At 42.4% G+C, this 71610-nt stretch overlaps 2 protein-coding genes across 3 annotated transcripts; both read left to right on the top strand.

Moving 5' to 3' along the window:
- Nucleotides 1-28466: 28466 nt before the first annotated feature.
- Nucleotides 28467-42697, top strand: TOP3B (DNA topoisomerase III beta; the record flags this gene model as incomplete). Its single annotated transcript, XM_082007532.1, has 17 exons — nt 28467-28536; nt 29293-29424; nt 30442-30548; nt 31909-31983; nt 32919-33115; nt 33571-33727; nt 34789-34902; nt 35820-35910; nt 36234-36388; nt 36627-36732; nt 37999-38145; nt 38858-39031; nt 39834-39962; nt 40221-40370; nt 40812-40912; nt 41153-41354; nt 42216-42697. 17 exons carry the CDS (start codon nt 28467-28469, stop codon nt 42695-42697), a joined length of 2589 nt encoding a protein of 862 aa, XP_081863658.1.
- A 4801-nt stretch (nt 42698-47498) lies between these two features.
- PPM1F (protein phosphatase, Mg2+/Mn2+ dependent 1F) lies at nt 47499-66962 on the top strand (the record flags this gene model as incomplete). 2 transcript variants are annotated; one of them, XM_082007869.1, is made up of 7 exons in its annotated part: nt 47499-47674; nt 58243-58373; nt 61999-62198; nt 62866-63054; nt 64210-64353; nt 65354-65447; nt 66589-66962. In XM_082007869.1, 7 exons carry the CDS (start codon nt 47499-47501, stop codon nt 66960-66962), a joined length of 1308 nt encoding a protein of 435 aa, XP_081863995.1. The 2 variants fall into 2 exon arrangements, with proteins under 2 accessions (XP_081863995.1, XP_081863994.1); XM_082007868.1 differs by having other exon boundaries at nt 58240-58373.
- Nucleotides 66963-71610: the final 4648 nt, after the last annotated feature.

Genomic DNA, 71610 nt, shown 5'->3' with positions numbered 1-71610 from the left:
TCTGGTTGTGGGCTTTTCTGAAGCAGTGCCCTAGGAGGCCTCTGCAGAGGGATCTGGACAGGCTGGATCGATGGGCCGAGGCCAGCTGTATGAGGTTTAATAAGGCCAAGTGCCGGGTCCTGCACTTTGGCCACAACAACCCCACGCAACGCTACAGGCTTGGGGAGGAGTGGCTGGAGAGCTGCCCGACAGAAAGGGACCTGGGGGTGCTGGTTGACAGCCGGCTGAACATGAGCCGGCAGTGTGCCCAGGTGGCCAAGAAGCCCACAGCGTCCTGGCCTGTATCAGGAATAGTGTGGCCAGCAGGAGTAGGGAAGTGATCGTGCCCCTGTACTCGGCACTGGTGAGGCCGCACCTCGAATCCTGTGTTCAGTTTTGGGCCCCTCACTATAAGAAGGACGTTGAGGTGCTGGAGTGTGTCCAGAGAAGGGCAACGAAGCTGGTGAGGGATCTGGAGCACAAGTCTTATGAGGAGTGACTGAGGGAACTGGGATTGTTCAGTCTGGAGAAGAGGAGGCTGAGGGGAGACCTTATCGCTCTCTACAACTACCTGAAAGGGGGTTGTGGCAACGAGGGTGTTGGACTCTTCTCCCAAGTAACTAGTGATAGGGTGAGAGGAAGTGGCCTCAAGTTGCACCAGGGAAGGTTTAGACTGGATATTAGGAAAAAATTCTTTACTGAGAGAGTGATCAAGCGTTGGAACAGGCTGCCCAGGGAGGTGGTAGAGTCACCATCTCTGGAAGTGTTCAAAAAACGGGTAGATGTGGCACTTAAGGATATGGCTTAGTGGGCTTGGTGTTGGGTTGATGATTGGACTTGATGATCGGACTTGATGATCTTAAAGGTCTTTTCCAACCTTAATGATTCTGTGATTCTGTAACTAGTTTCCACTATATTGCAGACTTACCTAAGGACTGAGTAGACCCTTTGGCTCTGCTATCAATTTATGTGTTTGGAGGTACATCACGTCATCTGGGTTCTCTGTCCCAGAGATGGTACAAGGGTGTACCAGCTAAGGTGTGATACTGTGACTCTTTATCACAGTGCTTTTATTTGTTTATTTTAATGTGGAGAAAAAGCCTCTCGCATGATTTTGAGTATCCACACTAACTAATGCAATTGTGAACAAGTCCCAGAAACGTGTCAGCAATGCATGTGTTTGTCTCCAGCCTCTGATTGTACACCTTTTGCTACACACACACACTAATGCACGCCTGTAAATTTGTCCTCGCATGACTCAGCCCACACCAGTCAATAAAAGATAGTCCATAAATGTGTTGGATGGGAGTAACAGTAATAGAGAAAGGGAGAAGAGGTGAACCAAGACTCATTCCAGGATTATTTTTTTTTGTTACCCTTTTTCATGAGTGGGTGAGCATCAGAGGGAAAGAGGGATAGTCTTTGGGATGTGGTGATGGAAGTATTCTCCCATTGACTGGCTTGACTCAGCAAACAAAATCTTTCCCCACATGGAACCACAGAAAGCAGAGGGCACAGAGGAAGAGAAGTGATAGTAAAGCTGCACTCAGCTCTCTAGCAGCAGCGAAAGCCAGATATGGAAATTGTTCCCTGAGCAGACAGGACCCAGAGTTGTTTCTTTAGCTTTCCTTTGGCGCGTCTAAGTTTTTCTTGCTGTCGGGAAGAGCTAGGTGAAAAGGGCGGCGGGGGAGATTTGTGCAATTCTTCCACTTGAGTGTAGAGAACAGAGAGCAGAAGGTGCGGTCAGAAACCTTTTAAAGTGGTGGTAGATGTGTGAGGTCTGATTCTGTTTTCAAAAACCTATCTGTTAGATGTAAGTGCATGGGAGGTCATTAGAGCTCTGCTGCCTTTCGGGGGGTGAGGCAGGAGGGAGCTAGGCTGTGGAGCGGGCAGGCAGCAGCATCGTGCTGCCGGGAGCGAGAGCCACCGTGCGATCAGCAGGCTCTGGCAACAGGGACAAGAGGGGGAAGAGGCTGGGTTTTTGCTCTCCTCAGCTAATGTCATTGCTAGCCACGGCCGGCCACTTATGTTTAAAATCACACCAGTTGTTTGTGATTATGCTAAGGGTTACTCTGGAGATGAGCACGGCTAGCTGGCAGCGTTTTAAACACAGCAATGCCTGTCTTCCGTGATCACCTAGCATCCTGTTATTTACTGGATCTAAAAATAAGGTGTGTTTTCCCAGATCAGAGAACCTAGCTTGTACAAAAAGGCAGGTATTTTTAAATTGCTTTCCTGGTGTTAGGTATCCCTGGTTCATCCAGCGACCTTCGCTTCTTTCTTAACCCTCGTCACATCACTACTTACCTTGGACAGATTGGGGCTGGGGGCTTGTCATGTAGTTTTTTGTTCAACGGGGAAAAAAAAGAAAAAAGTAGCGGTGTGTAGATTTATTTCCAAGGGAGAGTCAGATGTAACAGTCTGTGTGGTAATTTTCTGAGATTATAGGAATAGATTTCCTCCTGGACAAAAAGAAATGGTCTGATATTCACCCTGCACAGACACTATGTCTTGTCAATAATCATACTACTCATTAATATTAAGATTCTTGTTGCATCTGAACTAATCCATGATACGTCTGCGATGGGCCACAAGTGAAGACAAAAAGGGACAGATACGAAAGGAGAGATGTGATAGGGTCTCAATTTAAGGCTGGCCATGGACTGTATATGACATTCTTGTAAGTAAACTGACAGTGTCCAGGTTTATAATAGCTAAACTCCTCAGTTTCCTTTACATAAACATTTCACTCTAATGGAACATTATACCCAGGACTGTGCTTCAGCAGACATGCATGTATATGAATTGCATAAAGATAGACCAATAGATAAATAGATATCTGGATTTAATAAACACTCACATTCTAACACTAATAGGCTAGTGAAGTCTTACAGAGAGGGGGAGAGAGAGACTGAAGGAAAATACAAAATACTGTCAAGAGTTTACAGACTGGCACAACTGGAAGCACTCAGCATCAAAAGGATGAGGAGAGGGAAAGGCCGAGGTGGAACAGGCAAATTCTACATTGATAATGTTCTCCCATCTTGTGGTGAGGGATAGTGAATGAGCCGGTGAGGTGGGTGCCTGCTATTTCTTCAAAGGTGGAATCATCATCATCATCCAAATCAAAGAATTTCACTTATGAATTATGGAAGTAGAAGGATTCAGATATGTTTTTCCAAAGTCAGAGGATCTCTAGGAGTTTTTTTCCTTGACGGTCAGGTAGGTGCTTTTGAAAATTTTATCTTTGACTTCTTGTGGAGGCAAGAATGCTTTTCCAGTACGGAGAGATTTTCTTCTGGATGATCATTTTCCTGTATACACTTCTTGACATTTTCCCCACTATCATTCACAAAAAAAGGGAGGGGGGAGAAAAAAAAAGGGCAAGCCAAAAAAAATCCTCCATTCCCTATCCCCTCCCAAACAAATATCTCTTCTAATTCTTGCTCTGGGAACCAAAATCCTATAACAATGGCAGCTCTCTACTGAACTTGTTGAAGTTGTACCACTTGACAGAATACGGTCCTGACGGCCAGCACAGAAGGTAGGAGGAGAGCCTATGTGGGAGGGCTCAAATAATTCCCGTTGGTTATTTCCTATGACTTCAGCATTCAAGGTAACTAGGTGAGAAGAAGGAAGAGCTTCCTGACAGTAAATGACCAACGAATCAAACAAACAAACAAAAGACTTAAGCTGGGAAAATTAATTTATAAGTTCCAGTTTGTCCACTCTGGTCTGTCTTTTAAACTAGTGTTGTCCATTACCCAAGTAAGGTCAACACAGCTATTACGGCCGCCCAGACACCCTTTTTCACTCTGTTTTTACAGCGCCTGCGTTTATTTTTCTTCCCTTGCTTTGGCTCTGTGCCATTTCGTTGGCTAACAGTTACCTTGGCTGGACGTACCGAGGAAGGGATGTTCCTTGCCCCATCTGTGTGCCCAGCGAAGCCCACTCTTGCCAAATGGCTCCTGCCATTGATTCCGTCCGCCACCGCATCGACCCACTCTGTTTTGGGGAGCCAATGACTCCAGAAGCAAGCCCCTTTTTTAGCTGTCTTTAGTTGCTGTTCTGAGCTAGAAAGATTGCCCTTCTTCGCAAAGGAAAAGCAATAAAATAAAGGGGGCTGCCCAGTGCAAAGCAGCCAGGAGAGGAGCAGCAGTGGAGCCCCGCCACGCGCGCGGGCACCGCGTACTCTTCCATCAGGGATCTGGCAATCTTGCATGCATGAATTGCCTTGCAACGGCCACTCGGCTGTCATTCTGTCAGCCCCATTTACAAATCGCATCACAGGTTTAATTTTGAAATCTCTCCCCCGCCTTATTTTTGCTGAACTGGATTTACAATGAAAGTATTTGAAAAGGAATAATTATCTATATGAGCAACAGCAACACAATGCCTGCAGCATGGGGGTGGGGCATCAGAAGAACTGAGCCTTAAGTCTGAAATCTGCTTTTAGGCATATCTATACATTTCCAAATAGCTAGATATTTGTAAATACCTATAAAATATCTGATGGATGGGTATATGACATGATTTAAATTGTGTGTGTATATGTCAGACATGTGAAGGCTGGTTTCAGCTTTTTTCTTGTGCTAAATGCCACATTTTAAAATAAGTGTCCAACCGTACGACTCTGTGCACTTTATATCTGAAGTGATATTCACCAAGAAATTGCTTACCAAAACCTTAGAAGTGCTTTCCAGAGCATTCCAGCCCAATTTTTATTTTAAAAAGGGCGACCAGCTCCCTCTGAAAGTGCAGGAGAGCCTGTTTCATGCAGTAGTGGACATGAAGCTGAAGCTTTTTCTATAGTCTCTGGCCATTTCTCTCAGTGAATTGAATCCAGTCAAAGGTCAAACTGGCCAGAGGCACTTTTATTGTCATGGTAACCATGACTTAATCAAACAATCCTGAGATTCCAGGTTTGTGGGAACAGGCAAAGATCTGAAGAGACTGGAATTAATCAATCAAAGGGGGCAGGGAAGAAAATCCTAAGATATATGACTTATCCTTCCAAATCTATTACTCTGTCCTTAAACACACAAGAATTATGCCTTGGACAAAGCCTCTTTTCAGACCAAATACCTCTGATTTTTGTTTTCTTGTCCTTTGCATCAAATTTCCTAGCATACCTCTGTCCTACAGCAATCAAACCTCAGCCCAGATTTAACCAACATGAGAGAAAGAGAGGAAACAACAGTTTAGGAAAGATGAAGATTATTTTGTAAAAAACTACTTAAAGGGAAAAGAAAAAAAAAAAAGAGGAAAAGGAAAACCAAGGAAAAACGCAGTCAACCGCCTTTGATTTGAAAACCTGTTTAAGCTTGTTAGTAGTGATCTAGTGCAGATCTACAGGCAGTGAACGCATTTTTAAGGTTGCTGTGCTTTCTGACCAACTGCTGCATCTTCTTGGGATCCCAAGGCTACGGGGCTTGCTCGTGTCTCAGGCACGGGAGTCATTCAGCAGTGCTGAGTTCATGCAGCCTCTGCTCTTTTCTGAGAGCCCAGCTGCTTAAAGACCGTTTTGAGGCATCTGGTGAGCACTGGGGGTTGGTTAACCTGGAATTCAGCTGGGGCTAAGGCTGCTCTTTTATAAGGATATTTTGTGCATCTTTGTTTTTATTTCAGAAGCAATTTGCATTTGTCTTACCTCCTGTATTTTGCTCGTGAGTCTAATGGCTGTGTTTCTTGGTTGGAGGAAGGGTAGACCTGTAGGCTCTGCTTGACAACCACCATGCTTATGGGGGGAATGTCTTGTGGTTTTGGGGGACCTGACTGCAAGCTATGTCCATGTGCCATTACCCGCCCCCCCCATAATTCTTGTTTTGACTTCTAACAAAATTAACCCCTTGCTTTGGCTTTTTCTGCCCAGAGGAGTGATAAATAGTAGAATCATGGGGGTATGACAGGAGTAGGAGGGCTTTGCTAAAGTGTTGGCGGCAGTAGGTTTGACTTGTTATATCTGGTTAAGTGGAGGTATCACATGTTGTTTTCTAATTTTAGAGAAGAATTAGCTAGAAACTTGAAACATATTTGCTCTTAGGGGCTCTGCTGCCCTGCTCTCAATCGCAAGGCAGGCTGAGGCAGCCGCCTGTTGTCCAGTAACTGCTCTGTCCTAGGGAGATTGCTGCTGAAATTATGCTATAGTCATGTTATATAAGGAATGCAGGTAATTACTTGCAAACCCCAAACCTAGATATTTTAATGGCAATCGAGCATGAAAAGAACTGATTGCTTCTTGTTCTTAATGTAGCGATATCCTTACAACAAAATATATCCTTTCAATATTATTGTGAGTGATCTCAGCAAACAGACTCTAATGGGTGCATTGTCCCAGAAAACAAGCTCCTTCCTCACTGCCAAATGAGCGGGGGGGGTCACCTGCAGAGATAGTTGCTGGTAGTTAAAATATGCAGAAAAAAATTGTATAATAGACCACAGCAGACGGACAGAACTCCATGGAGAGCCAGGATACTGGCAGGACAGAAGAGAAATTACTGAAGCCTGAGTATCAGACAGGGAAAGGGGAAATTAGGAGTTGAGGAGGTCTGGAAAGAAGGAACCTATGTCCAAGGAGGATGTGATCATCCAGTGTAAGAAGAGAAAGGTCCTCTTTTGGTTTGGCTGTAAGGAGAGTACTTGTGGAAAGGAGACATTTGAAGCCACGTGGGAGGAATGGAAAAGGGACTCAACATGGAAGAATAGCAAAGTATAGAAAACAACAGGAAGGAGGAGGCAGAAGGCTGATATGTCAAGAGAGCCTTTTCCAATATTGGTACGTACAGGAGCAAACAGAGGAAGTAGAAAATAACAGTGGAGATGAAACGAGAGAAAAGGACAGGGACATCAAAAATGGGAATTAGGGGATTGGATGAGAAATTACATGAGCAGAGAGAAAGCGACACTCCTGACATGGGTGTAAGGCTTACTTAATGGCAGAACAAGAAAGTTTAAGAGGAAGAAAGGCTGTACAAAGCCTGCTTTGAGGATGAACAGGGGCTGTAGTTGGAGATATTGGTATCAACAAAACTGAGGAGACTTTTGATGTTTTCTGATAGGCTTTTCTTCATTTCTTGTCCAGTGTCTCAAATAGTATTTAAAGACTGGGGCAAAGAGCAGCACTGACAGAGATGAATTGCTGCCTCCTGCAGAAGTGCTGACCACCCTTCCCATCAAAACTACTAGGAGCAGCAGGCCCTCAGCACTACCGTGAAAGAAGCCTTAAATCCTCTTTGCTCCTAATCTGTTGTTCTTCTCAGGACAAGACTGAGGAAATTGGTGAGATGAGGGACCATGGGCAGGTTATATGCAGAGCTAGCACTGCACATGACCTATGCTGAAATGAAATGCAAGTCTGGGAGGTAAAAGCCCCTGTAAAACTCCTTCCCCTTTGCAAAAACACGCTCCAAGTTAGCTTTAACACTTAAGTACCATGGTTCCTGAATGCTACCTTTAAAGGTTAAAGCATTTAAACTATAGGAACAGCCAGGGGCAAAAAGAGGCCCATTTCAATTTGATATGTTGAGGTCCTGCAGAAAGCCAGACTGGGGGGTCTCTGAGCTCTTTGTGCTTTCCTTCCCTCCTGAACCTGAGATGGCTCTGAGGCCCAGGCTGGGCTGTGTTTCAGTATCCTCCTTTCTTTCTCTCCCTATGTTGTAGTAAATTAGCCATTTCCAAAGGGCTCAAGCAGGGCAGGGAAATTCTCCATCCCTGGCTTGCATGCTGCACAGGGCTGCTTTGTAGGAAGGAACTGAAAGTAGATCAGGGAAGACTTTGGTGTGTGAAGAGCAGAGCTGCATTTCTGCCAGGGGTTCAAAGCTTTGTGGAGATAACCAACATCCTTCTGCCGTGGTGAGCCCTGCCAGAGGACAGTGGGGACTGTCGTCTCAGGGGATGCTCATCTGCCTTTCATGGCAGATCGCAGGACACCTGCCTTCCCTGGAGGGATCAGGATCTGTCCCAGCATACTGTGGTGGACAGCAGTTTTTTCCCATTTCCCAACCTTTACCTTGTCTCTGTTCTTTGAGGCAGGCACAGGCCTGGCTCCTACTGTGTTACACAGCACCTAGCAGAGTCAGCCCCGCGCCCGGGCAGCCTGTTAGGTGTTACTGCAATACAAACAGCAGGACTGTCCTGGTGTACAACGAATGTTTAGCTTGCAGAGATATGAGAACACCCTGCAGACTGTACCGCACGCTGTAATCGGAAGAGGAGTACTCAGTTTACTCGAGCCTAAGCCTTTCTGCAAGCTGCTGCCTTTTACTGTATTATCTGGTACGATAGCAATGATATTAATAGCAGGAACCTTCCTTGCAAAGAACCAATTGCAGCTATAGCGCAGCTCCCCTTGCGCTCCTTGCCTGCACTGCTATCTCTCTGCACAAGGAAACTCTTCCAGGTTTACCCCAGTGGTTACAATTAATGGAGATCTCCATCCATTTATCCCGCATCAGCATAAACAGTCCTGTCCGTAGGTGGTGGCTGCTGTCAGCTCCCACCCTTTAAAATGATGCCGGGACTTCCTTGTACTCAGAGAGAGATGTGAGCGAAGGTCTCCAATGCTTTCTAGGTAAGAGCAAGGCTGAAGGTGACTACTGGGGAACAGAAGTGTAAAATCTTCTTTCTGGGAGCCCGGCCACAGAGAGGTCCTCTACCATTGTGTTCCTTTCTTTCAAAGAGATCTCTTTAAAAACCTTTACAAATATATGGAGGCATTTGCAGGTGATCATTTAAGGGATGAAGAAAGCCCAACTACTTGATAAAGTTCTTTTACCTTTGGTAAAAGAATGTTGATACTGAAAAGCTGCCATGTGCTCTTACAGGGTTGTCCTTACAAAGAGATGTCTTAGAATAGCTGCTTTTCAGGAACAAAGAATAGCTGTGTCTGACCAGGAAAGCTTTCTGAGGGTCTCTTCCAAAGCTTGCTTTTTTTCACAGGAGCAGATAAAGCTCTGAGAGCCACTTCTCTGCTACCATGATAAACCTCACTCCTACTGTTATAGCTGTGCACAGTTCCATGAGCTTTAGTCCTTTTTCAGTCCTTTATAGGATAGGTGAATATCTCTGCTCGTGAGAAGTCTGAATAATGCTGACTATTGAGTGCTTAATAACATACTTTTTGGAAAAAATTTTTGTTGGGGAAATGTTACCTGCACCAAGCAAAGTCTGTGAACTGTGTGTATACCTTAAGAAACTTATTGTCAAAGTACTTGGGGGAGTCCACTCAGAGTCCTACCAGATGAGTTTCACCATATTCTCTATCTGATATTCAGTATCTCCTTTCTGCCCTCTGTGCAGCCTGGGACTGTGGCTTTGCCAGGGAACTCTGAATGCCACAAGTTTCTGCTTCCACGTTACTAAGCTCCAATGTGACATTTCTCAATAGCGTCACTTGGAAGAAGATTATACTGAGATATAAATCAGATGAAGACTGACAAAGAAATTAGCATAAAATAGCTCTAAATCATCACAAATTCTGATATATAGCATTGAACTATCTCTCCAAATAGATCCTACAAAAGTCTATAATAGACTTTTTGTCATATGTATTAAGTCATGGAAGCAACATATGAAGATGATTGGAAAACTTTGGCATGGAGGCATTTTTTCCCAAATGACAGATGTGCAGAATCTTTTGTTATGAATCTTGAACTCCCTGAAGAAGGACTAAGTGAATACATCCAAGATGTCTTGCTAGCTGATGTAAGGAGAAAGCTCTAAAAGTTAGTTCCAAAATTTTTTTATGTGAAGGTTGGGGTGGAAAGCACCTGATTCAGTTCAATCAAAGGAAAATGTCTGAATAGAAATAAATTCCTCAAAAAAAAAAAAAGTAACATGCATTAAAATTTTTTTAGTGAATAAAACTAATTCCACCTAACTGCATTTTTTTTACACACCTCCCCCCCCCCAAGCTCATCAAAAGAGATTTATACTGCTAAACGAAGCCTGGAGTCTTATTCTGACCTCATCTTACAACAGCATGTGAATATGAAGTTCAGTAGAAGTTGATGAATTTACACCCCTTAGTGTCCACTTGCAGAGTATGCAAGTATTGAATCAGAGCCCCAGCAATGTGAGACATGCAGGCAGGAAGCTGCAACAAGCTGCTTTTGAGGAAATCACACTTTTCAGATAAATATCAGTCAGCTGCAAACATTTTTCTCTCCAGGATATGTGTGCTCTTCCAATGTTTAGAATAAAAATGTGGTGCTAGGAATTGGGAATATAGTTTTCACATATTTGATTACTTCAGCATTAAAGCAGCATGATAATATTAGTGGTAGCCTTTAACATGAACTTTGTTCTGTAACTTCCAGGCTTCAAAAACTAATGAGGAGTAAAACAGGGGGAAAAAAAGTCTTCCGACAAGCTGGTCTTCAGCACCTTTTTAATGGATAACAGATTTGCCGTCATCACATATGACTGGGAATATGTTATGACAAGACACACAGGCTAATATAACGCATTGTCTACAAAACGCTGGTAACAGGTATATATTAGCGAATTTCTCTTAACCTTGATAGAGGATGAATCGGTTCCAGTAACAGAAGCTTTTGAACAGTTTTCTCTGAAGAACCTAAACCCAAAGTCTCCCAGTGCTGGTACCGCATGTAATCAAACAGCAGCAGATACTTTGTTATAGAAGTTGCAAAATGGTTTCTTTGATTCTGTGAAATTTGGAAAGCAAAACGCGAAGAGAATTTCTAACTTTTAGCACTTAAGAACAAGTTTTCAGGAAAGCACAGCACCTGGCAGGCAGTAAGAAATGTCAGGTTTTCACTGTGCTGAGTCCTGTTGCTAGAGGTACAGTGAGTTTGATGCACCCTGAGTCTGGCTCATTTTCATTTCCAATATTCAGACATGAATCCTGGATGGGTTTTTCCCAAATCTTTCAGTTGTCTGACTGCTGGATGCTTGCTGCTTTCACAGCTTTGGCTAGCAGGGCGTGCTTCAGAGAGTAGAAAAGCATCAGATGTTCCTTCCCTTACAGGGAAAGCAGCGTGATGAAAGAGATGTAAACCCAAAACTTAAAACCAAGTGCCTTGTGTCATTAAAAGACTAGTACATGCAAAACATTTTTTAATTAAAAAAAAAAAAGATTTGATCAACAGAGCAGTATTAGCTCATGAACGCATGCTTCCCTGCAGCAGGCACAAGTGTTTCTCTAACCAGCTACTGTCAAGACTCCATCTTCTGCTCTGTTTCTTCCCTAGCTGTTAATGGCAGATCTAGAAATACATCTCACTTCCTTGTCCTGGTTTTGCCTTTTCAGTCAAGAAAGTATAGCGCACACTTAAAACATTTTTAAAAGTGCTCTTCAAACTTCTCCAGGTGGGTCGATGGGTGGTTGAAACTGGAATGACCCAGAAGCACTGAGTCATCTGATGACTTTTTTTCCCCCTCTCCACTTCTACGAGCAATGATTTGTTTTCCTCCTTCCTCTTGATTAGCTCTATAATACGCTCAGATTGTAAAGTGAACTCAATTTTGTGTCTCATATTATCTGTAGTGTCTTATTAGCCTTGGTACCATTATAACCCCTCTCTGAATCATCATTTGTATATGGATGTTTGACATATCAGCTGATTGTCCCTTTTTTCTCTTTCCTTTCTCATCTCTTCTGAAAAGCAATGAGGCTATTTCTGTTGATACTCAAATATCGCAATTTCTCCCACTATCACTAATAGCATAATGGCACTATGAAGAACCTTCCTGCAGTGCATTTTTCTGTGACATAATGCAAAAAAAGTTGCAGCTCAACGAAAATATCATTAAAAGTTACCCTCTTAAAATTCATCCAAATAAGAATGAGCAAGAAGTTTTGACCAAACAAATGTTGTTTTTCAGGGACTAAGTATTGAATGAAACATGCCCAGGACAGTTTCAGTCAGGGCAGATTTGACATGGAAGAAGGTACCATAGTGTTTCTATGCATATGACCACAAAACAGGTTCTAGTGCACAGAAAATAGGTGTCTACGTGCCACTGCAGGCCACTGCGTCACAAAACTAGTCCTGTTTTCACCATTCTCATAGTGTGGCGAGAATAATGTCCCTAGGGCTTATAAATATTTCTCCAGATATATGCTAAAAGGGGATTTAGTGTCTCCTGCTTCTATATATTGGACAGTCAAAGTAATGTTAAGCTCCCTCGGGCTTTCTCTGCTCTGTGTGATGTAACATGAGATTCTTGCATGCATATAGCTTTATTTTTGTTTTCTTGACACCCATAGTCACAACCTGGTTTTTTTTTTCTTCTTCTGGAGACCTTTGCACAGGGAGCTGCCACTTTTAAAAAATAAAATTATTAGAAACGTTGTTTCTTTTCTTTTTTTTAATGCAGGATAACAAATCCCGACAGGTTTTTAGTACTTGGTGTCGCACAGGAACTAGCACCGTTTTGCAAACATCCTCAGATTTTCAAGAACTTTTTCCACCAAACATGACCTGCATTTTTCTCATATTTTCCTTTGCTCAGTTTCCCTGTTGTCTCATTCCATGTGGTCTCACTTAAGTCTTGCTTTAACTACGATAACTTTAACCTGTTTTAACTACCATAACTTCCTTGCTTTCCTATTCATTTTATCTTCACAGCCACATCTATTTTTCCTATTTAAAGCCAGGCAAAAATTTCTTAGTGCTACAGTGCTGACGTAGTGGTTCACAGAAAGCCAGAAAGCGCTTCTCAAGAAGCATGGCTTATACGTACAGGTGAAGGTGCACGCACGCACAGCATGGACTTTGCTGGATTGGGGCTTTTCCTTGATGCAGTTTTGCAATGTGAGCAATTATTTTGCTGCAGCAACGGGATGCCGAGCTGTCAGGCTTTCCTCATTCTGTGGTCTCCTGAAAAGGCATATGACTGGGAACCGTCTTAGAAAACTACAGTTCTTTGCTCCAGGAGACTAGGAAACATTGTGTTCAATTGGTAATTGGTACCCTTGATGGATTTTAGTTTTGCAGCATATTGTTCTCTCTCTTCTTTTTTTTTTTTTTCTTTTTTTTCCCAAGCGAGCAGTAGTGCTTGGTGAGGTCAGCCTGCCTGGGCGTCCCGCTGAAAGGCCTGATGCTGCCGCAGATCTGCTGCAAAGGCGCTTCGGCCCTCGTCTAGGCTCTGCCCAGAGCGGCTTGGGGCGGCAACGGGCAGAAAAAATGACTGCCCAGCACCTGCCAGGCTTCATTTTGTTCTCTGTACGTCCTGGAGAAAGGAAAAGCACTGATGAACAGGGCAGTGAGAGGTGGCAGCAAGCTCACCTCCCTTCGCGCGGGTGTGAGGCAGGTGGTGGGCTCGAGCCCGTGCTTTTCCAAAGCATCCGCTGGCAAGTAGCTCCTTGGGGAGATCCCTCTTCTTACTTGGTTAATTAAGCATTAACATGTCAGTGTTACCTTGCACAGATAGGTCAGGACTTGCACAGAAATTAGAAGGCTCCCTTTCCATCACTTGCTTTATTTTAGCTTTTGGAATGGGTGAGGATTTGTTTTCCTCTCGTGAGCAGTCACGCTGCTATGATGCAGAAGCTGAAGGGCCCAATTACCCACCCCGTGCTGTTGTTTGTGAAGCAATTAGAACTGACAGAGTGTGATTAAACCCAAGAAGTTATCACTTTTTTCTTGAGGCAGGAGGGGTGACTGTTTACAGATGAATACGCACCAAATCTACAATGGGAATGATTTCCTCACCCGCTATGAAATCTCCTCTACTTCATTACTGGCTGAATGTATATAGCGGTATAGTTTTTTTCGCATGAATTAACACTTGTAGCTAATAGCAGTAAACTCACAAATGGACTATTACTTTTTATAGCCTTTTAGCAGAGTCAGCCTAATGGAGCAAAACTCTTAACAAATTAAGATACATTTGACAAGGCTTCAAGCAGGAATCATAACCCAGGAGTCACCGCTCGGGACGCAAATGCAAAGCTATATGACTAGCCTGTATCTCAGCTGGTGTGCGGTGGCAAGTGCTAAACCACACACAAAAAAAGAAGAGTTAAGGCAATAGCTGTTCTTGGTGAGATTTTCAGAGCAAGGAACTGACTTCTTTTAATGTTTGTGAAGAGCCTGTCGTATCTGTAGTGCTATAATACTACTATAAAATACTAACAACAATAGTCATAGTAAAAATAAGTCATGTTTGTCTACTTATGGCACTGTATATATTTTAGACGTTGTATGATCACCAGGCTACAGGAACATCTGATCTTCTGGGGAGACTGTCTCTGAGCCACGGACAGAATATATTTGGCAGTGCAGCTGCAGGGCTTGTGGTGTTGGTTGCCTGAGCGTGAAACAAACTGGAGAAAGAATGGTTTTAAGAGCTGTCAAATATGTTCAAAACAAGATGCCTTTTCTAGCAGACACCCTGCTATAGCCTAACAGGGTGTGGGATTTCTGGGGAAAGTATGTAGCTTCAGCTCTCTTTGTGTTGTTTTTTTGTGTGTGTGTGTCTGTTTTTGTTTTGTTTTGTTTTATTTTTAAGTAAGTGAAGAAGTGGAGGTGGCTGGGCAGAGGCTGCGTTTGCAGAGTGGCTGATGTGCACTGGCTGCTCTGGTGCGGGGGAGTTAACACAGAGTAGCTGCCCACCTCGGAGCTTTCTGCCTCTCCTAGTCTGTAGCTTTTAACCCTGTCATTCTGCTTTTTGTTAGGGCTTTCATAGAGTATCTACTCTCTCTTGCCTCATCAAACCCCATCTCAAAGACAATCTTTCAGTCAACTTTAGCCCTTCCCTTGTTTCGGAGCTGGCTGACAGGGCGCTTGCATCTGACATTCATTCATTTTCTGCCTCACCTTTCCACAACTCGACACTGCATTTGATAAGACAGAGATGTGACATGTGTCTTGAAGCCCCAGAATAAGCTGTACCTTACCAGGGGCCTTTTCTCTAGTCCATTCTTATTATTGGAGCTTGTTGACTATATGCAGCATCAACATCATGCACCTGTGTATCCTCCTATCGAGGAGTTCAGTCTATGCCACTTGCTCCTCAATTTCCACACTAATTAGTAACTCAAAGCCCAAAAGTAGAGACATTCAGGTTGGTTTTACTCCTCTTTCTCTATCTTGAACCTTCGCTCCCCGCTCGGCTTGCTAAAACTTTATTCAATGTAATGTGAAGGCTTGTTCTCCTCCTAATACTTTGTGATATTCTGTTAAGAACATCCAGTGTTAGAGTTCCAGCATAATTATATTTCCCCATAGGTGTAAAATGTGTCTGCATCAATAGTTTATTAAAAGAGTGTAATAAAAATTATGACCCCACAATTCTGCTATTAATATAACAATTCAGAGCCAAGAAAACTCCCTGATCCTTTTTACTCATCTGCTGTAACATGGTACAAGAGCAGAACACCTTAAACCAGTTTAATCCCATCTTTTCACTCACTAGCAATATACATTGGCCCAAGAGAGTAACATGAATTGAAAGTTTAATTTATTAATATGCAATAGTGATAATGTCAAAAGAACAATATATAAAACCCACACAGAACAGGATTACCCAGTGCAGAGGAGAAAGCCTAGAGCTAATATTTAATATAGCAAAACATAGCCAAAAATAACTTTTCATCCAAAGAGCAAAAGAGGGAGAACTCTGCAGGAGCTGGAGCAGAGGAGCTGTGGAAGCAGCTTCTGCCTTCAAGTGCACAGTTGGTCCCAACCAGCCATCCTCTGGCTGAGCCCCCTCTCTGCTGGGACACACAGAGATCGTGGCGCTTTCTGTGGGTGCCAGCTGTCGGGGCAGTGACTGAAGTCCCCAGTTATCGCTTTGTCTACCTTAAAATCTCTCACTGCTCCAATTTAACAGTGCACACAAGAATCAGAGCAGCAGACGCAAGTGGCACACATGGAGAGCAAGCCACATCCAGTGCACAGCAAACTGCAGCAAACGGAGAGCCTCGCAGCTCAGAGCATTTCAGTAAGTGAAGCATGAAACCAACTGTTCACTTTAGCTAAATTGTTCACTTAAGCTTGGATGATTAAACTTTCACCAGCAGCCAAAGCATCCTGCAGCCGTAGCAGGGTATGGACATATTAACGTTTCACTAGCTTTGCCATAAAAGAGCAATTTGCCCTATAGTCTTAAACCAGTAACACTCACGTGAGTGGAAAATGTTTCAGCCTCCAAGGGACTGGCACATTTCAAACACTTTCTAGAGTTTGCTAAGTTGGGAGAGGGATGAGATGGGGGTAGATGCCAGCCAGGACCTGGCTGCCCTGCAGGTTTCCTGCTCTGCCATGCATTTCTTGAGGGATGGGATGAGGTCCAAGCTGACCATCTAGCCTGCCTGCTGCTCGACACTGGCACATCCCTGTACGCACACACCAAAGACACTGCAACAGCAAATAAGTAGGTGGTCAAAATATGGGACCTACTTGTCTGTGTTGATTGAAGAGTCTGAGTCTGGCAGCCAGGGCTCTCTTAGCTGCTGTGTCTGTAGATTCATTCCCCCTCCGATGTCTTCCAGCCTTCTCCAGCTCTGATCTGCTTGCTGTCCTTCCCTTTGCTGGAGTTGATTGCCCCCTTCATGCCATAGTCTGAATTAGAAGAGCCAGGTCAGCTCGGCAAAGCTCTGCTGCTTTAAACTAACTCATCTCCTCTTGAATGCCACACAAGATGCTCAGCTCTCAAATAGCAATGATCTCTAAAAGGCAGGAGGAGGCTGTGGAGATGAGAAATGAGGGCAAACCAGGAGAGCTACCTCCCAGCTGAAAGACCAGCAGCTGGAAGAGGATCTATGCCCACAGCCTGGCTCTGCTGCGTGTTGTCAGTCAGAGTCCACAAGCACAAGGGGAGAAGAAAAGCAGCTGGGATTGCCCTTCCAGCCCCTTCCTCCCTGAGAGGGGTAGATAGAAGAGGGTGACTATAGCAGCAGTTCTCGTACAAGTTAGCAATCATCTCTACAACTTTCCTTTCTGGCATTTCTCAAGTGCCAGAGCCTGAGAGGGTTAACGTAGGTCACAGCTGGCCTGTGCTGGGGTTTCACGTCATGCTGCCTGCTCTTATACATGGAGCTTCCATGATTTATTTGATACTTCTTTCAAAAGCTTTCTTCTAGCCAGTTGGCTAAATTGATGTTATTTGTTGTCATCCAGAATGGGTGAGTAACTGCAGGCTGGGCCCCCGGCTGAGCGGGGGAGGCAGGTTTTCCTCCCTCTGCAAGGAGAGAGGGGTCAGGAAGAGCCATGTCTCAGCCTGGCCACTGCGGCCTCTCAAGGCCAAGCTACTCTCCTGCTTCCCTCCTGGGGCTGCCATTGCTCTGCGATTTCCTGTATTGCGGTAATGTTTTTGAGCGGGTTTTTTTGATACTTACTAAATATCGGTGATTATATTTTACTCTACTCAAAGCTTCGTGTGGTGCGTGCCAGGGTTTTGTTAGCAATAGCCTCTGCATCGGGCTGCCACTTACCCAAGGGAAAATTGGGTCTGCAAAGAGTAGGTTGGCCCAGGGCTTTGCATCTAGGGTGTGGGGCAAGTCCCAGTGCGGCTGTGGGCCAGCACCGGACCAAGTCACCTTCAAAGGGCAGCTGGGAATGTTGTGTTCATGGTAATACAGTTCACAGTGGGAATGAGGGGCCAGGCAGCAGAGATATGCCCAATCTCAGAACTGTATGGAGTGAAAGTCAACAGGTCCCTTGGGCTCCGAGCCCAGGGCACTGCTAGGTGACATGACATCCCCTTCCATGGCCTTGGACACTGGGTGAAGCCGTTTCTGGACTGCGGATAGAGTTGTTGCACCTGCTCCGTGACCTCGCTGACCAGGAGAACATGAGGCTGGAGGCAGATAAGTGGATCTCATTGGTAAAGTGAGTTTTACGTCAGTGGCTCCCCAACTGGCTTCTGCCCTGCCATTAGGGTAAAAAGAAAAAAAAACTTTCAAAAATTCTGGTTTGCACAGTTTCTGTGGTTTTAAATATCTCATTATATTACATCAGTCAGATGTGGGGATAGGATAGATGGGGTGAAAAAGAAAAGTGCAAGACAGAAAATAAAAAGTGCCACCCTGTTCAGTACAAACAATTCTGCTCTGGGCTGAAGAGGGCAGAAGGAGAGAATGATGGACAAGTGCTCAATCAGCAGCTGAAGGCAAACCTGAAAAAGACCTGAGAGAAAATAGGAGGGAGTGATTTTGTAGTAAAGGAAAAAAATTAAGATCTGACCTAGATACAGAGATCACTCCCGTCCTGCCTCCATTTGCTAGGTCAGGAAAGGTAATGAGGAGAGCAAGACGTCCCAAGGATTGCTATGAAATTCCTCCTGGGTTTTGAGCCCACATAAGGAAGCTCAGCAGGAAACACAAGGTAGTTGTGCCGTACTGCATGCGAGCTGGCGTCTGCCTGGGTGCTGGTGAGGTCGAGTGCAGGGGAAATAAGCCTGTTCACTGTGTGTCCCCATTCCTCAACTCCTCACAACATCAGGTAAAAGCCAAGAGGTGGAGGACGGTGTGTGTGCAGCAATGGGTGAGCATTATGTTAGCCTGCAAGTGAGATGCTTTTACTCAATGCTCAGCTTTGCAGCAGCAGCTCAGCTCCCACCATGTGCAGAATCTGACCTCCTCAGTTCTTTTTATATGCTTTTCCCCTACCCTGTGAAGGGTCGGGCTCTTGCCATTGTCCATCTTGAAATAAGGATGTGTAGCTCAGCTGAACAATGTAATCTAATGACAATCTGCCAGTAGGTGAATGGTTTAAATATATCAAGAGATACCATGAGAAACAGCAGAAGAATAGAACTAGGAGTTATAAAATGAGGCTGACAAAGGAAGAGTCACCTGAAAAGTCTCCTGGGAGGTCTGCTATGCTAAGGCACGGCCTCCTGGGGTAAATGTGAGCCTTACTATGAAACCATTCATAAATTATGTGAATTGTTTGCTTTTAAAAGCCTTGTAGCAGAGACAGCCGTCCATATCAAGTCACCTGTTAACTCTTGATATTTCCAGCCTCTTCTCTTTGCCTGTTGCCAGTACCCTGATTACAAGGCTTTCTTACACTGATGAGTTATCCAGTCTTATCTGTGCCAGCACGGCTTGCTCCATGTGGGGCTTATTCACAAGTAATACAACAAAAATATTTCTTGCTCAAAATTGAAGCAATTTTACGTGGACATTGATGTCCTATGTTCATATCGTGGACTTGAAATAAATTTTTAAAAGTGTTTGAAGTGACTGTTAAATTCCAGTTTAATTTTTTAAAGTGACTTGGGCACCTCACTCATGGGGAATTCAACCCATTTGAATTTGGGTCCATTTAAATTCTGGACAAGGTTTGGATCACATATTCCACCAGCCAGGCTTGGGTCTCTGATTGTAACTGAATCCAGACCTTTGTGCTTAAACTCTAGTGTGAACTGTGAAGGAAGAACACCCATGTGGACTCTGTTGATAAAACCTTTGGGTACTTGTGTGAGATGTATTTAAGTAACGTTAGGGTTTTTTTTGTTGAAAAACATATTTGACATTTGCTTTTTACTGGTCTTCAGAGACTGACAGCGAACACAAAAGCCCCCACATGTAACATGAAAATAAATCTTTTATCTGCTGGCTTTCATAAACATGGCACACAATGCTTTTTTTCCACTCCACAATTTGAGAAAACATTGATTTGATCCATTTAAGTGATGAATGCCCACAAAATAAAACCTTTTTTCTGGAATGATGACCTTGGGCAGATTAAAGCAGCTAGGTAAGAAATCCAGCAAGTATTTATCAAAGGCTTCTAAGACAGTGCAAACTCTAGTGAGTTCAAAAGCAAGAGACTTTTAGTCTTCATACAACTGACAGGGTCATAACGTTTCAAGAATGCCAGGAATCCGTGTGGCTGTTCCATTAAACACCCCTGATTAGTGAACGTGCTGATAAACTTAGAGAGTCAGAGGTCAACATTGTGGAGCCGAAGGTACCCCAGGTATCTGAAAATGTCTCCAGAATTCATGCTCCTCTCGCCCAGTTAACCCCTTCCATCACTCCACCCACAGAGGCTCAAAACCGGAGAGTGTCTTGGACACAATATTCTCCAGATAATTCTGCGGAGATGATGAGTTATTCTGAAAACGATGGAAAAACAGCCTCGGGCACCTCCCATGGAAATGTTCTCGACAGCTGGTTGTTCTTTGATTTCAGCTTGAGCTCATAGTTAATATATGTGTGAAATACTGCATTGCTACTGGCCTATCCAGCCTCTCTCCCCTCAACTTCAGGTGATACAATGATGGCTGTGCATTAAAATACCTCCAGAGCTATCAAATTGCAAACACGACTGCAATTTCAAAACACTCAGACAGGACCAGTCGCACAACCCTGTCACCACAGAAAGCTCTCCACTTTGTTAAGGTTTCGTTGCCAGACCTATAGCTATACTCCTGCCAAGTGCCTGTAGCAAGTAATTGGGAAATCCAGGAAAATACGGGCCGTGTGCCTGACCGTCGCTTTTGCAGGGCATTGGTTTTACTGCAGCACCATCAGGAGGGTCCCAGGAAGGCTGAATTATTCCAGCAGATCCCCGGGGTGGTAGCCCATTTTTCAGGCAATTGCTCTAACTGGCAAGTTCACCCTGGTGCAGTATGGACATTGCTTCTGCCTCAGTCTCCCAGGCAGCAGCACAGGGCTCAGAGTTTAACTGGTCCTGCAATATATGGCTTTTCATTCCACTCTCTGATTATGAGCTGCTGGATGTACTGAGGATTCATCTCTGCTAAGGGCCACAGTGTGACCCCCATCAGTTTCTTTGAAAATCAATAGGAAAAATGTCAGAGAATGCAAAGGAAGCAGGAACGGTCAAAGTAAAGACAAGTGATGTCCTGTAATGGCTGTAATGATTCTGAAACACGCAAGGTCACAGATAATTAGGAACCTAATTCTCCTTTGAAAGAATCTGTCAAGTTACTTCCCTACCTCAAAAACAGTTGCTGATTGATGTTATTTCTGGGCTAACAAACTCATTGAAGGTAGTCTGAATGGAGGTTGTACAGCCTTTACTATCCAGGTGGAGTCAGGCAGTCACAGCTGTAGAAGAAAACTCAAGTAAAGAGGTTTTCATAGTTGTAGTAGAATAGTCTTGATAGGATGCGTTTCACAAAGGTGCCGACAGTGCTGCAACTGAGAGCCATGATGCAGCAGTTCCGTTAATCAAACCCTTAACAGTTTACACTAGAGAGATCTTCCCATTTGGATGCTTTACTGTGCTGCAGTTGTTCAGAAGTGTTTGAGGCGGGGAGAGAAGTCACAGGAACGATGGAGCTGCCTTGGGACCAGGCAAAAGCGTGCAGGGAGCCCAGGGCAGGTGGGGATGCTGAGCAGGCACTAGCATGAGCTTTACAGAAGGAACCAAAATTCGGGGTCTCTTTCTCAGTGTATAGCTCAGGTGACACTTCAGGAAGAGGAAGCAGAGCTCTCTAGCCTGCATCTGGTAGGATTTTGAAGCCAGTTTGCAGCATGTAGACTACAACGTGCTGCTTCAAGCTGCAAAGCAGGAGAGGCGGTAGCTAACACTAACCGTCGGACTCTTTCCTCTCTACCACATTTCTACCCAATTGGTTCTGGTTTTATTTCTAATTGTAAAGAGCGAGGGAAGTGCTGGTCTCCTGTAGGAAAGCGGTAAATGTTTTATTATAAACAACTGAGTCAGTTGAGAAGAGGGGCTCTTTTCCCTGGTCTCTGCGTGTGCCTGGAGCTGGAGGTGAGGGAGCTATGGCATGGGTCCAGATCCAAAGCAACTTCCAAACAGTAGACATGCAAGGAAAATTTGGACTTCAGCACAAGCGTGGGTGTTAGCTCAAAATGCATAATGCAAAATTGACTCACAGCTCAAAGGCCAGGGCCACAACCAGTGAAACAGCAACCCCACAACTCGCAGAGTTTTGGGATTAGTCTAGGTGGCAGAAGCTGCCAGGAGAAGGAAGAGGCTGTATGAGTTTCTCATGTAGGTATAATTTAAAAAACACTGTAATTATGAACTGTGTTCTGAGAGGTTTCTGGTAATGAGATATCTTAGGCTTTTTTTCAAAGGTGGTTCTGCAGTTTTTACACAGCTGCTTCAGCCTCAGCAAGGTCCTAGACTTGAAGGGAGATGGGTGGCCCTTCCCAAAGAAAGAGCAGTGTAGCTACAATTGTTTGGACCATTTTAACTTCTGAGATGTGGGATAGAGAAAGGCCATAAGAAAACGTGGTTGCAACAAGAAGGATAAAACATATAAAAATATGACCAAATTTACGAAGTAAGTCCTGAATTCTGCCCTGTCTTGCGTGGAGTGAGATGTGAAATTCGGGTGAAGATGAGCTTTTGGCTGGCTCCACGTGGGGTCAGCTGGTGGAGCTCTTTCAGCACTGAGGATTCAACCCAGTTCAAAGCAGGAATTCCAAGTTCCAAGCCCAGTAAAAACTCTGGTTCAAAACCAGCTGAGATCTCTGCAATGTGACAGCCAAGAATTTACCTCACCCCTAATTTACACAACTCAGACATTTAGAAAGCAAAGACTTGAGTAATTAGGTATACAGTAAACATTACAAGGCTGTCTAAACCTTCCTGTATGGTTATGAATTACAAATTACATCTTTCCTCACATCCAGGTATTATTTTTGGCAATGGGGATGCTCATGGCATGCTATTTTGTTATCTAGATTTTTATCATTTTAACAAGAACTTCAAAACTGCAAATATAGTAAATACCAAGTACAGACACAGCACAGCCAGAGCACACGTGAGTGTTCTGCCAGACCCGTGCTGGGTTTCTGACAGGTCAACCTGAGTGTCTCTGTGTTGCAGTATTATAGCTGGGAGTATAGCGTATGTATAGGTGGGGCAACATGGAACGGGCATGAGCAGCTCTGCACATGGTCTAGTTCAGCTGCGCAGTCGTTAGCCTCGTCTCAGTGGCAGCCCTGCTTGAGCCAGTGTGAGGGAGGGTGGGCAGCAGTAGCTGGTCCTCACGGTGGGAAATGAGAAGGTGGACCCAATGCAGGGTGGAACAAAGCCGATTTTCTCAGGTGAAGCTCAACCGCAGCTGGGAAACCCTGTGCAGGAGTTGGGGAGCTAGCTCAGCTCTTGGGAAACTTGCACATCAATGTCCCTGTGCCAGAGGCTTCCCTGATGTGTGGCGTGAAGACAGCGTTACCTCCCCTGGGAGTGCTGGGAGGATAAGCTCTCCAGAGACAGGGAAGTGTGCTGAGTCTGCTGATGGTAGATGATCTCAGGGCATGCCTACAGCAAAGTGGTGAGATTGCAACTTAGGCAGATCTTTCTACTCAGATAAGCTCCCACGTGGGCTGTGCTACCCAGGTCTCAGGTACTTGCTTGGAGGTTGGGGCCTTGTGTGGCCACAGCTACAATGCTGTTAATTTGCAAGTAGCCCCATGAAAGCAGCTGAGGTCTGCGCCTCCTCCAGCAATTCTCATAGGTCTGCAGTAGAATTACATACACGTGGGGGTGTGTGTTTTAAATGGTCACCATCACGTTGCCTTCGGGGGTTTTTTTCTGCCTTTTTTTGTTATTGCAGACTGCATTTGGACAGGGACTTTGTTGTTCTACCTGGATTATGGATTATCGTCAGTGCAAAAACTGGAATGGATTCTACAGTGGCTGGTGCAAGACAAAACCTGAACAAAACGCATATGTTTGGTTTCTCTAGTTCCATCCCTGTGGATCCACTCCCATTCACACAGATCCCTTCCACATCCCTTCTTCAGTTTAAGGTGGCCTTAAAGTGAGAAGAAGTACTGTATAGGATAAACAGGTGCTTTAACTCCACAGAGTCTTTATTCTGATATTCCCCCCATTTTAGTAGGTGAGCCTTTATTTCTAAGCAATACTGCACGAACTGGCAGATGAACGTTGGCTATGTATGGGAGTGAAGCCTGGATGTTTTCTAACACAGAGCTTTGGTTCTATGAACTTTTGCATTCCCTTTGAACAAAAGGCTTCTGCTTCAGGGGAAAGCAGAGTCAAAATCCAATGATATCTCATGTGTCGTGTGTGTGTCCCAGCAACTAATAATATCCTGTTTCATCAGTGTTCACCCTCTTCTCTCCCTTCTATTATTCAAATGTTATTTTTAAAAATTTCTTGTAAGGGGCACAAGCATAACTTTCCCTCCAGCACAAAGCACTTCAAGTGCTATTGTTGCTCTGTATGTGGTAGGCTCTGTCTCCTCCTCAGCACTGAAGTATCTGGAGCCCAGATTTGTAGTCAAGATTTCAGGCACATTTTTGTGGCCTCATAGTTCTTATTTAGTTTTGAAAAAGAAAAAAGAAAAACTATTTTAATAATTTGACCTGCATTTTCATCATTTCTAATGTCTGTGGCATCCTTCCAGATGTGTTTCTGCCTGCCTGACCCTCCTGTCAATACTTATTAATTTCATGGCAATCTTTTCAAGTGTGTTTGGAAACAAACAGGAAAAAGTTACTCTAAGGTCAAGAATGAGCCCAAGGAAGCAAAACAGGAATGATCATGCTCCCAACAATAGTTTATATTTCTGTAGCTTTTTCTATCTTGCTCTTAAAATGGGCTTTACACATACAGATCTGTAAAACACCCCTGAAGAGGGAAGTTGCTACTCGAGTCCTGGAGGTGAGAGGAGGGCACCAAGGTGTTAGCTACCAAAGTGATTCAGAGAGCCAGTGGTAGAACGAGGAGGTCCAAGGCTTGAACCACTGCACAAGTTCTTCTGCTGGAGAAGTGAGACACGGACGTCTTAGTCAGGGTGAGAGCTTTGGCTACTTAAATAACCATCCGCTGGAATAACCTGGGGGATAAATGGTGTTGAAAGACTGGACTCTACAGGCAGCAGGACCAGTAAGGTCAAAGTGTCCTCAATGTGCAAAATGCTTACCTGTAGTAAGCAAGCTGCAGCTTTCTTGATTTGATATGCTTACCAAGTCAGCGTAAAGCAAAAACCAGCTAATGATTTAAACCTAGAAACAAAACTTGGTTTTCTCTGAGAAAACCATAGGAGAGGCTACTTGCTTTGTGTTTTTTTTTTTAATTATTCTGCCCCATTCACATAGCTAGAGAGCTGTGCTTACAGCCTTCAGCTCTTCAGAAGAAAAGTGAAGAAACACCAGCGAGAGCTGGAAAAAAGTAAAGGATGGGGGTGTCAGTAGTCCTGGATGAAGCCTGCCCCAGCACTGTGGGTAACTGGTGTCTGGGCAAACACGGCCTCTTTTCCCCGGAGTTTCTCCTGGTGGGAATGAAGAGCATCCCAGACCCTGGTGCTTGCCACAGGGGTGGTGGGGTCAGGCAAGACAATTTTTGGAGCCTCCTTGGTATGGTGAGAAGTGCTTCTAAAGAACGGGTGGCCAAACCTGAAACAGCAGTAACACACAGAGGAGAAAAGCCCTATGAGAACAGGTCACAGCTGGGAGCCTGGCTCACTGGGGCTCTCCTGGGCTGTCGCAGCGGGCAGGAGCCGATTCCCAGGGAAAATAGGATACAACTAGCAACGAAGTGAATTTGCAACTTCCTGAATGATGGAAAGAGGGTAAAACCCATGTCCCTGTGAAGTGCTATCGCGAGATCCCATCTCCTGCCCCAGAGACCCCGGCTGGGGCAGTGGCAGGGGCGGTGGTCTCTAGCGGCCGGCGCACGCTGGGGGCACCTGCCCCAGCTGAGGAGCCCGGCCAAACCTGCGCTGCGGGGCTGCGGAGCCCCTGTCCCCAGGCCGGCTGTGTGATCTGGTCCCTTCGGCAGAGCTGGGATTGATGCAGCTCCACGCCGGAGGATTAGAAACGGGGTGAGGCTTTCCCGACTGCAAAGGGCTTTCCAAAACTGCCCTCTCCTGGCTGTGAGTGCTTCAAAGCGACTATCGTGACCTGATGGCCCAACGTGCTCCGTGGATTAGGCCAAGGAGGGCGGACGTACAGGGACTGTCCGGTAAGCAGGGGTTCCTCCAGGCTGGGAAAATCTTTGTGTGGCCCGATGAACCAGCCACACACGCGTCTGTACCAACACAGTGGTACCGGGGACTCAAGGCTCCAGAGACACCTTACTGCAGCCTTCCAGTACTCAAAGGGGGCTGGTAAGAAAGGTGAGGACAGACTTTTTAGCAAGGCCTGTAGTGACAGGACAAGGGGTAACTGTTTTAAACTAAAAGAGGATGGATTCAGGCTAGATATAAGGAAGATGTTTTTCATAACGAGGCTGGTGAAACGCTGGCACAGGTTGCCCAGAGAAGTGGTAGATGCCCCATCCCTGGAAACACCCCAGGTCAGGTTGGATGGGGCTCTGAGCAACCTGCTCGAGTTGAAGATGTCCCTGCTCATGGCAGGGGGGTTGGATGAGATGGCCTTGAAAGGTCCCTTCCGACCCAAACTATTCTGTGATTCAAAGTGCCCAGGGTCCCTCAGCTCCGTATCGGAGAGACCTGACTGCGCTTTCACAGGTAAGTACAAGTCTGAATTTGCATGTTACGTTGCAGATTCAAAAAGAAAAGAAAGGTTGGGTTTTGTAGAGGGCTTTTACTGGAGGAAATTGAAAAATATGTATCTGACGTATCTGAAGACTTGGTTTTAACTTGCATCCTGATTGTTCCAGATGTTCCCCAGATGTCAAAGGGAACCAGGCATTGAAACAGCAGAACACATTTGTTTTAACAAGTTCTAACTTCAGTATTGCCAAAGAATTAAAAGCCCTGGGTTTGTTTTGATTTTTCTTTCACCAGTAACACTAATATCTATTAATTGCCTACTAATCTAATTTCAGGTGAATTAGTTCCTTTTTATTCCAGACAGCACGAGATTGATACACATCCCGATCCTGGCTGCTTCCCAGTCTTTCCTCTTTGGGTTTGTAAGGTGCTGAGCAGCTCTTGGAAAAGAAGCTCGATAAACATTGGCAATGATGGATGCACACCACCGGGGTAAAAAGAGAGACCTGAGCTCCTCCACAAAGGGCTTGCAAAGCTCATCGACCCGGGGCTTCCCTCTTCAGCGCTTTCCTTGACAGAAACCTTTCAGGGCGTGTGGAGGAGTTGAAGGCTGCAGGAGAGGTTGGAAACTGCCCCCAAGCACTGACAAAACCTCCTTAGCAGGGCCCAGCCTCCCGAGGGAGCCAAGGCCGGGGCAGAGGGGCCTCTGCTGCCCCTCCACGCCGGGGGCAGGACCTGCCGGGGGCCACCCTCGCTTCCTCCCGGGGGAAATGTGGGGTGAGGGAAGGGTATGCTTCTGCCTGCCCCTTCCCTTCCCACTCTCCTTTCCATTCTTTTTCTTTCCAAGTGGGAAATCAACATTCAACTAAAATTTAGCATGCAAAAAATGCATTTTTCAAGAATTTATGATGCAAATTCAAGATCATTCGAAACATCAATATTATTTCCATTACCTTATCGGGGTGTAAGGGAATCGGGTGCTCCTAACACTCCTAGGACAGATTTCTTTGCATTGAAGGAGATGCTGTTAGTGGCAGAGACTATTTGTGGGCGTCTAAGTCCGTGGGACCCAGAAACTGAATCCCAGGCTGCGCACCGCTGTGCTGCCGTGACTGAAGTTGCCCGAGCGAAGCAGATACCGCTTCTGTGCGTGGATTTTCTCAGAGAAGTTTGATTGTATCTGTTCCATGTGCACCTTTGATAATAATCACACTTAAAGCGAGGGGAGAAGCGCGCGCGCAGCTGCGGGACGCGGGGCCGGGAGTACGAAACGGGCGCGGCGGCTCCGGCCGCGGAACTTTGGGCACGGGCTTTCGGAAGGAAAGGGCGGCGGCGCGTTTTTTTCTGATGTTCTCGTACCGGTTCCTGCCGTGAGGTCTGGCGTTGTTAGAGCCCCCGGGGTAAAACCGACGGGGAGGGGAACGGGCCCACGGGGGATGCGCCCGCCGCCCGCAGCCCCTTCCGCTCCGCCAGGGGGCGCTCGCGCTAGCGGCCGCCGGCGCGGGGTGGGGGGCGCTCGCGCGCTCCCCGCGGAGGGGCGGGGCCGAGGCGGTGGCGGCCCGCGGGGGGTGGGCACCGCGCCCGCCCGCGCCGCTTCAGCGGGCGGTGCCGCCAGCCCGCCCGCGCCTTCCGGCTCCGTGACCCGGCAGTGCAAGCGCGGGCCATGGCCGCCTGCTGAGGTGCGGAGCGGGGCCGCGGCCGGGCGGGGGGCGCTGCCCGCTTTTCCTCGCCCCCCAGGGAGCGGCGGAGCGGGCGGCGGCGCGGCTCCTCTCGGCCTCTGTCGCCGGCAGGCCCCTGCTGGTGTGTGAACCTCGGAGGGAAGCGATTCCCGGCCGCGCGGCTGCGGGCCGCCTCTCTGCCCCGCGGGGCTTCTCAGCGGCCGGGCGGGCCCGGGCACCGCGGAGCCCGGAGGGGAGGGCGCGCGCCTCCCCGGCCGCGGGAGCTGCGGCATCTGCCGCCGCCTTTCTAGTCTTCACAGTTGTGTTTTACTGCAGGTGGTTCTGCGGTAAACCCGCCGTGCGCTCTCTCTCTCCAGGCCGAGGGCTGGCGTTCGCTCAGGAGCTGCGTGCCGGGGTCTCCGGTAAACCCAGGCCGTACCGTTAAGCCCTGCGGCACCGTGCGACTCGTCAGCTGAAATGAAGACCGTTCTGATGGTTGCGGAGAAGCCTTCTCTGGCCCAGTCCATCGCCAAGATCCTCTCGAGGGGTAGGAAAGCAAGCCTGTGGCTTCAGTTCTTCTGCTCGTTGTCCTGCCGGCGGCGGAGCCGGCGCGCCCGGGAGCGCGCGGCCCCGCCGAGGGGATCGGTGCTGGCTGCACTGAGGCAAACGGTGCTGCCGCGCGCCGGGTGTTGCTGCAGGTGGAGGGAGGCCGAGAAACGCCCTGGTCGGGTGCTTGGTCGTCTTGGGGCAGCTGACCCCGGGAATGGTGGCTTCGGGCGGGCCGCAGTCCATAAAACAACTGGGTGGCACTTCTCGTTCTGTTTATTTTTATGTGCCCATGCCTGTTCGATGCAAGAACAAAGGAAATCTGATTTTGATGTTTTATGTAACTGTAGCGTGTGTTGGTGCGTATGGTTTCAGGCAAGTGCCAATCGGGTAGCAAGCTGCTGTTCTGAGATTTTTGAAGCTATAGTAAATATTTTACAAATCATCTGGAAAGCAGAATGGATTTATTATAACTGTACTGGTCTAGAAAACCAGCTGTCTTTTCATAAGGATTTCTCGGTGGGAGGGAAGGGATGGAGGAGACATTGCATAGCTTCAATTGAAAATTAAATATGCTTCAAAAAAGTTTTAAAGTGATAATTAACCAAAATAAGTACTTGACCAAGGTGTAGAATTTTGTCATCAGGAAGACCCTGATGGTGTAAGATCAAAAAAAAGGGGGTTGTCATTTCACACAAAATAATGTTATTTCAGTAATTTTTTTATCCTGTTGATATTTATGATCTTATTTTCACAGGAAATATGTCCTCTCGCAAGGGACTGAATGGTGCATGCTCTGTGCATGAGTACACGGGATCATTTGTAGGACAGAGTGCCCATTTCAAGATGACATCTGTGTGTGGTCATGTCATGACTTTGGATTTCATAGGTATTTATTAATGAAATGTTTTAACTAATACGGGTTGTGAAACAGTGAAGGGCTTCTAATGAAGGAAAATACTCATTGTGGAAATAATTTAGGAAGAATGTTAAAACTGGAGAGGAAAGGAAGATGAAAAGATCACTTACGGTCAGCAGCTCTTGATTTTTGTTTCTAGTTCTCTGGCTGGCTTCTTGCACAACTTTGGGCATGCTGCTTATATTTTCTGTGCCTGAATTATGTCCCTGGAAAATGAGGGGAGATGAGGCTCAATTTGCTAGCCTGTAAAAGTGCGTTGGTACTTTGGATGAAAGGTGAGTAAGGAATGCAGAGTCCAAAGGGATATTCTCTAAAGCATTGTAGAGTATTACTGCAAAGTAGAGATGCGGCAAGGATAATGCACAAGGAATCCTGTCGCTAACTTGCTTTGAAATGTGGGACTAGTCATGGGACTACTGTACTTCCTTTAATGATAATGACCTCACAAGTTTTATGAGGAATACATTTTGAGTCATTGACACAGTGCTTTGAAGTGGTATTGTTTAGTGTAATTGCTAAGCAATACTACTATCAGTTACTTCAGAAAAATGCAAATGAACAAATGTATTGATATGAGAAGATGACACAGGATGCTCCGTGGCATAACAGGGCTGAGACATAACTGGCCGTTAATAATGAACAGTAAACCAGAGCGCAACGTGCACATTATGTGTGCGCTGTAAAAAACAAGGAAAAATAGCTCACCCGATCAATTAATTGTAGAAACAGAAGGTGTTCTAATAGCTCACATGAAAATTTCTGAAAGATGTGTAGCATTTTTTTTTTTCCTTCGTATGTTTGAAAATGATAGCTGCAATTCACGTAATGCTAAAGGGTCCCTTGATAAAGCTGGATGTGTTAGGATAGAAAGGTTTCAGAGACAAATCTTGAAAGCCAAGTGTTTTCCAAAGTAATGTTCTTTGCTGTTAGTTGGTGGTTGTTGTAGTGCATATTTAGAGCTCTGCTTAATGTACTTCTGCTTTTCAGGAAAATATAATAGCTGGGACAAAGTGGATCCAGCAGAACTTTTCAGCAAAGCTCCCACAGAAAAGAAAGAAGCTAATCCCAAACTGACTATGGTGAAGTTTTTACAGGTATTCTTTCTTATGAGTTAAATTATTTGAGAGCTATCTTTTTTCCTCGGCATTCTTTTTCTTCATTTCATCTGGAGCATATTCCATCTTCAAGGATTCATTGTTCCTATTCTTCCTCTGCTGGAGGAAGCAATGAGACCTATTTTTATCCCGTCAAGAAAAATAAGAGAAACTATTCTGTTTCTGGAAAAGCAGTAAAAATTACTAATAATTTTGAAGGAGCAGTGTAGCGTTGTGCTATGAATTAGCCTTGGTTTTAAAAAATAGTAATAAATTCTTACAGGTTAGCTAGCTTTATTTAAGAACCGGAAATATAACTCTCTCCCAGCTCTTAGAGTGGGTCGATTATCTTCACTCTAGGATAAGAAATTGAGTCTGTCTTCACCACAGATAGTTTTCTCTTGGAGGGTAATGCCAGAGCATTCCATGTCCTTCAAAATGTTTTTATTACCTCTCTTCCCTCTACTAAGGCAGACGGGCCACCTGAATGCACTGTTTTGCACGCAGCAGGTTGTTGAACGTTTGATTTAGTAGGTCTGTTTGCCTGCTTCCCAAAAGTGGGCAGTGTTTGGCAACACGCTGTACATAATGCTAGAGCTCTTCTAGGGTAGGAGAGAAATTAGTATGTTCCTAAATAAGGATTTTTTTCCCTACAGGAAGCAGCTTTTTGCCAAGGTTAGATCTATTTTATTAATTTTACTGGTTTTGACACTGTCTGTAATCTTTGCCTTGTTGAATTCACTTTTGCCATTGCCTTATGAGTTTTTTGACTGTTGATATCCTGCTTCTCAAAATTGGAGCGTTGGATGCATGTTTTGCTCCTAACAGCAAGTGCAAGGCATAGCTTGCAAATGCCTTCTTTAAAATAAGTCTATGTTGGTTATTGTTCACTCTTCACACGCACCTGTCTGGGAGGAAAGTGGTAGCTTAGTTGCTTTTACAGAATAATACTTTCTGAAAGGCAAGTATATGTGTTTATAAACTAGGAAAGTGTTTCTTGATTTGTTTTTTTTAATGATGTGGAAACTAAGGTACGGAAAGGGGAAGCGACTGTGTCCAAGGCTGCGCACACAGACTGTGGCATTTTCAGGAGACCTTTGCTGCTGTAGAGCTAGGCTGATTTTTTTTCAGCTCCTGCAGAAGAGCATCTTGTAGGCAGACTTCTGGTCCCATGAAGCACAGCTTGCTTCTCTCTTCAACCACTGTTTAAGTGCAGACTTCTTGTCACTTCTGCTATATTCTTCCAATCGTTTTTGCACCAAATTATCTCTAGTACTTTTAAAATAGAAACAAAAAGTATACAGATAGTGAGGAGGTTGGTCTTTCTTGAGTTGATGAACTGTGCTAATTTTTCTCACAGGTGGAGGGAAGAGGCTGTGATTGTATTGTCTTGTGGTTGGATTGTGATAAGGAAGGAGAAAACATCTGTTTTGAGGTAAGATTTCCATTTTTAAGACTTATAATACCCTAACGTTTGTCTGTGACCTACAATACTATCAACATACTGTTTTATGGATATACAGTAAAATTCAAACTCAGCTGAATGAACTTTTAAAGGCTTGGTGGAAAAACTCATGTGCTTTTGAACTCCTAACATGTCAGTTAAAGAGAATAAATCAGTTTCATAGCTGTTGCTCATCTGAGATGAGCAATAAGGTCTTTTAAACATTCGAACATTCCAGTGCTCTGAGAATTGGTCTGTATTTCACAGCTGGAGTAGTTATTTTGCTGTCCTTATAAAACTTGATCTCTATTATATTTCTTCATTAAACAATTAGACTCTTGAGCATGAAAGCCGCTTTTAGGTGTAGGCTTACCACAGGACTGTGGACTCCGCATAGAAGAGGTATAGAACTAAAACTTCGGTGTGCAAAGATTTTTTTTTTTTTAACATCCTATTCCCAGAAGTCTCTGTGAAGAGTATTTTTTGTTTAAAGAAGCACGTTTTATCAAGAAATTGTTGTAAGTTCTTTAAAATACCACTGTATCATAACTGGGCCCAGACAATACATAGAATAAACCCAGATGGAAACTGGTAAGTGTTCACCAAAAGGTGCTGCAGCTGCACTGGTGAATTTCTTCACACTTAGCTAAGAATAGCGCTTCACTTCCAGCAGTTGCTGTTTAATAAATAAATCCTTAAGTTTTCCTAATTCTTAATATGCTTCTGAGTGCATAGACGAATACTGCTCTTGCTTATCAGTTAGTGTATTGCCATGACATCTTACTGAATTAAGAAACTAGTTATGTATCAGCAAATATTTTATGGAGAGTGGTTTTGTTTTTTATTTTTTTCTTCTTTAGAGAGAAAAACTGACTTAAGTGCTTAACTTTCAATTACTCTTAAAATATGCTTCTGATCTTCATTAGGTTCTTGATGCTGTTCTTCCTGTTATGAACAAACCTCGTAGCACCGAAAGGACGATTTATAGAGCTAAATTCAGTTCTATTACTGACACAGACATCTGCAATGCCATGAATCACTTGGGAGAACCCAATCGCAATGAAGCTCTTTCAGTGGATGCCCGCCAGGAGCTGGATCTTAGAATTGGCTGTGCGTTTACAAGGTGACAGCATAGATTACAGACAGTTTTATGAAAGGTTCAGGAATAGTGCTTTGTCCACAAAATATGCCTTGGAACTCAAGTGGCTAATTTTGCTCAGTGCCAAACTGAACAATTTTATGCACAGACAATTAAAAAGAAGTAAAAAAATTTTGTTATGGCTTTAACTGAGCTAGGTGAAGTACTATCAGCAGTTATGGTATTCTGTTCTTATTTCTTATTTTATGTTGTTCTTGCATATTTCTTTGGGAATAAACAGAATTCTGTGAGGCAAAGTAATTATGACTTAATTTGCTTTAAGAGACTATGTTTCTCAGAATGCTTTTTTCCTAATGCCTGAATGTTTTAATAGATTGCTCTTATTTGTGTGTGTAAGTTAATGAAAACTTTTGCTTTCTGTGGGAATGAGGAAATCAATGTACTTGTTCCTGGTTTTTGTGTTTTTTTTCCTTTCTTAGGTTTCAGACTAAATATTTTCAGGGGAAATATGGGAATTTAGACAGCTCCCTCATCTCCTTTGGGCCATGTCAGACCCCAACGCTTGGATTCTGTGTTGAAAGGCATGACAAAATCCAGTCATTTAAGCCTGAGACTTACTGGGTGCTGCAAGCTAAAGTAGGTTTTACAATACTTGTTGGTATATGAGGAACATATATTTTTACCAAAGAAATGCACTTATTTTCATTTTGCTCATTCATAAATTTGTAGCTGGTGACAAGAATTCACAATGCCTACAATTTACTCATGTGTTCTTATTCAGTTCACCACACCACAGTTCACCACGCTCTCTAGAAGAGATTCCAGGATGTCAGTTTTGTATAAAAGTGGTTATTGCCTGCTGCTTATAAGAATTCTTCAGTGCTAGCCATCTAAGCTTAGACTCAGCCAAAAAGACTACTTAAAATGGTTTGCTTTTGTTCCCTGGGGTCCTTGGGCTGTGTTATTAATTTGAATCCAGGAATTAATTAGGCTGCCAACAAACATTGGCATTGCTCAGTATTGGAATTTTAAGGCAAATAAAATGCTCATTGTGTTAATTGGCAATTGAGTCCTCTGAATACTTTGGGAGCTTATGGTAGTTTTATAGCCTTGCTGCTGTCCAAGCTCCGAGAGCAAACCAACATGGTTTTACTGCTTGTGATCACAAGGATTTTTTAAACAAATAAGGGGTAGATGGTAAAAAGTTGCCATTTTTAGATATTAAAAAAAAAAAAAATCTGGTGTCTATTGTCATCTGTTTTCTGATGTGTCTCGTGTGTCATGCTGGAAATACTGGTGCCTGTTTTCTGAGAGTTTTGTGGTGTCTTATTGGTTGCTTCATATTTATTTTTGTAGCTGGGATCATGATCTAGTTACAGTTTAATAAAAAATATTGATTTTGCTAAATCAAAGTGGTAAACTTTGAATTTCTGCCCATTTCAGCCTTTACTGTTCCCAGCACTAAAAATAAGAATAGTATTTCAGTTAAGTGCAGGAATAATTCCAGTCATTCTGCTGACCCCAGAACAAAAAGTGCTCCATCTTTCTGTGTTAGAGTACAGTTGCACGTTTGAAGTCCTTGTGTCCTAGTACAGGTATTATTAGGATTTGCTTGTGGGATTATTGTTGAAAATTTGTATCCTTACACTTCTAGTAACTAAGGCAATTAGTAGGAAATTTTTTTTTTTGTCCATTAGGTGAACCCTGAAAAAGAAAGTTCTCTCACTTTGGATTGGGATAGAGTGAGGGTGTTTGATCGTGAGATTGCCCAAATGTTCCTGAATATAACAAAGATGGCAAAAGAAGCAAAGGTAGGAATATTTACTAAGCGTCAGTAGAGCCATATTTTATATAAAGGAAATGCCATTTAATATTTTATTTGCTGCATATTGTTTTTTATTAAAGAAGGATGTAGAATATCTGTATCTTGTTTTTTACTCCATTCAACTTTGTGTAAATGAGAGTAACGGGCAAGAGATTTCTTTTATTGTACTCCGTATTATGTTAGTGTGGTCATCTCAGCAGAAGCGCCTTCTTAATATTGACTTTGAAAATGATCATCACTCATGATAGGAAGTCTTCATTACTAAACCTGCTAAGAAATACTGTTCAGATCTCTCCAAGTAGACCTCTTATTTCCCATGAGACATGGTATAAATCAGAATTTAATTACTTATGTGGCAATATTACTGCAGTTAAATTTTTAATCATGTGTATGGTGCAGTCTTTATAGCCAATTAACTTCTAGTTCTGCTCTGTTCAATACTTGTTTGACAGTATGTTTGGATGTAAGTGCTTATAGCCATCAAGGTTCAAAGACTGCATGAAACTTTTAAAAACCTGGATCCTTATAGTTAGGACAATTCCTCAGAATAAGCACTGAATCCTTGTAGCACTGAAACTACGTGCAGCTGAGGTAACTACATGCTGCTGAGGTAAATGGGAAGTAAAGATAATAATCTGCCTTTCTGCATTCCCAGTTATATGCCTGATCTAGCCTATAGCACAAAGGGACCTTAGGACTAGAACTTCAAAATTTGGTAAAATTATCTTCAGTCAGATTTCCTAAAGTAAAAACACATTGGTGGCTACTGTTTGAAGAAAACAAAGCAGGTATGACAAGAATAGGTAATGTTAGGTACGCCACGTGTTTATAGGCATGATGGAAATTAAACGTTTATCAGTTACCAAACTTCAAAACTTTTACTGGGAAAATGCTATTTTCTAGGTAGAATCTGTGAGTAAAAAAGAGAAGGTGAAGCAGAGACCACTGGCTCTGAACACGGTAGAAATGCTACGAGTGGCCAGTGCTGCTTTAGGTATGTGTAAAAGTTCAGATTTTCACACTGTTTTAAAGCAAAATATTTTGGCTTCTCAGATGAAATAATTAAGGACGTATCAAATGTAGTTTGATAGCCTCCTCTCCCTGTAATACATCATTTTTGGGAAGGATCAAGTTTAGAAAGCTTGTCAAAAGTGAAAAGCTGGGCAAGATCAAGGTGTCAAGGTGACAGAAGTCTTATGGAAAGGGCAAACTGTGATTTATTTAAATGCTTTGATAAGGTATACTCTCAGATGCAGCGAACAAATCATAATCACAGCGATGTGTAGATGATTTTTGTTTTCTCCTATCCCATCTTAGGAATGGGTCCACAACATGCCATGCAAATAGCAGAGCGTCTTTATACTCAGGGTTATATTAGCTACCCTCGAACAGAAACTACCCATTATCCAGAAAATTTTGACTTGAAAGGATGTTTGAGACAGCAAGCCAATAATCCTTATTGGGCAGAAACTGTGAGTACATGAAGCATAAACCTGTACTGTTTAATAGATCATTCTTTAGTCTTGTGTTTTAGAACGTATCTTACTTGGTATATTATGACCTTATAGATCTTTAGAAACAATAAATACCTGTAATTGCTTTTATGTATGGATGTTGTATTATGGATTTGATCTGAAAAGTTTTCTTAATCTGCTGAGAGAGACCTGTTATCCACTTCAGCCAGCCTGTTTTGTCTCTTCCTGCACTCAGGTAAAAGCATTGCTATCAGAAGGCATTAATCGTCCAAGGAAAGGCCATGATGCCGGAGACCATCCTCCCATTACTCCAATGAGAGCTGGAACAGAAGCAGAATTAGGTATAGGCAAATTCAGTAGTGTTGGAACACTATGTACAGAAATTAGTTCCTTGAGGTATAGGAGCCAGTGTGAAAATCCCTGAGTTTTAACTGAAAATGGAATTATTTCAATGACAGGAAGTGGAGAGCAGATTTTATCCTAATTTAAACTTCTGATGACAGTCAAGTTCAGAGCTGGCCTGCTATTCAGTAATTGATCCTAGGGACTGTGGTACTGCTAAGAAAAAACAATAGCCAACTTAACAACTTAATGCCTACATTCTCTGGGAGAAATTTGCCCCAGAACAGTAGCTTCAAAGTACTGGGATGTTATTGTGTATTTGTGCTTGAAAGTCAAACTTCAGTCACATTTTGATTTAGTCTCCATGGTTTGTGGTTTTTATATTAAAATGTAACATTTTACTTTCTGTATGTTGTGATCCTTGAAAAGGCGATTTTAAGGTTATAAAAAGTGTAGTGAATGTATTGTACTGTTTGTTAGTAATAGCTAAGATTATTGTAGAAAACTGATAACTTCCGATTTTCATGAATCGGTGAGATAATCTCAATCTAAATAGGAAAAAAAAAAGCTTTAAAATTTTGAGTAATTGTATAGGTTACTGAATGGCCATGCAAGTTTTTTTTTTGTATATACACAGCAAGATCAAATACGCAAACCACAGGACTAAGATTTAGAAGCTGAGTTTCTGTTCATAGCAGTGTAACCTTTCAACTATTCAATTTCCTAACTGTAGATTGTGGATAGGGAAACTTGTACTTTGAATTTTAATCTAGATTAGTGTTAATAAGTAGTATTTTAGTGATTTCTTGCAGGACTTCAAGCAGCCCAGTGTGCAGTGTGGCAGTTGCCACTAGAATCCCATTTCAGGGTTTAGAATGGAGTGTGGTCTCCAGTGGCACTAAGCAGTAGAGCATTTTATTTTTGTTCATATGTTTTTTTTTTGTGTGGTTTTTCTGTTTTTTTATTTTTAAGGAAAAAAAAAGTCTTTTCTACTTTATCCTCTCATTCAAACACATTGCAGAATTGGGAGATGGGCTGGCTAAATTTGCAGTCCTTTTCCAAGAGCATCTGCATGCACCTCATGTCTGTATGACATGATGCTATAGGCAGGAAATTTTCAAGGAGAAACTAGATTAACTTTGGAATGCTATTTTCTTTTAGGTACCAGTTTTTCCTGTGATACCTGTGGAAATCTGGTACCTTTTAGTGCAGATTTTACGCAGAGCTGCAGGACTTGAGTTGTGTAAGATGATGTTTATCCTCAGGTGGAGATGGATGGCGACTATATGAGTACATAACTAGGCATTTCATTGCCACTGTCAGCGCTGATTGCAAGTACCTACAAACCACCATTTCTTTCAGTATTGGCCCTGAACGTTTTACCTGTATTGGAAAAGTGGTAACTTCACCAGGTAAGACTAACCAGGGAGTAATTCGTTAGCTACAGATTATTTTTCCCCCATTAATACATAGAATGGATATAAAAGTGAAGATCTGGGGACGAGTACAATTTTGAAGATGTTTTCTGAGCTATCAAGACCAACTCTTCGTCTTCATTCAGTTTCATATAGAAAAATGTACATTCTTCATATACTTCAGTTACAATAGAAAAAGCCTTATTTTTCATGTAGTAGTCCAAAAGATTTAATGCCCCATTTGCTAGTGTGAAGACCAGTCTTTTTATAGACAGCCAATGCCTTTTGAGGGTTAAATTACACAAAGGCGGATTTTTTTCTTGGGCCTCCGTAAAAAGAATGTAACACCACCACTGAGATGTTTATGGTAAACTGTCCCAATAGTCCTTATTACATTAATACGACTTACTATTTACATTTCCTTTTTAAGAACTCTTGCCATCGGTTTACTTTTTTTCATGTATCAACGTGATTCGAGTAATGCGCAAAACGGATCTGATGCAGTGCAGTGGGAGATAACCATGTTGTGATACTGTATTTCCTCAGTATTCCTAGCCTCAGATATTTTCTGCATGGTATGGCAGACAACATCTTAACTTTGATCTGTATAATGAGGCCCATGTTAAAATTAGAAATGTATACCTTGTCCTTTTGAAAGTTGTGAATGTAAGCTCTCATTATTTTTGTTTGTTTGTCTCTTCATCTCCAGGGTTCACAGAAATTATGCCGTGGCACAGCATCCCGTTAGAAGAGAGCCTTCCCCACTGCGAGAAAGGAGATCTTTTTCCAATTGGTGAAATTAAATTGCTGGAAAAGCAAACCAGTCCTCCTGATTACCTGACAGAAGCAGAACTTATCACGCTGATGGAGAAGCATGGCATTGGTAGGAACTTACTTAACTTATGTTAGCCTGTAATACATCCACCAAGAGTGCAAAGAGTCGGAATCACTCCTCTGAACTCTCTGTCAGTTATCACCTTTCATTATTCGTTTGAATATGTACAGTAATGATCTCTTTCCCATCAAACCACAATGCCTGTAGCACCTTTTAGCAGATGGTAGATTATCTCTTCCCCCACATTCCTTTCCCTTTCTTATCCTTATGCCTAGTTTCTGGACAAAGCAGTATCCTTTTGTAACACGTCCTTGTGACTTCTCTGTCAGAAAAAGCTGGTGTTGTGTGGAAGAATGCACCTTCCCATTTTTAGGAATGATTTCCTGTCTTTACAGCTTGGTTCACTTTTGCTGGCTCCAGTAGTCCTTATATATCTTATTATGCAATGTATCACAATACTACTTTTCTTTTTCAATCTGGCTTGTTTCCTTTGATGCATTTTCATAAATTTGTCTGGTCAAAACAAACATAGTCTCTTACTCCACTGTGTTTTTCCAGAATAAGTGATTGTGAGAATAGGTGTCTTCCCAGTAGTAATTCCTTGGAAGAGATTAAAGAATTAAGGTTAAAACATATGTTTCAGAATTCTCAGAACTGCAAAGGAGTTATCAGAGTTATCAGAGAGGGAAGTTACTCACTGGAAGTTGGGTAACAGTAAAAAGGTGTCTGAATTTTAAGCAGTCTCAGGAGCCACATAATTTGACGTGAAACCAGAGAAGTTGGAAATGAGTAGTCCAATGAAAAATTCATTTTGTTCAGGATGGATATATTGTTTTCCTTTGTGTGGCAGGAACTGATGCAAGTATTCCAGTCCACATTAACAACATTTGCCAGCGAAACTATGTCACAGTGGAGAGTGGTCGGAGACTAAAGCCTACAAACCTTGGCATTGTTCTGGTTCATGGTTATTACAAAATAGGTCAGTTAATGTTCTTCCCTTTCCATCCTCTTACCTTCTTTTCCCTTCAGCATTTCATGGACTGTTGTCCCTGTACAAGTGACAGCATTTCTGTTTGAAATGATGCCTCTAGGAAAGTATTAGTAATTCAAAAGACGATAATAATTAAAACCCATTTGTTTATTTTTATGTCAGTTTATGTATGGACAGTTTCCTATCCCCATTTTTTGATCTTTCATTGCTGCTTCTCTATTGCTGCTGTCTCTGGTTTTCTGTTAGATGCAGAATTGGTTCTTCCTACGATCCGCAGTGCTGTAGAGAAGCAACTCAACCTAATAGCTCTCGGTAAAGCAAATTATCATCAGGTCCTGGAGCATACCCTTGACATTTTCAAAAGGAAATTTCACTATTTTGTGGATTCTATTGCAGGTAAAACTTTTTTACATGTGGCGTTCTCTACAATTATTTAATTGTTGCAAAGATACTAGTAGAGAATACTTATATATTAGGTTCCTTTCAGATATTTAGGCTTACTGAAAAGTTGTGCCAGGACTGGAAGTTTCCAGTCAAATTCAGTTGCTCTCTGGAAGGAAATGGACTGAATCATGGCTCCAAAACTCTACTTCAAATTTATTTTGTGACTGTGTAGTGGTGAGTTTTCAAAAACTTCAGACTGGCTGAAGTACTTACCCTTGGGTGTTTGTGCATGCTCAGTGCAAAACACTGTGTATTTAAAAAGTCCTCCTAAACAAGGAAGAGTATTGTGGAGAAAATATTTCCATTCCCATGTCTTCACAGGTCCTGTAGATGATGTCAGGTTTCCTCTTAAGAGCTAGAATTCTAACATAAATGTGATTCTCTTTTCTGCAGGTATGGATGAGCTGATGGAAGTGTCTTTTTCACCCTTAGCTGCCACGGGTAAACCTCTTTCCCGCTGTGGCAAATGCCATCGTTTCATGAAGTATATTCAGGTAACTTCTCCTCATGCTTGTAATTTAAATTTCACTTTCTGGGGAGCATTAAGTAGAAACCCGTTTTCCATGATTGGATTTGGATTCAAATGTGGTTGTCAAAGTGCATTTCTAAAACAAAAAGCCTGCTGGAGTTTTTCCATGGGGAGCAAACTAGAGAGCAGCCCTAGTTGGATTTACTGCAAGTTTTGAGCTCTGTTGACATTGATGTTGTTCTGGAGATTTGCATTCTATTTCCAGGCCAAGCCAAGTCGTCTGCACTGCTCTCACTGTGACGACACCTACAGCCTCCCACAGAATGGTACCATTAAACTCTACAAAGAGTTGCGTTGCCCCTTAGATGACTTTGAGCTGGTGCTGTGGTCGTCTGGATCCAGAGGAAAAAGCTACCCGCTCTGTCCATACTGTTACAACCATCCTCCCTTCAGGGATATGAAAAAAGGTAAGAATTCGGTAAACGTGTAGGGATCACCCTCACTTGAAATAAGTTAGGTGCAGTCTATGCAGTGTGCTTTTCAGTAGTTTCTAACAGCATTGCTTAGTAGCAAATGCTGTTCAGATTAGATTACAGATACCTAAAATTCACATCAAACTCGCTGACCAAATTTTATTAGTTAATTTCTGAATACTTTTTTTTTATTAAAAGAAACAAATTTAGATGCATGCACAGTTAGTGACCTTCCTAACACTCAGTATACAGTGAAAGACACTGAGATTCTGACACGTTGGAAATTGGAGTATGCTTGGTATGGGTAAGACTGTAGATTAAGGCCAGGTCTGAGAGTGTTTTGATACTGATATAGGTGGTGTGTCAAAATCTGTGGAAGGATAAAAGGAGGGGTAAAAGTTGCATTTGATTTGGTGACAGTGAGATCAAAACTTACTTCAGGTGATGCTTTGAAGCTCTGAGTATCAGGAGATTTTTGGCATCTTTTTATTATCTTTTAATTAAAAATGTCTTGTACTAATGGTGTATAGTGCAAGTATAAAATAGCAGTTGGTTAGGAGCCATACATTTAATTGAAAGCATAACTGGTTTTCATCACGTGTCCACACTGCCTGTACTGTACCATGGCAGTATCTGGCATCTCTGAAAGCCATTATAAAAGAAGAGTTTTGAGCAAGGGATTATTCTGACTCTGTGAAAAGGCAAGTTGCCATTTGGGGAGTGGTTCCAATCTGTAGCAAACTTAGAAAACCTATAATGTACTAAGCTCTCTTTGAATTCTGTGTCTCACTCCCTCCAAACTGTGTGGTGATACAAAGGGTTCCTTGTGGTATGGCTTTTTTATTCCTCCACCAGGAATGGGCTGTAATGAATGCACCCACCCCACGTGCCAGCATTCTCTTAGCATGCTTGGAATTGGGCAGTGCGTTGAATGTGAGAATGGGGTTCTGGTGCTAGACTCGACGTCAGGTCCCAAGTGGAAGATGGCCTGCAACAAATGCAACGTGATTGTGCACTTCTTCGAGAATGCCCACAAAGTCCGAGTGTCGCCAGAGACCTGCGACTTGTGTGATGCAGCCCTTGTGGACGTAGATTTTAACAAAGCCAAATCTCCTCTACCTGGTGATGAGACCCAGCATTCGGGCTGCATATTCTGTGATCCTGTATTTCAAGATCTGGTGGAGCTGAAACATGCAGCCATGAGGCACCCCATGCACCGTGGGGGACAAGGAAAAAGGCAAGGTCGAGGAAGAGGTAAAGGCCGAAGGCCTGGAGGAAGACTCAATCCAAAGAAACCCAAGGACAAAATGGCAGCTCTGGCTGCTTACTTTGTATAATAGCCGTACAACAGAAAAATAAACTTCTTATAAAAATTTATTTCCCTTCAAGTTCATTTTTAAATATTTTTGATCTTCACTGCTTTCCTCTTGTTAGAAAAGTTAAACACCTTAGATTGTTGTACGCCTTGATTAAATCACAAAACAAATTCTTCTGGATGATCAGTTAGTAACCGAGTAAGCCTTTAAGGTTTTAATTGGAATTCATTGGTCCAAGTAGAGCTCACAAACAGTAGGGAGACTCAAGAAGTCTACCTAGACTGTTGTCTGTGGCTGATAGACAGGAAATGAAATTTCCCTCTTCTGCCTTTTCTGAGGCCTTTGTTAGCACTTCTAGCACTACAAGTGACAGGAATATGAGCCCTGATTAAGATCAGCGTTATGCTGCTGTAGTCTTCAGGCGTGGAATGAGACTTGTTTCATCTTACTTTGAATCTTCAAAAATAACAAATTATTAGTAGCTGTCAGGCTTTTAAATTAAATCTGCAATAGCAAGAGCACTGCTTCAGATCTGTCACTCTGCTGCATAAGAGAATAATGCCAAGAGACATACAAAATGGAAATTATACACGTGAAGGGGAATATCTGCATTGGGCGGTGATTCTCAAATTATGGTCTGCGCAGCCAAGTTACTGTCTTTTGGTCAATGGGCCTGAGTTAAATGAGGCCTCCGCCTGCTGCTGGAGGTCAGATAGAATACCCATGCTGCTCTTTTCCTCTGTGTTCATATAGCTGATCATACCTGATCAAATACAGTTTGCACTGTCTGTACCCCAGATTGTCATTTCAGTGTTGGTTAGTTTTGTCATCAAAAGGAGGGTGCCCTCATGTTTTTATATGGAACGGTATCTAACCACTGGGTGCCATATTACAAAATCTAACTGTACAAATATATAATACTCTCTCCTTTCCTTCCATGTGCACGTAGCTAATCCTATCTGGTCACCTGATGAAGTACAGTTTGTATCATCTATACCCCCAAAACAGTTTCAGCGCTAGTTGTGGTTGGATGGGAGGATGCCATCGCAGTTTTAGATGGTGCAAAGGCCACTGCATTTGAACACAGGCTATGCAGAGAGCAACTTGACACGCAATTCACTGGCAACAGAAAGGAAAGACAAGTCCCTACAAAAGGTAATGTACAACTCTGCTGTTTTAATTGGCACAGTGTGTGCATTTACTGAACGAGAGAACGCAAGACAAAACACCACAGCCCCAACCAAGCCTGTTCCTCTGATCAATGTTTATACAGTTACAGCTCAAACATGAACTATGTTTTAACAGTATTACCTAAAAGACCCAGCCATAGGTAGAAGTTTCTTTTTGTAGTTCTTGTTTGTTTTCTTCCATTAAGTGTTATTTCTGGTATAAACAAACTGTCTTTGCATCTCCCTTAGCCTGGAGTGTGTAGTTTCTTTTCATATTTTAAAGGTCATCTTGCTGTAATGTCTTAGAGCCATAGATCTTAGCATAAACTATAATAACTTTAAGGGTAGTTCTATTGATTCACTTGTTAAGTCCTCTCTTACCTCTGTAGCCTGCTTTCATACACTACGCTATGGCTCCAAAAATACCTGTGTGCTCATCTAGCTTCTGCTGCTCTGTATGACACTGGCTGTTGGCTGGGATTTCTGTGATACATGGAGACAGTGGCCCTGGAAGTGTGGGAAACCTGTCATTAGTCATTTGTCGTGGGTTTGAGCTGTGTGTGAACACTTTCCTCCTCCTCCAAGCATGGCTTTTATTTTGGCCATTTGTGCACAGACTTTTGCTTGTAAAACCCCTTAGCTGTATTAGCCCCAGTGGAAATAAAGTGCTGGGATCTTTCTCTCAAAGTGAGCTGTTACGTGTTATGGCAGATTTCAGTGGCTCCCTTGTAACTACTGCAAATGGCAAAGTTCTTTCTGATGTAGAAATTTCTGATTATCTCTAGAGTGGAGTGGAAAGAATGCAGAGGTGATGAGCGCTTTCAGTTTCTGCTTAAAACTTAGAGGCATATTCCTGGGATTGCTTTAAAAGGTACATGAGAGAAAGAAACTTCTTAAAATGATTAAGTCCCTGGAAATGTGTCTCTCTAACGTTTGAGGTAAGCACTGCATCTCTCACGTCTATGGTTCTTACTGGAAAAGAGAGAGGAATTACAGCTTATGAAATAAATCTCTTCTTTCAGTTTATACTGCATGGGAAAAGCTCAGGGGAAAGCCTTTATTGTTTAGGAAGTTATCTTTGAAATAACATAATTCACTCAAGAGCGGAGATCGGTTTGGCTCCCATAGCTGATGAAAGACTAAATATGAATTGATCTATATGATATGGCTGCACACTTGTCCCTGCTGACATGCCACTAGTGTGCCCTAGGATGCTTTCTTTTGTCAGCCTGGAGAGAGGGAAGCAGCAGCTGGTGTCACTAGAAAGTTGGTGCCAAAAGGCACAGGCAGTGCAGTCCTCAGGATTAAGAGTATCAAAATGCAGATTTTTGATAATCTGATAATTATTTTTCTGTGGAAGGAAAAAAAGGATTACATCTCTGATAGGAGCAGGGAAAGAATACAGCACAGACAAAAAACATCTGTCTGAAAGTGATTGGTGGCTGTTTTAGGGCCAGTAATACTGAAGGGGTGACTTCATTCCATGTTTAGGGTTGCTCTCTCCTAAATCATTCAACTATTTTAAGACAATTTTTGTTCCTGGAACTGCCAGTAGGGAGTGATCATAGCAGGGACGTTGCAGGATACAGGCTGCTATAGCGTAGCATGGGAATACAAAGGGAAGAGGCGGGATAAGAATCTCCATAGCTTTAATGGCTTAGAAATCTCTAAAAACTTCAGCACTCTCTGTTGCTGAGCAGAGTTAACTTTGTGCCCTGTCCGTCAATCTGTCATGAATCCTAAATTTGTACTAAGTTCAGCAGGAGTTTAGAGCACTCAGATCCTTCACAAAACTGAGCATCTTGCTTAAAACAGTGTAATAGCGGCCTTCTCTTTTTCATAAATAACTTATTATGGGATCCTATGTGAAGTATTCCCCTATAAAAAATAAACAAGTTTTGAAGGCATTAACCGTGCTTCCCCTTTCTTTTCAGAGATCTCTTGCGATTTAAAAAGTGTGAAGTATATTGTGTTTGCTAGTTTTTTCAGTAGAATGGGAACAGAACATGAGTTAACACTCTGAAATAAAGATGTCTGACAAGGAGAAAACAAGAAATCAAGGTACTGCAGCAATATTATTTCACTGAACATGTACTAGTGCTTCTGGGTAACGTGTTCTCTGTCTTGACTTTGCAGCATCTGATGTTTTATTCCTTCCTCCTCTAAAAATGTTCAGTTATATCCAGCTACCCCTGGAAGATGTTACAGTGTAAGGACAGAGTCCTTATCACTCTCAATACCAGAAGTAAAAAGGTGTTTCTATTTGTGCGTGCTGGAAACTGCTGCTGTTTGGAAGTTAAGACATGTCACCTGTTCATGTCTAGATGTTTGAATATTGAGGAGGAGATGGGGACTACAAACAGCATTAAAGACCTTGTTCGTGGCGGGGGGGGGATGTTTTGAGTTTTTTTTTTTTCCCAAACTTGAATATTCAGGCTAATGTCTTTCTGGGAAAGACTTTTGCCATTTCTTGGTTGGCTGAAATAAGGGAATGGCATTGTGCTTTGGTACCACACTGCAGCAGAGTTACACTGTTACACAGCTCTGTGTGAGGCAGGAAGGAAAGGGATTTTAGGTGATACGCTGTAAATACCCAGAAGGGCCCAAAAGATCTAGGAGAGAGGTCAGTGCAAGTGTTGTAGATGCCTGTGTCCTGCTAACCCGTGAGGGGGTTGGTACTGTGTTATTTTTGTGAGTCTAGGGTTTCAGGATTTTCATTCCTCTTGGAAGATTCTGGCTTGGGACAAAGATTGTTCCATCTAGTTTACTGACACTTTCTCTTTTCTAAGCCAGAGGTGCTCTTAAATGAGCAAGAAAAGGTTATAGCTGATGGGTGGACATAGTTAATTAACTACAACTCGTTGGAGAAACAGGTCCACTTGCTATGGTTCTCTTCAACCTCGCTGTACGTTTGGCTAGCGGTCTGTTGAAGTGATGGCATCTTGTATTTTTGCCTGTGACAGGGTTTTGAAAGGTAGCACTTGAATTATGCACAGCAAAAACTCCGTCACGGCTGCGAAACCGGGTCTTCTGAACCCCTTTTTTATAGGCGAGTAAGAAGACAGGGGCGGGGGGGACACTGTCTCAGTGAGCACGTCTGGGTGAACCCGTCCCAGCGGCGCGTACCCGTGTGTGACTGGTCGGGGCCCGTGCTCCTCTCTGATGCGATGTACAACGAGCTGCTGGTGTGGGATGGAAAACGGAGCCGCTGGGAAAGCGCCGGGCGCCAGGGGCGCTCAGCGCCGAGGCGGCACCTGCAGACACGTTCCTGTTCCGAACGCTCCCCTTGCACCCCTGCCCTGTTCCTGGCTGCGGGGGCACAGGAGGGCCGCCGGGGCTGCCCTCGGGAGAAGCGGCCCCCGCCCCCTCGCCGTGAGGCGCCGGGCCGCCCCGCCCGTCCGGCCACGTGGCCGCCGCGCCCCCCCCCCCCCCCCCCGCATTCCAGACATTGTTTCTCGCTCCGCCCTCGTCCCGGAGACCACACCTCCTCCTTCTGGCCACGCCCCTGCGCTTCGCTTAAAGGAGCCGTCACGGCGCCTTCTTCCCCTCGCTTTCCCCTCCCCGGCCTGGCCCCTCACTGCCCGTCCCCGCCGGCGCCTGGCCCGCTCCCGGCGAGGCGGCGGCCGGGCAGCGCGCCTCAGCGCGGCGCCGCCATGGCGCTGGAAGTGGAGGCGTCAGGCGCTCCCCTGAGCTCTTTCCTAAGGGACTTCCCGTCTCCGCTGGGCCCGGGGGAGCCGCTGCCGTGGAGCTCCGCGGGGAGCGGCGCCCTGAGCAAGGCCGAGGTACCGGGCGCCCTGGCCGAACGGGCGAGGAGCCTCCTGGGCGGCAGGTGAGAGCCCGGCAGCGGGCGGGGGGCTGTGGCCGGCCTCCCCTCAGCGGCGGCGCCGCCCTGACAGCTGGCGCGCGGGGGCAGGGGCGGCGCGCGGCCGCCGAGGGGAGCGGGGCTGCGTCCCCCGGCCCGCGCGCCGCCCGCCATCGCCCCTGCGGGGCTGGAGCAGGTGCAGGCGGCGCTTCCTCCGGCGGCGCTTCCTCCGGCGGCGCCGTCCCCGCCTCGCCGGGCCTCCCGGGTGCCGTCCGCTGCCCGAGGTCCGCTCAGCGTCGCCTGGGGAGTTGCAGCGCCCTTTTAAAACTATTATGTCCCCCCTTCTTAATTGTTTTTGTGGATATTCTCCTGAAGGCTGGGTTTTTAATAGCGTGCTTCTGTCACAGGCCTCCTGCCGACATCCGTGCCTTTATAGTAATGTTTGTGTGCTCTCAAAAGTATTTCTCTCCCGCTCTTGGTGCATGAGAGATTAAATTACAGTCTTGCAATTAGCGTGATAGGGTGATTCTTGTGGTAAAGTGCCAATAGTTTGAATTCAGGTCCCTAAGGGCACCTGTGTGGATCTACTTGACAGTCTGGGGAGGGAGGGAGGGAGTCAGGGAGTCTGTGAGCTGCAACCTGCTTTGCAGGGCTGTCGGGTGTAAGCAGCGAGCCAGCTAGAAGAGTGTTCAGCTTCCCAGCCCTCTTGAGTTGTCCTTGGGTGAGTAGGACGTGCCTGCGTGGGTTTCTCAAGTTGATGTTTTCTCAAAACTTCAAGAGTGTAGTCACAACACCACGGGAAAGCACAGTTCTTTCAGTGATGTTTCTGTCACCCCCTGATTTTAGGAGAGACATCTTACAACCTTCATCCGTATCAGTTTAGACTGCCTGCCTCTTTAACACTGCTGAGAGCTTGGATTCGACTTACTTGTTTTGGCAAGTTAGTGCTTCATGAAGAACAAGTTGTCTTGACTCCTGATACTCTTCTCTCTTCGTGTCTGCTTCCTGAAGCACTTCAGCGGTAGGGCCTGTGTGTTCTGGGTTTTACAAAGTTCCTACCGCGGTCTGCTTCATTAAAGTGTTTGCTAGTGTAAGAGTCAAGAACAGGGATCGGGGATGATCTAATAAAAATCTAAGTGGAGAGCTGACTTTGTGCTGCGGTACTGGGGATAACTAGTGAAGACAGGGATTTAAGTAGCCTGGTTCTGTTTAGGTGTATGCTGAATCTTATCTGTTTGCTAGAGAAACTTGATAAAGAGATAAAATAGAGGGTTTGAATTACTTGTCTCTCTAGCAACCATCTGGTGAGTTTATGAATACTGAATGGATATTTTTTGTTGTTGTTGTGAAAAGTGATTTTTAAGTACTTAAATTGCTTTTAAATATCAAGGTACTTCTGTGCTTTATATTACACAGATGCTCCTGGACATAACATCATTCAGTTAAATGGTGTGCCTAAACCTAAAGATGAGAAATGCATTAAAAAAAAAAAAAGTTTTAGGCTGTAGTTGAAAAAGAAGCAGTTGATCATTCTGTTACTTAGTTGTGCTTTGACTAAATTGCTCTTGAATGACTGCAAATTCATGGTGTGCACTGAATCTTTGATCTCTGTGGAGCAAGAGTGGTTCTGGAGGAGCGCTTTAAAGAACAGAGTAACAAATACTTATCACATGGCAACCCCTCTGCCACGTGGGCGAGGCTAATATTTTCTAAAATTGTTTGAGAGAGGAAGGTAGAGATACGGGATAGGTTCTTCAAACTGTAGTGATTTTTAAAACAGTATTTCCGAGTTATGTATCTGCGAACATTCTGTTGTTGGGGATATTAACAAATGGAAGCAGAAAAAGAATGCTGCTTTTGCAATGCTTTCATCTCACCTGTCACTTCTGGTATTTACATAGAAAGGAGCCTGCTCTGTCAGAAGCTGCATTTTTCACATACCTGCCCTGCAGCCAGTTCTGATTAGACAGCCTGCTTTGTGGAGCGTCTTAAGTCCTGAGCTGGGGGGGGGGGGAAGGAAGGGAAAGATAGCTAAAGAAAGCAAAGCAGAATAAAACTGCAGCAATCTATTATTTATGCTTCTTTTCACAAAATGTACTTGGAAAACAAAAATACATAAGGAGAGTGTTTTTACGAATTCTTGTGGCTGCCTGCAGGCAGAACAGTGAAGCAATCCTGTGTGAAGCTCTGCGCTTGGGCTAGTGCAGTGTACCTGAAGTATCAAATGTAGGGATCCCAGCAGACATACGGCTCAGTTTTGGATTCCTGTGGCGAAGCGAAACCTCACTTTGCAATCGCAAAAAGGCTGCAGTTTCCTGTTGGGTAGGCTAAGTTCTTGCACGTGGAAGAAAAGACTGTCAGAGCCCAAGGCCAAGACAGGAATCTAGTAATTTGAAAGTGCAGGCCCTCTTCTCATAATCCATATAATTAAAGGTCAAAACTAAAGTCTCTGTGTGAGAAATTGCCAAACATTATGCTTTCTTTCCCGCGTTTGCTACTGTGGATCAACTCAAAATGCAGTTTTGGCAGTTAAACGAGCTTTCCAGTAGATCTGAATCCCCCAAATCCTCGGTAAAATAGATGAGGGAATGTAAGGAAATAGGAGAAAGAGGGATGCTAAAGGTTTTAAGAAAAGGAAAAATAAGGGAAGGGAGTGACATAAGACATTTAAATGTTAGTGTAAAAGTTGTAAAAGGTGCAGAAGTGATGCCAGAGTAGGAGGTGAGCTCGCGAGAGGTCACTGTAGCTTACATTCAGTGATCTGCTGTTGCAGGCTGTCATGGTAGCATCCCTAAAACACAGATGGCAGCTCAGTGGAAAATAGGCACATTCAAATATTATAGTGTCAATATAACCAGGTTTAATGCTATGAACATATTACTGGATGTACCTTGCTGACCTCAGGCATTGATGCTTTTTCTGTATGTCCTCAGTTTGAGACACCTCTTAACACTCCAGCATCACAGAATGTATTTTACGTTATGATTAGTAATCATGAAGGATTTCTTTATATCAAAGTGTTACTGGGAATCAAATTTGGCACACAGTTCTGCAGTACTGCTTCTTATTTCTGCATTATCAGATACTTCATTCACACCCACACAGATGTGTGGGTCATGCCTTGAGGGGCCTGAGACAATAAAGGTCCAGCAATATCCTTGGTTCATGAGACAACATATGGTCATGTTTAGCTTGTCCTTCCACTTGCTTGGAGGCATAAGCCTGTGTCTTTGCAAGGAGAAACATTCTTCCTCCACCACAAATTAGGACTGCTGTTGAGAAGAGAATGGTGTAAGGAATAACATTTGTGAGGTCCAACAAGGAATTTTTGAGTGCTATTGCTTCTTTAAGTCTACACACATCACTTATATGGAAGCAGCTGGATATCTCGGGCTAACCCACTTGAATGTCTTTATTAATCTAAAATGAATTATTTTAACAATCTTCTGCAAATGCAGCTAGCATAGCCAAACACTAAGATGGCCAACCACTTTCACTTCCTGACAGGATTTGGGCTTAAATCACTAATCCAATGAAGCTTTGCAGATGTTTCTACTTTGAATAATTAATTTAAATCAATGGAACTGCCTGCCTTGTATGGAGCTGAATACACACATAAAATTCTGAAGAATTGGGGCAGGCTTAAGTAATCTTGTTTTGCAGAATTTTAATTAACATACACTTTTGGATAAGGGCTATGTGTTCCCACAATCTATGAAAATGGGTCAATGTGAATGAAGAGTCCATTAGTTACTTGCAAAGCTTCAGATATTAACCTGAATTTTTATTAACTTGTACTGAAACAGAACATGAGATGAAATCAGACTCCCAAATACAGAAATTTCTCCTTTCCCTTGATAGGAGCTGAAACTTGTATGGCCATCCTGTGACATAACCAAAAAACAATGTGAAATTCCAGCAGCCTTCCTGTTTGAGGAGACTTTGCTACAATAACAGTTGTGAGACTTCGGCTTCCTGTTCTGCCCCCTCCCAAACGATTCATTGTGTTTCATCTCTGGGTTGCCTCAGCATCCTGTTTTGTGTCTTTGTGTTTTGCACTGTAATGCTTACACGGAAGGTGTGGCCCCAGCATCTTTATTTTCAGCATTTCTCTGCTTTTAGAACTGTTAATTCAGCAATTCTGATATTTTGATGGTTTTTATGTGATGTAAGCATGAAGGGGGGGGGGGAAAAATCTTATCTTGCCTCTGGTTTACCCAATCTCTTCTTAAAACTCCCTTTAGTCCCTTCCCCCATGAAAACTACTGATACCCTGTCCACTGTGACCTCTGCTTTTAATAAATCCCCTAAAACTTACTTCCTTATTCCTAATTTCTATCATTTAGTGTATGTTATTGTAAGGCACTAATACTTCTCATTGCTAGGAACACGTTTACAGTATTGGTGATCTATTCACTTCAGACAAGAAACTGAATTTCATATGTGATTGCCTGCAAGCAAACTTTCTAGTTTTCGTGGGACCAGTTGTGCTTGGTAGGGAAGGCAAGCATGGGATTAGCAGAAACTGCCGACTCTTTCAGGAACACCAATGTTCTCACTAGTTTATGATTAATAGTGTTAGAATTGGAAGCCTTGGTAAAGTTAATGCACAAGAGGAAGTGGCACTTCTGCTGTTTACTAGTTAATTTAGCAAATGGTTAACAAACTGCCTCTGCTAATTTTGGGTAGTGGTCAAAACTAGCTTGTTTTCTGTTGTGTGTGGTTTGTCCACTGCTGCTTTGGAAGCTGATGGCAGGATGATACACAGCTTGAGAGAAATGGTGTACAGCTCACATGGTATGTGTGTCTGGATAATAAAGTTTTTGGCAGTTCTGACTTGCCTCCAGCACTATATAAGAGGATGGACAAACTGTTAATTTTGTGATCAGTAAATTGCTTCTCAGAATACATGTCTGTCTGTAAAACTCCCAGAGTTTTCCCTGTTACAAAATACTCTTAATAGTAATTTTGGGAAAGAATCACTTTGCCTTTAAAAAGAAAGTGTATGTATGGGGGTGCCTGCAATACAAGAGAGGAAAAACTGATGAAATGCTGGAAAAAAGATCAAATCTGTAATGATGAGGAAACTTTTAGGGCTGGCTTTCTGCTGTTAAATCAGCTTCTTTGATTCTGCTTGGAAAACTGAAATTGTCTTGCATGTTTTGCTCTCATAAGCTGCGTGAAACACCCTTTCTGTTGCCGTTTGAAGTAGGCATCAAGATAAGAAATACTGAGTTTTGAAACAACAGGTTTAGGGCTTAATTGAAAAGTGGCTTTTGTGGAATTAAGCCTCTCGTGTTCTGCTGTGTGTTTTTTCGTCCTGCTGAGAATGAAATGGAAGTAGCAGGTGACTCTCCATTGCACATTTTCTGTAGAAACTGATGATGACCGAAGGCCCTAAACAGATGGATTCTGGATTCTAAAGCTGCTTCTTCTGATAATTTCAGAAGAAAATCTGGAAAAAACTGCTTCATGTAAAGAAGGAAACATAAAAGATTGAAATTCTGTGTGTGGCATTGTTTATATATTTGTTTTGATTCCATCTTGTTCATTTACTGTAAAGACCTGATGTCATTTACACAAGATACAACTTCCTGTGCAGCGTAGGATGTCAGATGTTCTCTCCTCAACGGATATATATTTGTACTTTTCTGGTCACCATCACCCTGGGAACTCTGGGTGTGTCTGTAACAAATACTAATGCTTAGAGCCACTTGAGTGGAGACATTCTGTAGTTGATAAAAGAATGAAAAGTGGGGAGCGAAATAAAAGTGGCAGATTGTGGAGAAAATACTGAATACAAGCAGCTTTTGTTTGAGGAAACTTGTGACCTGCTATTATTTTGGCAGTATGAGAGGATCTTTCACTTACTAGAGAACTGCTAGCATTTGCAGATCTGCACTAAAAACACTTTGCTGATAGAGCTGTAACGTGCTAGAAACACACACCGAGTCCACAGCGACAAACTTTGCTTTACCGGCAAAGCTGTGCTGTATGTGATCTCCTGCTGCTAGAGAGCCTGGGCAGAAAATAAATGCACAAATATATCTTCCCTAAAATATAAGTCAGCTGCAGCTGAGTTATGCTAGAAGCTTTTGCAGATCTAGCACCTCTTTGTTCCCCAACATTATGCATATATATGCACATAGATATATGCGCACTCTGAAAGGAAAAGAGGATCATACAGTGGTGCTCTGGCCTGCAATACCACTGCTGCCTGGTTGCCATGACTCTGGTAATAATATCTAGAAAGAACATAATGTAACTTTTAAAATTTTATTTTATTTGGAAGGTGACAAGTGATCAACAGCTTGGCCAATACAGCTAGTCATGTTTTGTGCTTCTCTTTATACGGAGTTTTCCTGACAGTACAGTGGGAGAATGCGTGTGTTTGGGGTAAGGGGATGTGAATTATTTTCCTTCCGAAAAAAGTAAATAAAAATTCAGAAGGCTTTGCGTAAACACTGGGTGTTTGGTGTCCTAGTAAGGCTTTGTACCACTCTCCACCGGGTTACGCAGAGCTTGCTTCTCTGCTCAAAGTGCTGAAGAGCAGCTGTTCGGAGTCTGCCTTCTGCTGCACTGCTCTGCTTTCTCAAAGCTGCTGTAAGCTCTGGGCGTAGAGCACAACAGAAAGTCTGTCATTTGTTTTCCAGCCTTTCAAAAAAGTGTCGTCATAGTTGAGGCTCTAGACGAGATGTGGTGGCCTGACCTTTGATGCTCTAGGTGCCTTCTCCTTGCCCACAAAGCTGTTTACTGGAGACTTCTGAATATACCCTCTTACAGTGGAGGAGAAGAGGAGGTGGGGGCATCTTCGAACTGGTGACTTGTTTGCAACACTCGCTGCACATGTGCTGGGTATTTAATGACCCAAATAAAACCAAGTAAGAAGGGATCTTACTAGAGTTTGTGCTTCCTGAAGAAACTTGTGTATATTCTGTCTTTTCTTTCTGAAGGCTGATATGTAAGGGGTCAGTAACAGTCTTATGACTGATGTGACACACATGAATACACTGTGGCTGTGACAGCAGGACAGCTGGTATTTTAACGTGAAATAAAATAGAGGACTAAATTGCATTGCAGAAGAGAAACAAGGTGAAAAAGAAGTAAGTTCTGTTCTATAACTCATGCCAAATCTAAACTATGCAAAATATTGTAATTTCTTTCTACTTCTGTGTGTAAATTTATTTTGGCCTACAGGTATGTATATCAACAGAAGCTTTGCATAGCTCCTTTTAACAATACTGTATGTGTCCAGTAGTCCAGAATCTTTCAAGGAGGAGTATGACGTACAAATTTAGGTGTGTTCTTTTTTAGCAGTAGTATTGCTTTACTCTTTATCTTCCTACTTTTTATCTATACTTAATTTTTTTAAATGAGGCTTGTATTTTCCATGAAGTGGCAGGAGGATATGAACTCCATGCTCCAGCCACTGTTGATCTGACTTCAGCTGGTTGCGAAGCTACAATGCCTCATCTGCACTGTTACAACATGCATTAATTTTTTTTTTTTTTTAAATTGTGGTCGAAACACACCCTTTCTGTTAGCAAAGAAATAGCCTATAGCAAAGAAAAGGCTGTTTACTACTAGCCTGTGTAGGCTGGGGCTCGTTAATTATTGTTGCATGTGTCATAGAAATAGGGCTGACACGTTTCTTCTAAGACTCTCTTAAGAGAAGGTAATGTCCTTTCTACGTAACACACCCTACTAGCTTCCCTCTTCTTCCCAACACAGTTGTTTTCCCCACTTAGGAAACAGCTACAGTATTTCTTCTGATTCATGAAGATTGAATTATGCTTGGTTCAGCCTGTCAGCAGGGTGTCTTGGGCTTCTTTGAAAGGAAGATTTTTAACAATAAGTGACATTCTTCTTTGCTTACAGAAAAGATTTGAAGTCTGTTATGGTGACTGCAGTGGGCTTCTACTTTTACACTGGTTGCCATAGGTACTGTGCCTGCTTCCAGATACTCTCTAGCCAAGTGAGACCTTGTAGCTCTCAACTAAAGCAGCAGTTCTTACTTGTATTATAAATGTTTTGTTAACTCTTGAAGTCTCTGATTTACAGGATGAAATTAGAACCAGTAAACATTTAAACTGAACGGAAGATGTCATTGCCTTGGAGCTCCAGTTACCTCAGCTTGAGTAAAAAACAGGCTTACCAATATGGTAGTACTACTATTAAGGGTTCATGAAGTAATCGACAGATACGTTCTGTTTGTAACTGAGGTTGAACTAAACAGGTAGGGTCATTTTTTAGGCTTTTATCTTTTGCCAACATGTCAGAATCAACTGCTCAATGTTGTTGTTGCTGGCTGCGTAACAAATACAATCCCAATGAGCAACCATTTTCTTTGTGTAGATTTGCAAAACTCTGGAGAGGGAGGAAATACATAGGAAGCAAAGCTGAATGAAGCATATCAGTACTGAGGAATCTCTGAATTTCCTTGTTAGAAACTGGGTGGCAACTGGAAAAAGTTGAAGGATGTGACATAATAAATCATAAACCTTTTCTTTGTTACAGGCGTCCTGTAAGCAGAGGTTTATACAGGACTTGTGAATTATAGCACTTAGTATACTGCCTTTTGTTTAAACTTCTTTTTATGAGCCCAGTTCAGTAAGTCAGGGCTCTGGAAAGCAGAAGTCTACGAAGTTTAAAATCAAAGCATTGAGCCCTCTTCTGAAGTCGAGCTGGAAACCCAGGCTAGATTTGAATTTTTCCTCCAGCATAGCAGAGAAATTCTGAAGATGACTGAAGCTGTGGCTCTCACTGTGCATTTAAATGCATAGCTGTTTCACTTAATATTTTTTGTCTCTGTTCTTGGAGCTGAAACCTACTTTAACTAAAGCTGCTGACTTTCGGCAGCATCAGCTACACATCCAACAATGTTTGTGTGGCTTGTATTTTCATATTCCTTTCTTTTCCACTTGCACAAACAAAAACAGGAAGCAGGATTGGGGAGGTTGCCATATCCGTTTCAGATGTGTTTCTTACCTGACCTTTTAAAAGATTGTCTGTTAGTGTCAGAGTGAGTATAAGCTGGCATTGTTACTTTTAACTTGGGTAGAAAAGGCATTGCCTCCCCTAAATATACTTAGCCTGGAAAAAAAAAAAAAAGCAAGCCCATTTCTGCCTTTCCTTGATGTGGTATGACTACAGCTAGCACTGAAAGGGCTGCAAACACATCGCCATCTATTTGAAGTACCGAAACAATTCTTTAAAGTAGGCCATCACTGCTACAGAATGTGTAGCATAAAACATGCCTCTGTTAGCAGCCTGCTGACTAACACAATGCTTTCTGTTCACTGCCACAGGAGGTAGTCGTACATGGCTGTGAGGATATGACAAGGTCTCTCTTTCAGAGACACAATGGCAAATGCATTTCAGTTTGTTGTCACTGGGAGCTAAAACCTCACGGTCTTCCCCTCCCTGCTCTTCTGTAGACACAAAACCAGTAATCTCTGTTGAACCGCTGCAGAGACCAGTTGCTTCCACCATTTCTTACTCTGTGGCCAACCAGTTTTATGCAGGACTTTCTAAATGTTTCCTGGGAAAACAAAGTCTTGTCCTTGACTTGCTACAGGTGCCTTAAGGTGTTATTTGCTTTGGTTGTATAATTTGATACTTCGTGGGTATCAAACACTCCATGGACAATGGATAAAATGCTTTTTATGGACATCCACGCTTATTCTTCATTGTGCTCTTAGAAAATGTCTGGAATGTGTGTTATGTACTGTAATTGCTAGTGCTTGCCATGGGAGTATAGTGAATATAAAAGAGTTATTTTCTAGTAGCCCTATTTTAAAGTTGGATGGGACTTATTTGTTTACAGATTCAAAAGCACTATAGCAAGTATGTGCTTCCTATAAAGCATGTAGCTTGCATAAAGCGTTGCGTAAAAAGGAGAGGGTGTGTAGATCATGTAGCGTTACTGTCTTCTAGATGCTTACCTAAACGCTTCAGTTGAATAACAAGTCTTGAAGTCTTTTCTTAGCCTAGTCCCCAGTGCCAACTCTTTGCACTTTGTTCCTGGGTGATTTCTTTGGGGAACTTCCAGTCAGGAGAAACTGGGTGTTAAAGGGCTGTAGGTTAGTACTGAGCCTGACTTTTCATGTGGAGGGAAGGGAACTGGAGTCCTAGGTAAGCTGTTTGGAGCTTTGCATGTACCACAATGCAGAGATCCTGATACAGTCCGTGGTGAGACAGTTGACTGTAAGCAAGAAATGTTATGTGGTGAGTAGAAACAAAATGTTTGCATTCAGAGGCGAGAATTGAAGGTAGCAGTTCCCATCTGAGAGCTCAAGAGAAGGAGGTACCATCTGTGATTGGAGTGTGAGGCAACAGTTTGACAACATGATTCATGCACTTCTTCCTCTTTGCATTCTTGAGAAAGCACTTGTCTAACTGAAGATCCTACTAAAGATTTGCATGAATAAATATTGAACATATGGTTTCTTCTATTAGCTTACTGATGAAGTTGGAATTATTGATTGTGTGTAATGCTTTCTAATGCTGAGGTCACCAGACATAAATAGTGGGGTTGTCGCTCAATTTAAACTAACGCAGTCTATTTTGCTTTCCCTTCATTATCTTACCAGCAGAGGTGTTTCACCACTTCTTGCAGCATCGTTGACCCATGCTGCAGTTGATGAAGTTCTCCAAACAGACTTGACTGAATTTAAGCAGCAAAGTGTGGAAACAGAGGGAGAAGGAGACGAGGAAATGTTCACCTGTAAGTATGCTTTTTTCCTTCTGTGGTTTTCCCAGAGGCTCTCTGTTGGAAGACTTCAGTGTTTTGAAATGTTTCCCAGAATATTTGGTTAAGCTGTCTGGCAAGCAGCAGTGAACAGAACTTTATTTGCTCCTGCTGGGTATCTGTGGGATGAAAGGTAGCTATGCTAGTCTTGTGGGCAAGATGCAAACATGGTGTCTGGAGCCCCGGACTGATTGTGTGGGTTGGCTTTCTGGAAAGGGAAGAGAGTTTCTCTTCCCAAAAATGATTAATGACTCTGTCCACTGTGCTTCCTGAACTGAACTAATTAAGAAATTTTATTTTTCCTCATTGGATAATTTCACTTGAATTGAACTGGTTCAGTTCCTATTTTAGGTTGATAACCTCTTATATTTTTGAAGCACCCTTTTCTCTGTGGTAGACTGATCTTAGCTAATTACTCCTATGTTTTGACACTGGCATCATCACGATTGCTATTGTGCAGCCATGCTGGCACCTTAAATTTATCCATATAATCCATCTTACTTTTGTCTGTTCTTGGGAACCAGATTTTGGGACCTATGGCCCCTCTACAATCTGAACATCTTGAAACTCCAGATCTTTTTCTTGGCAAGTTTCTCAGTAGTCTGTCTTTACTGATTATTTCTTCCCACCCTCTCCTATAAAGATGGGATGCTGAGGGATGAAGAACCTGCTGCATGTTGTCTTCTGCCTGATGCCTGCATTTTCTCCTATCTGAGTGAATTGCAGAGACAACAGACCTTGGTGTCTGAGTACTGGGTTTGAGCCTCATGTAACAGACAGTCCTATTGCATTTGCATGCTGAAGTATTTAATATTAGACTTCACCAAACCTTCAATCCCAATGCCAAGAATTTATATGGAGCAGGATGCAGGCAGAGTTGAAGATAAAAATGGAGAAGAAAAATGTCTTAGGCAAACTAGTCTATCCTGTAAGGGGAAATTCTCACCCTTCTATTTCCCTGGGATGACTTGAAAGGCAGTTCAGCGTGCCCCAGAGGATGCATCTCCAAGCAGAGCTCTGGTAACAGCCAGGATACGACACTTTTCCTGAAGCTTATTTCAGTATTTACCTACAAGTCTGAAACGGCAGGAGGGGGAACACGTTTAAGTCAGTCTTACTGCACCCTGAATATTTCATCCCTTGCCTTAACATTTGTAGCCTTCATGTATTGGGAGAGATTGAGCAAGTTTCCAGCACTTTGCATGGGAAGAGCTGTCTTCGTATCATCTTGGCTGGGGTCTAAACAACATGCCCTGACTCTCCTCCCCCGGCGCAGGGAGAAGTGATTCTGCAGTCGGCGTTCAGGGGGCTTGTGAGCAGCGGCGTGCGGGACATCAGCAAGCGGGCGGCTGAGGTGGCGGCCAGCCCCAGCCGCCGTGCGCGGGGTGCGGGGCGCACCCTCTGCCGCCCCTCGGCTGGGCTGGGCCTGGCTGGGGCTGGAGCCTCACACGAGCATCCAATGTGTCTGGAATTCTGTATGGTTACATTATACTGGTGACACTTGTACGATAATTCATGCTCCTGTTTCACTCTAAAGACAATAAAGATATAGGATTCGAGTCTACTTTTAAGATAGTGCAGGCAAAGTCAGAAAATCCTTGGATGAGTTCCATCTTGAACCAGTTCAGGTTCTCTCTCGCTCCTTGTTGACAAATGTACCAGAACCTTCCCTGTTCTGATGGTTGAAACCACCTTTAATTTCCATCTTTATGTATTCCTGTTTATTTTATGTTTATTCGTTCTTGTGAAACCATTGTAATTTAGATCAAATCGCTATTCACCATTCCCTCATCGAACATTATGGAAATCTGCTTATTATTCAGGTACTTGCATTGCCTAATCTCAGGAAGGAATATCTACTTTAAAGGCATTAATTTCTCTGCACATTTGGACTGTACTTGCTTTCCCTATCTTGTAATTGCTATTACATCACTTTAACTGTACAACTAGGAAGAAAGATGTTGCTTGTGCTACAGCACAGTATGGACTCTCTTCCTGCATTGCAGTAATAACTCTTTGGCAAAAAAAAACCATTCTTGGAATGACAGAGAAGTGATTATATAAAAGCAAGGTATGTACATGTGCCTATATGAGTACCACTGTTTGATGCGGTATACTGCAGAATTTCTGGTGTTAAGGTACTAAATTCTGTGTCAGATTTCACAAACTTAATATTTAAACAGCAATGTGTGTCCAAGTCTTCTGGTCAGTATTAGTCAAGACATTTACAAATATGTAAGCTAATAGCTGTAGACAAGGCTGTCTGACATGCTGTCCTATTTAATTACATTTGTATATGGGGTAACTTAATATTTAAAAGTTTTAATATCTTGCCCATTCGCATCTGCATATTAAGCAAACCAAAAGTAGTTTTGGTTAATATGTAGTGACTGCTAATCAAAGATCTGTGTCTACATTTAAGCTTTCAATTCTCCAGGCCCAGAGATGCATCTGAAGCTGGCTGTGCAGTGTTGCTGAGAAAAAGAAATGCTTGAGAACCATAAAAAGGAATTCTGAGGAAGCTTTAACGACAGCAGTGTTAGCAGGAGTCAGGATAAAATAGAAATAGGAAAGCTAGTTCATGCACTGCAGTTCTTTAGGAAACACATTAGTGACCACTAAATTATTTTTGCTCTATAGATTATCTTTTCAATGCCTTTTGAAGTTAGTTGATGTAGCATTGAGGCAGGGTTCTTTCTCAAATAACAAAACTTTAAATTATTACCTATTCTGAGAGAGACTGCATTGCAAAGCTAGACACAATGCCAAACACCAAACCATTCAGTCTGATGAACAATAAGTTTGGATTAATTGATCTTTGGGACCTATCCAGAAAAGGATTTGAGTGTCTGGCCAGAGCTTTTCACACTATGCTCAATGAGTGTTTACAGTTTTGCTCTGTAATGACAAAGTAGGAAAGTGGCGGAAGTGTTCTTCTGTCCGTCTAGCTCCTACAACCATGTGTATTTAAAAAGATAAAGAAAACAGCTTAAAATTCTAATCTGTTCAACTCAACTATGAGTTGAGCTATTGACCTCAGCAAAACATTCTCAGACTTCCTTGTTGTTTCAGTGGAAGTGGTTCAGTAGGACATAACCTGACCCAAAGCCAGGCTAATGCTTTTTCAATCCTTGTGTCCAAGTCAGCAGCAGCCTCTTACCTTGAAGGCTTTTCTGCATGCTTGATTATGTCTTTTTTTTTTTTTTTTTTTTTTTTTGGTAGGGATGCACTCCTACCACTGTATCTTGTGCATTTTACTTACATAATAACAACATTTATGTTTAATACGCCAGACTGATTTTTGGGTCTTTGTTATGATTTTTGTAGTGTAATCACCTACTTGATAAATCTCTGTTTTGAAAGAGAACTACTAAGTAAAGAAGCTGTTCTTGTCCTTAATGTTATACTGTTTTCCATTGCAACTTTCTCTCCACGTTATTCTCAGGAGCCTATTTTAATTCTTGCAGAGCCTGTAAAGGCAGAGTGCTGAATGTGTGTATGTAGCTCTAAGGAAAGAAACTTGAAGGAAAGACAGGCCAAAAGGTGGGGTAACGTAGGAAGATGGGGCACACAACTTACTGTTTTGTCTTTGTGCTGTCAGTGCTGGATGGAGAGTCGTTGCAGCGCTGCTTCTTCAACAAGCTTCGGGATGTTTGCTTTGAGTGGCAGAAGAAGTTGCCACCACTGAGACCACTGAAGCGGTTCCTGCTTGTTTCCATCCACGCCATCCGTAACACTAGACGGAAGATGGAGGACCGCCACGTTCTGCTCCCAGAGTTCAATCAGCTGTTTGGTTTATCAGTAAGTCTGGACAAAACTGGGGAGGCCAGTTTGTTAGCTTTTCAGCATTCCTGTAAACACAATGACCTAGTGGTGGATGATCTGTGAAATGGTAAGAATTTGTTGCCACAAATTAGTTATTTGTCGCCACAAATTAGTTATTTGTTGCCACATAGTTATTTATCATGTCTATGCTGGAGCAAGGACTTAGTGACTCAGATTTCTAGGTGCTAACTACTGCCCTGGTAAAGCAGGATCTTGTGACCTTGGATTTCATGTCATAGGTGATACAGGGAGACAGGAAGTTCACCTAGTTGCTGGAGTTATAATGTTCTTGTGACTGAGGTAGCTGATATATTAAGAAAAGAAGGGGGGAGAACAGCAGTTGTACAAGTGCCAATTAGTGAAGCTGTAGTGGGACTATATAACCAGCTGTCTGCTGTTTCAATTCCAGATTATTTTCAAGGATATTAAATGACTAACAGCAAACAAAGAAGAGTAATTCTCCTGCAAAGTTACCATTCTGTCCATTTTTCACATGGGTAAACTGACTTAAATTGCCCTTACCTATGCAATGCTGTATAGAAGAAAGCCCAGAATAAAAAATCTTTGCTTGCTGGTACCAGCCTATGAGTTATTTTGTTTTTGAAGATGATTATGTCTTCCTTTCTCTCCCTCCTCGCAAAAGGATGACATTGATCGTGCTTACTTTGCGGTATTTGATGGCCATGGTGGAGTGGATGCTGCCAATTATTCAGCAACCCATTTACATGTAAATGTTGGGCTACACGAAGAGATTGTTAAGAATCCAGCTGAGGCCTTGAAATGCTCTTTCCAGAAGACAGATGAAATGTTTCTTTTCAAAGCCAAGAGAGAGGTGAGTGGGTAGAGATTAATTGCATTGTATTTAAATAACACTGAAAACTGTTGGACAACATGGTATTATCCAGAAAATTCTGGCAGTACAGTTTCTTTGAATCACTGACTTCTTTATGAAATTATGCTACATGTAAAGGTTTTCTTTGATCAAATTATTTCTTTTTTTGAGGAAAAACAAAATGACAGTGCTTGCAAGTTCAAGATGAGTGACTGAAAAGAAATGTTAAGTGGTTTACATGTTCCTGACATACCAGTTATTTGAGAGAATGCTCTGCTGCCTTTTTGCCTAATTAGGCAGCCTCTAGATGTTCTGTTGTCCTACCTCTTACCTGGAAAAGAAGTTTCTCTCTTCCTGATAATATGGTGGCTATCTTCCTCTTCCTCTCCCACCATTAATATCATAGGTGGTTGTAAGATGAAAAATGTATTTTGTGATTTAAATCAGACTCTTCAGTTCATTGAGCTTATTGATCAGCTTTGAAGCAAGTTGGTATGATGAACATTCTTTCTTCAAATCTACATAATGGGAGGATGGTTTATTAGACAGTTTAATGAGAACTATTTTTCTTATAGCAGTAACTGAATATGGAAGTATTAATTGTTAATATCCTCATTTCTGTCAATGAGGTACAAAAGAGGGACCACAATCTTCATTTGGTCTTACTCTCACTAATCTTTAGAGGGAATCTAAGACAGTTAGGTTCCTTTCTTTGTTGACATCCTCACTTAAATACCCAAGGATAAGGGGATCTATGCGGAGCAAGGTGTCTGTAGTTGCTAGTGGTAGAGTGGAGAATGTGAGGTGGACTAGGGAGACGTGTGATTGTTTGTGAAATATTCATACTACTGAAATTCAGATCCTCTTTCTTTTCTGTGTGTCTTTGTGTTTTGAACAATTAGAGGTCTTAGTCTCCTAGATCAATTTTGGAATTAATAGCAGAGAAGGAAGAACATTAACAGGCAGAATCAGCCATCTGCATGTTAGAATATATAGTTTATTTCAAGTCTGTGTAATACCTTGTACCTTGTTTTCAGGTACCTGAATTGTGATTGGCGGGTCTGCTCTGCTGCATTCAAGTGTAATTAAACCTTGGTTTACAATATTGCCATGTAACCTTGAATATTCACCTAACATACCTGTTCTCTTCTGTAGAAACTGCGGAGTGGTACAACAGGTGTATCTGCATTGATTGTAGGCAACAAGCTGCACATAGCGTGGCTGGGGGACTCGCAGGTAATGCTTGTGCAACAAGGAAAAGCTGTGACATTAATGGAACCTCACAAACCAGAAAGAGAAGTAAGTCTGACTTGGTTTTTTTCTCTTGTGTGTGTTGTCAGAATCTCGCTTGAAACCTTTTGGAATCTAAGCCTTCTTAAGTGTTTGGTGCTTTACATAATTACATGTATTGTATGGTAGGATTCAGAGAACTGACAACTTCTTTTTTTTCCCCTCCACTCCTGTGTCTTGAAAAGGTGATCCCTACAACTATGCCCACTTGAAAATACTGATGGCACTGGTAGTCCTGACGTCAGTTCCTGCTCAGACTGTCTTTTCAAAATTTATAGTAGTTAAAAGACTTTCACAGGATTTTTTTTATGTGAATTAAAAACTACCTGTTATAAATGAACTTATTAATTTGAGTTCAATAGCTATTTAAAATGTTAGCATAATGCAAGTCTTCCATAATATTCTATACTGTCATTCAAAAGTTAATGCTAATGTACTAGCCTAACTGTCTTAAAGTGTATTGCATTTTCTATATATTTTAAATAGCAAGGTATTTTCTTAAATGAAATTTGATGGGGATCTTGCAAATTTAGATAGTATTGCATGACCCTTTGCCTTCATAGCATGAATATTTATAATAACTAAGTACTTAGAGGTATCAATGCAAATGCTATTGTTACATAGTCTAGTTATCTTGTATTTTATTCCAAATATGTATATATTTACCCAGTTGCTGTATGGAATGGGATGAAGTGGCAGGAAAGGGTACTCATCCATATGGGAAAGAACATAATGATGCAAAAAATTAAGAATTCTGCTTTTTTTGTGGATAAGCCATGGTATGGTTGGAAAGTAGATGGGTTGTTTCCAGTAACCTTTAAGTGCATGTTTCTGAGCTAGATTCTGGTATATTTGCTATATTCGTAGTATAAATATGGAAGCTGAAGCAGCTCTTGATTTGGCGTTTTGTCTTTTTTTTTTTTTTTTTTTCTCTTCGATAGGCTAACAACAGGGTCAGTAAGCCATGGGTAGGCTTTCTGCATAAAAACTGTGTTCTACTGTTTTTCAGGATGAGAGAGCACGTATTGAAACTCTGGGTGGTTGTGTAACCTATATGGACTGCTGGCGGGTTAATGGTACCTTGGCTGTTTCCAGAGCAATTGGTAAGATAAACCATCAGAATTAGTACAGTTCAGCTTAAATTTGATTAAAACACACCACCTGAGACTGTACATTTACTGTAAATGATATTTTGCTCAGCATCGATCAAACAGTAAACTACTCACTGTCTTTGCCATAAGGCTAGCTTACAGCTATATAACTTACATAGCTTGCAGCTATATAATCTTATTGGTTTTACCATAAGCATAAAACATTGTTTTATTTTACGCACTAGCCATGACAGTCCTAATTCTTTTATATTTCTAAGGTTTTTTTTCTTCTTGTAAACGTCCTTGATACTGTGGTGTTCTACAGTAGCTTAACAAACGTAGAGTATTTAATTTGTAAAAGTGGAGGAAGTAAATGTTCATCTAGGCTTCTTTATGTGTCTGAATGTCTGCTTTGTGGGGGTGTTTTTTGTCCACTTTAATATGAATATATCTTTCTCCTGACTGTAGTTCTTAAGTCAGATCACTATATCCTCCTTCAAATCACACATATCCAGCAATTTAGGGAATTTTAATTGTAGTATTCCAGAATCTTATTAAACGAGCTTGCTTTGCTACATGCCAATGAGGGTAAAAAGAGAAAAGGCTCTGGGGAAGTACAGTAGATAACTGTAATGTATGAGTGGAAGCAAATTAGTATAAATTTGTTATTTGGATCAATAGCAACCCATGTTTAAGAAGTATGTCCATATGAAACTGATGAACTAAACTTAACGAGCAGATTCTTATGACGTTGTGCTGTATATCTGGATAGCTAAGAAAAATCTTATTTTCATAGCATTCTGAAGGCTGTACAAGAGGCGCACTTGCAAAATGAAGGCCTAACTATCTCCTTGCACAAATATATTTCAGAGAGAAAAAACTTCAAAAGAGGTTCTTTAGTTTCCCCGCAAAATTAGGAAAGCATGAATTAGAGTAACTCCTTAGAAACCCACTGGATTTAGGTAGGTTCCAAGTGTTCTTAAAGAAACAGAAGCCTTCCATGCTTATTCCATAGCTTTTCACTACTCTTGTCCTGCATCACATACCTCTGGAATATGATCTGGCTCTCCTTGAGGATGGTAAAAGCAATTGGTGGGTGAAGAAGTAACTGTTTACATTTGAAGTAATAAAGCCTTTGTTTTGCTTGTCTTAGGTGACATATGTCAGAAACCCTACATCTCTGGTGATGCAGATGGAGATTCATTTGAGCTGACTGGTTCTGAAGATTATTTGCTCCTAGCCTGTGATGGATTCTTTGATGCTATCAAGCCATATGAGGTTGTAGACTTGGTCCTAGATCATTTAATTCAAACCAAAGGAGTGGGTCTCAAAGCAGCAGAAAGACTGGTGGCTGCTGCAAAAGAAAATGGATCCAGTGATAACATCACTGTTCTAGTGGTGTTCTTAAGGGATCCTCAGGACATCTTGGCAGACTGTCTCAGAGACCCTAAGAGCCTCGAGGCTGGTGATGGTGCTCAGAGCTCACCCTTTAATTTCCTCAGCTGTGAGGCAGCAGGCACACAGTGACAAAATCTGCTTAATCCAGCATGTTCAAATAAGTTCATGTAAAGAACTGCTTTCCACTGAAGAAGCCTCTAATATAATAGGCAAAACATGTCAGGAGAAAAATGACAAATGGACAAACATTTAACGGAAAGGCAAGACTCCTTTTACTGAGTTCCCATTTGTCTTTTCCTTCCTTCCCCCTCCCTTCAAAAAACACTGAGCAGATGTGGAGATCCGTACAGCTATTTTTGTCTCTGGGAGCAACTTCTAAAGTGTGTCCTAGGGCTGGTGGTCATATCCCTCTGCCCTGGAAGTGGTAAGAAACCATAATATGTATAAGCTAATGGGTGAAAATACCTGTTTGTGAATTCTGAGTGAAAATTTAAATTAGCGCTTAAAAAGAATGCTGTATGTTATATTTAATTGTGATGTTACTTTGGCGATTGGGAGAGAGAAGCTGTCACCATCACAGAAAAGCTTGTTATGGTGTGTGGTCTGTAGGGACAGGCTTGGTGTGCAAGAGACTGGGTGACACCATTACGCTGTGTAAGTTGCTTTTGTTTTGTACCAAAGATGATAGTACAAGAATGATGCAGCCTCTTTCTTCAAACAGAGGCATTTAATTTTGTTTGTATGGAGAGGAGAAAACAAAACTGAATACTCCAGAAAAAGAGCAAGAAAGCTAACTAGAAATATCCCAGGCAAAATTATACAAAATGAGCTGCTTTCTGGGATGCTCTGGTTTATAAACTGGAACGAAGTATTTAACTGCACTGGATTATTTCTCCCTAACAAACACGCTTTATTGGCTATTTGGCAACCTGAAAAGGACGGACCCTTACTGTTGTATTTGAGAGAGATCTTTACAATATGTATGCTCTAGCAGTTAAATATGCTCTGTTTCTGCCACTTTTTTGTATACTATAACAAATGAGAATTTTATTTTTATTCTAAATGTTTATTTGCTTATTTACTGAACTTTACAGTTGGAGGAATTTTTTGCAGTGTTACTTTATTTTGTTGTTGGTTTTATTTAAATTAGAATTTTAAAGTGGCTGTGTCTTTATTACCTGGTTTTAAAAACTGACTACCCTCAAGTGCCTTAAATATTTCGCCCAAGGATTGCTGGCTTCCTATTATATTCTGGTGAGCCAGTTTATAGTGTTTTTAAAATGTGACTTTTAAATTTCATTAATACTAATTTTTAATGCACTTAAATGTTTCATTTTTTGTGAATTATTTTAGTGGGAACCAGGTTTCAAAAAAACATCTCTCTCATTGTTGCCAAATCTTGTGGCTTGTAGTAAAAGCTTCACAATTCTTACTGTGACTTACCCCCTGCCCCATGCAAAAAGCTGTAGTTAGTTAATCATAAAGTAACAATATGAGTCATCATGACTTTCATTTAAAAACAAATACACTTCTGACCTTCACAAGAAAATGTAATAACCCAAACTAGAAACAATTTAGTAACAGTTTTTGATTAATAGATGGTTAATTTGGCCATGCTTCATGAACTTTTTGGGACTAAATAACTTTCGAAGGAGATGTGAAGCTAAGGTGAGAATGAAAGAATCTTAATGAATGTGTATGTTGTTGTGCAACTGTTATATCTATTACATGCTAGAGCCTCTGGTTGTGTTTTGCCTTGCCTTGCTAGCCTGGCTAGCAGGACTCAACAAGATCTGAAGGCTCAGTGGTAAATGTGTTAGTAATTTCTGTAGCTAAACAAGAAGTGCTTTACATCTGGCAGCAAGATTGTATGCCTAATTTAGAAGCACATGGCATTGCCATATGTCAGTACGTTGATTAAAATGTGTTGAACATTCATGTTGCTTAGGGAGGAAATTTAGGTAGAAGTTGAGATGGCTGAAAGGAAGAACAGAACAGAACTGCTTATGTCCATAGTGTCTCTGAATCATTAGTTAGTGTGGGGCAATGCAGTTACCCGAGTGGCTTGAGTTTTTTGCTGGATTACTATGGACGATCGTTGGGTTTAACATGGAAATGCCTCGGTAAGCTACCACCTCGTTACATAGCAGCTTGGAGAGTGACTTCCTGGTTTTACTATGCAGCAACAGGAGCTTTTCCTCTGAGAAGGTTGTAAGCACTTTGCCATCCTACATTTTCCTGGCCATTTGACTTGCAGAAGGCTTTCTGTGATGGCAACCTGGTAGGGTAGGTGTTAATTTTTGTAATGAACGTAATTCAATTAAGGAAGTCTTTAGACTTGTGTCGTAATCCCTTTGGATCTACCATCTCCTATCTCATTGATTTCTAACCCAGATATTCAGTGTCATGCTAAATTCTGATGACCACTAGTGCCTCTTGGTGTCTTGGAAATAGTTCTCATTATTAATATAGTAAGAATCATACAGAATTTCTTGGTTTCACTGCTATCTGAGGTTTATCAGGAGAGGGGGAAGCTATTGTATTCATGGAGGGAGGTGTGAAATGTTGGTAAATTCGTACTATGGTTTAGTTTTTGAAATTTGCCAAATTTCCTGAAACGCGGAAGAAACTGAACAAGATAAATTCTTTGTAATGATCCTTTTATTTCAACCTTTGTGGGGCAGATTTGCATTACAGAGGAAACAAAGTTTTAAGTCTTTTAATGGATACTTACAGCTATGTGAGAATATCCTTTTTTGTTTCAAATTTGATAGATTTTTTTTTTTTAAATGGGAGCTAAGTGAAATAGGCCTTTAGAAAGCTGTCTGTGGTAATCAAAAAAATTAATTCTCAAGCTATGCTCTAGGGAAGAAATTCTGCATTCTGAGAAACTGTTCCCTTATATAGATGTTTTCATTTTGAATGACTGAGTGCCTCGTTTCTTTGAGATATATGTGGATAGGAATAGTCTTTGGGAACTCATACATTTCAGCTTCAGTGGGGATAAAAAATATTTCTCTAATTTTCAGAGACTTCTTACTAGGTTTAAAAAGTCTGGTCAGGTCTATAGGAGTTGTAACTGGGTGAAAAATGGCTGTTTGTATCCTATCGGTGAAATAGTTAAGTCTTAATGTGTAATCTACCATAAAATTCCAAATGCTCTTTGAGGGGAAAATTGGTTTTGGAGATGTCTTGTCTATTCTTGACAGCCTGATCAAGCCCTATAGAAAAGTCTGTCTTTTTAAAACTGAAAACCCCAACATTTCAACTTGATGTTATATGAGTAATGAAAGTATGACACAGGATGCAAGTACGGATTTTGGAAGTGCACTTTTAAAATTCTATAAAAAATGGTTATCAGAATGGTCTTATCCTTGGGATGGCAAGGCAACCTCCAGTTGTTGTTTCACTTGGGACTTGCCATCACTTTTAGAAGCCACCAGCTATAATGCATAATAGCGTTACAAGAAGTGTCACTAGTATGGGTGGTGAGGAGAGAGGGGAAGGAGCTCTAGCAGAAGGTATGAAGTTGAACTAAATAGTCCAAAATATGGAACGGTGCTATGTTTTGAATTTACAGTACTAATCTGCTACATTATCTTTTCTTATCTTTCCTCTTAAAACTTCTTGGATTTCTGGTGTTGGCTGTTCTGTTTTCCTTCCCTCCTTTGGTTAAAAAAAATATGTAATTTTAGTGAGAGAATACCTCTCTGGGCCCTTCCCAGTGTCATCTACAATATACTAACACTTGTCCACCAATGTCAAATCAACTCATGACAAATTGACTCATTTGCCTGTTTCCTTGTTACCTTTCTGATGGGCCTGCAACAAAAACAATTCTTGAGTCTAGCCAAAATCTTTGAAGCTGTAGAAGTTAGATGAAAGATTCAAGACAAATGTTCAATGAAAAATGGAAGTATTTTCATGTTTTACGTAGACTCCAAATGAATGTCTGCTGCTGCATTTTAGCACTCAGCATCAGAAAAATTGCTCCTTAAAGGAGCCTGCATTTTTAAAACAGCATACTTAAATTCTTGTATTATGCATGATTGAAAACTAGCTTTAGTCATTCTGCTTAGTGGGTATCCAACATCTCTTTTGCGTATGGGTAATTCATACTTCCACCTTTCCTTTCCCTTCCCTTCCCTACCCCACCCTCTCCTACAAAGAAACACACCTAAGACAGTGAAGTCTTCTGGGGCTGACTGATATAGACAAGATTAGAATTTTACAAATTACATTTGTTGGGGTGTTGGTTTGGGTTTTGTTTTGTGGTGGTTTTTTGGGGGTTTTTTTTGAGAATACAGAGGATAGAAATGCAGGGAAATTTTTTAGAACAGAGGGAGATTAAGTAAAATCCACCCTCTGAGTGATGGAGGAGTGAAAGAGAGAGACAGGAATGCATTTAAGTATTATTAATGCCTATTTTAAAAAGGAAGTGGGCTGGAAAATAGAGCTACAAATGTCAGTTCTTTAGAGTGAAATATCAGTGCTTGAAAGAATTAGAAACACACCCATTAAAAAGGCAAAACTCAGATGTGGTAACTCTTGTCTTCAAACGGCCAAGGAAGGAATCACAGTAAAAGCATCTGAGGTGACTTACTGTGACCTCTCAACACTGTCTTGGAAGCTAATGCTACTAAATGGATTTTTCTAAACATCTGTATGTGTAAGGTGGTGCTAAGAGGGAGCGTTCAGTATATGCAGTTACTGGTCACCGTGCAACCGCTGCCATGAGTAAATGCCATGAAGTGTGTTAATGAATCAATATGGCTGC

The sequence above is a fragment of the Phaethon aethereus genome (assembly GCF_964289735.1).
Source record: "Phaethon aethereus genome assembly, chromosome: 17".
In the NCBI taxonomy this organism is placed as follows: domain Eukaryota; kingdom Metazoa; phylum Chordata; class Aves; order Phaethontiformes; family Phaethontidae; genus Phaethon; species Phaethon aethereus.
Note: the sequence above shows the minus strand (reverse complement) of the source record. Positions and strands in the feature narration are given on the sequence as shown.